We start from the raw sequence: 72,089 nt of genomic DNA, 5'->3' as shown, positions 1-72,089 counted from the left end.
TTAAAATAGAACCTTTCAAGAAGGCGATTTGGTGCTCCGGCTTATCCAGGATCAAACTGATATGCACAAGTTATCCCCACCTTGGGAAGGGTCCTTTGTGGTCAACAAAAATCTGAACAATGGGTCATACTACCTTATCGATTTTCGAGACCACAAGGACTCACGCGCGTAGGAGGAGGAGACCCACCGATCGTGGAATATTGATCATCTTCGGCCTTATTACACCTGAGCCACCAGCTCTTGTGATGTACATATATTGTCAATGTATATATTATGGTTAATATAATAAAGCCGGCATCCCTGATAATTCAGGGTCTCTGTCATTTCATTTCTGAGAATAATGAGTCTTTATTGTCACTTCATATGATCACTTGGGGGCTTCCTGCTCATTGAGCATAGCTATGATTACCCTCTTGATCCAGCTTGTACGCCATGATTACCGCATACTTGGGGGCTTCCTGCTCATTGAGCATAGCTATGACTACCCTACTGATCCGACTTATACGTCTGGCATCAAATATTACTTGGGGGCTCCTTGTTAATGAACAGAGCTTTGTTGACCTTTGTAATAGGCTTGGATGCTAGGTGTATTCACCAAAAAATCCGCGTTATCCTGCCTTTGTTTGCCTGCCACTCCGACCAGGTAATCCTGGAATGACTCGTTGTACTCTTGACAATCAATCTTCTAAGAAGACCCTGAGTTTGTCAAAGTTAAAACAGCGATTGGTCATGTGAGGTCCGGCTGTCAGATCCTCAACGCCACTGTCAGATCGAAATGACTGATGAAGACGTCAACAATATGACCAAAACCCTGCTAAATGAGAGCTTGGAAGATTGTAGTCAAGTCGGATTAAATCCTTTCTGCGTTCAGAATAAACCGCCAGCTGTAAGCCTTGAATCAAATGCATACTTGAACTATGTTTTCATTTGTACTGCCTGTTCATACTCATTCAATTTTTACAGGATGATTCACCTTTTTGGACCAAGAAGCTGTTGGATAAACCGGCCAAGAAGACCCAGACCAAGAGCAAGGCTATCAAAAAGCCTACCAAGAACAAGACCAAAGCCGCTGAGTTATTAACTTGGATAATGATGATGATGATGAGTCAAAGGTAGAACTTGACTCCCTTGGCTCGTTTTTTGTACATCTTATTGGCAATGACCATTATCAGGATGATGCGAAGGCCAGCCGTGCAGATGATGAAGAGGTAACTACTCTTTCCTCCGGCTCAGAACCTCTGCCAACACAGAAAACCCGACAAGCGAGCCAGAAAGTAAGATTTTCTCACCCTTTAGCTTACTTGGATCCCAACTTTATTTTGAAGAAGCAGCATCATGAGGCTCTCCGCACAACCCGGAACAGTGGTGGTGGAGTTTTATCTTCCGGCTTACTGAACACCCCAGCACCTCGCAAACTTCGACCGGAGGTTTCAACTATTTCTGACTTATCTTATCCTAAGGCGAGTCTTTTTTGACAACCTCTTAACCCATCCGATTCAAACTATCAAGGAACATCTCATTCCTCCTCCGGTGACTCAACGGGGACTCAAATCCCAACCTTCAAAACTATGTCTGGGTAAGAGTGTATTCCATCACTCAAAACTTCATAGTTGATTGATATGCTGACATCTTATATTTCTTCTTTCCAGTGGTATGGCCAAGCCCAGCAAGAAGGCAAAACTGAACAAGCGGGCTGAAGATTCCAACCCTTCTGAGCCGGAAAAACAAATGCCAGAGGCCTCTCATCCAACTGTTGAGGCTACCATTGATGAGCCGCCACCAAAAGATCACAACGTCACCATAGATTTTGTTGAACCGGTCATCCCTAAGTCTCCAGGTCCCATCAAACCCACTGAAGAAAAAACTGACGATGTCGTCATCACCGGGCTTGGTTATACAGCACCGGGTAACCCCACTGCCTTATCCAAGCACAACGCCAAGGAAGAATTTTTCTGCTGCTGATAAAGGCAAGTGCAAGGTAGACTTGGAAAGCTACCCTCAGTTTGGCACCCAAGAAATCCACTCCGGTTATCTGAACCATCTGTATACCAACCATGATTTTGAAGTCGGCTTGGTCAACTTGATGAAGGAGCGCTATGAGGTAATGCAGCAAAATCCTCCTCGTAAATATATCTATCAGCCACCAAGTCTATAGAATATGATAGAATTGAATATACTTCAGACTTTCAAATAGTCACAAATAGATGAACATCATCACTAGTAGCCCCCAAGGATCGGCTTAAACTATCAAGTTAAGTCGGGGCTTTAATTAGCAGTAATCAATTTTGCATCTGTAGCCCCCAAGGGCCTCTTTAACCAGTATGAATAAACCGGGACTTATCACCCTGGCTGAGACCAATATCCCAATATGTAGTCTATATAAACCGGATCATATCATTTGCCTGGGTCATTAGATAATTTTTTCTTTGAAAGAGCAATAGGCATTAGCCCCCAAGTGCCAAGGAAAATACTTGAATTGTGCTTGGGACTTCAAAAAATTATCATGATCATAATTCCTTCCATGTTTGTTCATGTCACAGGCCGAACTAACTGAGAAGGATTCCCAAATCAATGATCTGAGGGCCAATATTAAAACTCAGCAATCTGAAACATCCAAGGCCAAGTCAGAACTGAAGACTGCATTGGAGGCCATTGAGCAGTTGAAACAGAACTTCAATGCTGATAAAACTGGCTTGGAGCTCTATTAAAGAGAGCAGAAGATGCCGAGGCAGCCCTTAAATCGGTGACTGACAAATTGTCCGGTTTAAAGCATCATGTCAATAGCATGACATCAGCTATCTCTGGTAAGTAGTAAGCATAACTCCTTTACACCAGTAGGCATATCATAATCATCTGCCGGTTCATCAATACCTTTACTGATGCAGGCTCCCGGAGCGTCAAGTTGGGCTCAGACATGCGCATCAAGCTCAAGGCGGTCTACACTCTTGTAGAACAGCTATACACTGGCGCTCAATGGACCATTGTTGCTGCTATCCATAAAAAGCACCCGCCCACTCTCATCAAGGGAACATTGGAGAGGCTATCAATGCTTCCCCAAAGGATCGACGATTTAAAGCGAGCATCTGCCAGAGCCGGCACGTTGACTGCCTTAAGCCGGGCAAAGGCATGGCAAGCTGATCTAGACCCAGAAGACTTGGCCAATGGCTGCCCGAGTGTAAAAGAAGATGGGTCTCCCTTCAGTGCTGATGACTTTGCAGAAATAGCAAGAGCAATGCGTCCAATGGTGAGCAAGCTTGCTGAAGAAACCAATCTATCCCAATACCAGGCGGCTTATGATGCTGAGAACAAGAAGATGAAGGCATCGGTTCACCAAAAGGTGGACCTCATCCCACCGACGCGTAAGCACACCTTCGCTCCTGACATTGATGCATCAAATCTTATAGATGATGAAGTTGTGTTTAGAGCGTTGACCGGTATCAACTGGGCTACACCTGACTTACAGCCAATGGATAATCAAGGAGCTGAAGAGGAAGAAGCATGGGATGATCCGGAGGCTTCAACCTGCCAAGATTCATTAGCCGGCTTGTCAGTGATACTATGTGTCAAAAAACACTTGTCCCTTTGGGCCATCAGATGCCTTGTAATAGGCTAGTTAAACAATTCTGATCTGTCACACCATCATGCGTGTTTATTTGCATACACTGTCGATCCATCTTTTAAAGATCTGCCACTTATGCTGATCGAGCCGGCGGCTTAGAGGTAAGATTCTCCAGGCGACCCAGCATTGAACTAGATCAATTACGGTCAAACCGTTGGCCATCAAGGCCCGGATCTTTGCAAAAACCGGCAAGTATTTCTTCCGCTCTGTTGTGCTAATACGGTCTGGAAGATGATGTCTGTTACTAAGCCGGCTGGCACGATAACCCGGCAAGGGATTTTCCCCTTCTGGCGAAGTATCTTGGAAATAAAACCAAGTCAGGTTCCAGACTTTGGGGTGACTAGGAAGAGTGGCAGCTGGGAAGGTGGCTTCTTTCCGGCGCTATATAGAAATGCTGCCTAGCTCTAAGCTAGTCCTGACTGTGAACTCGTTTTGCCGTTTTAAGTAGTAGAACTCCCTGAATAGTTCTACGGTTGGCTCCTGTTGAAGGTACACCTCGCAGAATACTTGGAAATTACAGATGTTTGAAACGAAGTTGGGTCGATATCTTGTGGATGGATCTTGAAAAAATGCAGCACATCACGGAAGAATTTCGAGCCAGGAGGGCTGAAGCTCCGGTTTATGTGATCAGTAAAGAAATCACTTCACCGTCCTTAGGCTCAGGGCGAGTTTCATCTTTTTTGCTAAGACGCCAGTCTGAACATAATCATTCAGGTCTTCCTCGGTGACCCGGGAAACGACCTAGTTGCAAGCGGTGACAGTCTTGACCATTTTCGAGGAAAAAGGCCTAAAAGAATAAATATTACCGGCTTAAGATCATGCTATCAGGCCAGATCATTGATTTAAAGGTAAAAATGCGGTAAGTAGGCTAAACAGGTTAAGCCAGAGAATGAACATTGAAGTACGCAGATATTCATATTGGCGGCTTAAAAGGGGACTAATGGTATGTACCGGATTAAGGATTCTACTGTTAAGCCAGGCAGAGTTTAAAAGTCAAGTATATTATGCAGAACCAAATATAAGGATGAATAAGCAAGCATGGTTAAACCGGAGAAGCATTGTCGAGTCACGCAAATTATGTAGTGCATGGTGGCGGTTTAAACAAGGCCTAGTGTTACATGATGGATCTTGATTTGCGATACAAGCCGCCATGGCAGCTATGGTATTTCAAATTGATCAGCGAAAATTTTGCGAAGTGTTGGGCAAACAAATTTTGCAAGTTGGAGCAATAATTTTGGATCTACCACAGTTCAGAAAAAAGCAGTACAATTCTAAACCTAAGGTGGTGGCAGTAGAAAAGTTTGATGCTCCGATGAGATCTTCTATGGAAACATGATATTTTAATGATGAAATGAATGCTAAAACTACTTCCACACAAGGTTTATGACCTATCTAGATTAAAAGCTATTTTGAGTTGAAGGAAAACAACAAGAACGGCAAGAACACCGATGAACTACCCAAACCCTAATGCAGATCTGAGATAAAAGGGGAGGTGCACTTACAGGTGATGAGGAGCAGCGGTGGTGCGCCAGAGTTCCCTGGTCCGGTCAGGTCAATGCATCGGCATGAGTTGATGCAGCGGTCGAAAGTCGCGGCGGCGAAGCTCGGGCGATAGAGGAGGCGCGAGAGGAAGACGAAAGCAAGGAGGCAAGGGGGGAAATGATAAAGACCCCCATCCCTTTTATAAGGGGGTGTGAAAGGATCGATATGATTGACTAGAGGGGGGGTGAATAGGCAACTAACAATTTTTAGCTCTTCTTTAACAATTTAAACTTTGCATCAAAGTAGGTTGTCTAGATATGCAACTAGGTGAGCAACCTATATGATGCAACGAGGATAGGTACACAAGCAAGCAAGAGATATGAAACAAGTAAGCTTGCTCAAATAAAGGCACGAGATAACCAAGAGTGGAGACGGTGGAGACGAGGATGTGTTGCCGAAGTTCCTTCCCTTTGAGAGGAAGTACGTCTCCGTTGGAGCGGTGTGGAGGCACAATGCTCCCCAGGAAGCCACTAGGGCCACCGTATTCTCCTCACGCCCTCACACAATGCGAGATGCCGTGATTCCACTATTGGTGCCCTTGAAGGCGGAGACCGAACCTTTACAAACAAGGTTGGGGCTCTCTCCACAACTTAATTGGAGGCTCCCAACAAAAACCATGAAGCTTCACCACAATGGAATATGGCTCCGAGGTGACCTCAACCGTCTAGGGTGCTCAAACACCCAAGAGTAACAAAATCCACACAAGAAAGTATGGGGGAAGCAAATATCCTTTGGTGGAAGTGTAGATCTAGGTCTCCTCCTTCAATCCCTAGCAAATCAACAAGTTTGAGTGGCTAGAGAGAGAGATCGGGCAAGAGAGCTTGAAGGGCATTAATGGTGGAGTGAGAGAGGTCAAAGGTGGGAGTGGTAGGTGGGAGAAGCTCCCTTAAATAGTCACCCACATTTCCAACCATTACTGCGTTTTTTGCACTGCAGTGGTACAACCGGTCCTCGTCCCGGTACAACTGGGACTCATGGTGTAACTGCAGAACCCTACCAAGTGGTACAACCAGACAGGCGGGCAGTAGTACCGGCTAAGAAAAATAACCGGACTAACCGCCTGGCTACTACACAACCACCGCATCAAAACAGGAGCTTGACCGGTACTTGGGCGGTGCCTAGCCGGAACAACCGCATGGACTTGAGCTCTTGGGCGGCTAAGTTCTGAGCGGAAGAACCGCTCGGACCACCGGTGGTACCGGTCATCGTGGAACGACCGGACCAACCGGGCCACTACCGCCCAAGAACCGCATCAAACCAGAAGCGAGAGCGGTACTTGAGCAGTGCATGGACGGAACCACCGCCCCAGCTGTTGCAAAGCATGGTGGCGGTACCACCGCCTGGAGGCAGCGGTACAACCGCTCGAGCAAAGCTGGTGAGCGACAAGACCCAGCGGTACAACCGCTCCAGAGAGCGGTACAACCGCTGGGCAGAAACAGTGAGCAGGAAAGAGGGGAAGAGGCAAGGAAAACTCTCTCTCACACACACACCTGAGGAAGGCAAATAGAGGGTGAGAAAAGTGTACGTGAACTGATTCCCCCAGAGCTTCCTAATGAGGATTCCCTCTTGATAGTACGGGTACTCTACGACCAAAGAAAATAAAAGCGTAGAGGACACGTCTTCGATCTTTTCCTTCGAGAGGCAATAGCAATCCGATGTAAGCCTAAGCATCGAGAACCTGAAACATATAGCACACGATTAGACCACAAAGGGTTGTCATCATCATCCAAAACATAAAGTAGGGAAATTCCCTTTCAATCTCCCCCTTTTTGGTGGATGATGACAACAACACGATTTGCAAGAGATAAGTCAATGAAATCTAGACGGAACTCCCCCTGAATGTGTGCCCCAACAAGTACTAGCTGTTAGAAAGCATGGGCACACTTTCAGGACTAGACTCCCCCTAGATTTTATAGACTCATCACTCTGAGCTCAAAAGGATAGACAATATAATACTTAGAGGCAATAATAACGATAATGACCTACGAACGGAAAGGTAAACGGAGAACAAGTCTCACACACAAACACAAAACACGAGAACAAGAGAAAAACCCAAGCAAATCCCCGAGACCTATAGAACCCTCTCCCCCTTTGGCATCAAGACACCAAAAAGGAAAAGAGCGAAGCTAGCGACCCAAAGCTCAGGCGTCCTCCTCTGACTCCTCGGTTGCATCTGGATCTTCATCATCAGAGTCGTCATCGTCGTCGTGATCAGATTCTTCCATGGCATTGTCAGCTGCTGCAAACGAGGATGATGGCTGGGGAGGGGCTTCATCATCAGTCCAGGTGCTATGGGTAGAGATCCGACGCTCCTCTGGGGTGATGCTCTTCCCAGAGCCACTCTGAACCTGCATGTTGATGTGCTTCATCATTGCAATTTGGCGACGCCGTGCAAGCTTCTCATTGACATGTGCCTCATACATCTTCTTCTGGATGTCAGCCTAGAGACAAAAGGTCTTCTTCACCTTGGCAATAAGTTTGGCCACCCACGAAGGCTTGGCCCCTGGCTCCAGCTCAAAGTCCTCATCGTTAGAAGTAGCATAGACATCCTCAGGAGCATGTTCAGGGAAGCGAGGCTCAGCATGCTTCTTCTTCTTAAGGAGCTTGACCTCATGAATAGTGAAGTTGTTTGGAGAAGTGAGGAGCTCTCCAGGACGACGAACAGCCCACACAGAGTTCAGAAAGCACATGACAAACGGAGCGTAGATTGGGACTTTACGGTAGATGACCATGTTGTACATCTCATGCCACAGCCAATTTGACACATCAAACGTTGCCCCTGTCCCCACCATGGTCTTCATAGCAACCATCAAATCAACCAGATAGCCATGAATCTCATCTTGGTTGCCCACCTTGGGCAAGAGCACATTGCGGAACACTCGGTGCATGATGTCATAGACCTTCTCCAAATCCTTGGATTCTCCAATAATCCCACGGCCCTGAATGTACAGAGGGGCAAGCTTCTCCTTAGGCATGGACTCAGGAAAATCATGAGGGCGAATGCCACCCCTTCCTTCCAGACCGGTATCCTCGTACCCAATAGCATTGTAGAAAGCCCTCCAAGGAACGTGAAACAATTCATCGCGACACATGAAGGTGAGAGTGCGTGCATCATCTTCCCCAAAATGAACCATGGCATAGAACTGATGGATAAGTTGAACATCAAAATCACAGTTGACTGACATGATCTTGACAAGATCAAACTCCTCGCAGAGAGCTAGCGCCTCACCAAAATACTCCATGTTGTTTCTCCAATGATCAAAATCAATTGTCCACTGCTTGGCATATCTATTCTTGTTGTGCTCAAAGAGTTCATGAACAATCCGCACTTGCATCTCATTCCGGAACTGAACAGTGGTCCAACGGGGAGCAATGGGAACCTCATACGGATTCTTTGAGCGGAAGGCTTCCCAATCCTTGGCTTTCCAACGATGCAACGGCATAACCACACGTTGCTTAGCAGCTGCAGACTTTTCACGGCAAGTGGGCTTGGTGGGAATCACAACTTCTTCTTCTTCATCAGACACAACCGGGCGCAAGGTCCTTCGTGCCCTCTTCTTGGTCTTGCGAGGAGCAGAGTGAGAACTAGAGCCACCACCATCCATGGGAAGAGATCGGGAGGCCTCCACTGAGAGAATCCATGGAGAGCCAAGGATCCGAAGTGCGAGACGCACTCCGGGGTAGGGGTAGAGATGGCCGGCGGCTAGGGCAAAAAAAAGAAGAGGAACGAGGACGAAGGGAAAAAGACAACCCTTCAGCCCCGTCGAGTATATATAGGCCCGTACACATGCCCCGGTAGGACCGCTTAGGGGAGCGGTTGTACCGCTCGTCTGGTACAGACCGGTGGATGGAGGCGGTACTTCCGGTGCCTGGGAGGCAGCGGTAGTACCGCACGGCATCAACCGGTAGTACCGGACGTGGGTTACCATGGATTTGAGCGGTGGAACCGCCCAAGCACCGAACGGAGACCCTTGGGACGGCACAACCCGGTACCAGCGGTAGAACCGCTCGTGGTACCGGTTTTACCGCCCGACCACCTAAGCCCAAGCCAAGATCAAATGAGTGCAATCCGAAGGGAGGAAGAAGGGGCACAAAACAAGAGAGAAACAACACCCTAGGAGAACCTAACACAAAGAGCAAAGATAGAATAAGAGAAAACAACACGAGAACAACAAGGCTAACTCCAACCTCCCGAAGAGAGGACGGTGGCCGAGGCCACCTATGTTTGAGTCAATTGGTATGGCACCGCGAAGAATTATCCTTGGGTCCATGACCAAAACTCGTCTTTGAAGCACAAGTACCATCAAATATGGCTAATGTGAAAGACACAATCAATTTATGCATAATGGGGGGAGGGAGAGTTCATTGAGAGAACAACACTCCCCCTATGTCCATGCCTACACCTAAACTAGACAACAAATTGAGCGTGGTAGGGTGTGCAAGGGTTCAAGCCACATTGCTCGAATCAATGATATTTAGCTCATGCCTTAACTCGCGAAATCTTGCTTCATCCAAGGGCTTCGTGAAAATATCTGCAAGGTTGTCATGAGTGTTGACATAGTTGAGCTCGATCTCTCCTCGTCTAATGTGATCCCGGATGAAGTGATACCGGATCTCAATATGCTTCGTCTTGAAATGTTGCACCGGATTGAGAGAGATCTTGATGGCACTTTCATTGTCACACCAAAGAGGCACTTTGTCACAAGTGACACCGTAATCCTTTAAAGTTTGCCTCATCCATAGGAGTTGAGCACAACAACTACCGGAGGCAACATACTCTGCCTCAGTGGACGAGAGAGACACACAACTTTGCTTTTTGGAAGACCAACTTACCAAAGAGAAACCAAGGAATTGGCACCCTCCGGAAGTGGACTTCCTATCCACTTTGTCTCCCTCCCAATCGGAATCCGAGTACCCTACAAGCTTGAAGTTTGATCCTCTAGGGTACCATAGGCCAAAGTTTGGGGTATGAGCCAAATATCGAAAGATTCATTTGACCGCCACATACTGACTTTCCTTAGGTGCGGCTTGAAACCGTGCACAAATTCCCACACTCAACATGATGTCCGGTCTAGATGCACAAAGGTAAAGCAAGGATCCAATCATGGAACGATATACCTTTTGATCCACCACTTTACCATTGGGATCTAAGTCAAGTTGGCACTTGGTGGGCATTGGAGTGGAAGCCGGCTTGACGTCACTTAGCTTGAATCTCTTGAGCATGTCTTGAGTGTATTTGGATTGATTGATGAAGGTTCCTTCTCTTCTTTGCTTCACTTCGAACCCTAAAAAGAACTTCAACTCTCCCATGGAGGACATCTCGAACTTTGAGGTCATGAGAGCGGCAAATTCCTCATTGAAAGCTTTGTTAGGAGAACCAAAGATAATATCATCAACATATAATTGGCACACAAACAACTCCCCTTGACCTTCTTAGTAAAAAGAGTGGGGTCGATTAGCCCAACTTCAAAACCACGGTCTTGTAACAACTCGGTAAGGTGGTCATACCACGCACGTGGGGCTTGTTTAAGGCCATAGAGTGCCTTATCGAGTTGATACACATGATCGAGAAAGTAGGGATCCTCGAACCCGGGGGGTTGCTTGACGTAAACCAATTCATTAATGGGACCATTAAGAAAAGCACTCTTCACATCCATTTGTTGTAACTTAAAGTTATGATGAGAAGCATATGCAATCAACATGCGAATGGATTCAAGACGAGCAACGGGAGCAAAGGTTTCCCCGTAGTCGATACCCTCGACTTGGGAGTAGACTTGTGCTACCAAACGAGCCTTGTTGTGAATGATAATCCCATGGGAATCTTGCTTGTTCTTGAATATCCACTTGGTTCCAATGACATTGTGGTTCCCCGTTGGCCTTGGCACCAATCTCCACACTTTGTTGCGCTCGAAGTTGTTGAGTTCTTCGTGCATGGCATTGAGCCAATCCGGATCTTCTAGCACCTCATAGACCTTGTGGGGTTCCACACAAGAGACAAACGTGTGATGCTCACAATAATTTGCTAATTGTCTACGAGTGCTTACCCCCTTTATTAAGCTCCCAAGCACATTCGTCATGAGATGATCCTTGGTGGAGAGCTTGGATGCAATCTTGGCGGCACGACGCTCTAATTACTCCTCGGTGGTGAGTTGAGGAGCGGTTACTTGATCATCTTGAGCGCTGTCATGAACTTGTTCTTGATCTTGAACTTGCTCGGGGGAGAGAACTTGACCTTGGGCATCACTTGGTGTGTCAACACCGTCTTGAGTATGATCTTGCCCTTGGTCTTGTTCATGAGGTTGAGGGCCTTCACTTTGTTCTTCGGAAGCATGTGGGCCTTGGGTTGGTGATGGCTCCACTTGAGTGGAGCATTGTCCTTATCCTTCGGCCACAAGGGGTTCCTCAATGGGTAGGATAAAACCAACACCCATTCTTCTTATGGCTTGAGGAGGAATTTCATCACCTACATCACAAGTGCCACTTTGCTCCACTTGGGAGCCGTTATTCTCATCAAACTCCACGTTACACGTCTCCTCAATAAGTCCCGTGGGTTTATTGAGGACACGGTAAGCATGAGAGTTTGTAGCATAACCAACAAATATGCCCTCATGAGCTCTAGCCTCAAATTTAGACAACCGAACACCTTTCTTGAGAATGAAACACTTACACCCGAATACCCGGAAGTACTTGAGGTTGGGCTTGTTACCGGTGAGTATCTCATATGGAGTCTTGTTCAAGCCCTTGCGGAGGTAGAGCCGATTGGATGCATGACACGCGGTGTTGATGGCTTCGGCCCAAAAGTTGTACGGAGACTTGAACTCCGCCATCATGGTCCTTGCCGCATCCATCAACGTCCGGTTCTTCCTCTCCGCAACACCGTTTTGTTGAGGGGTGTATAGTGCGGAATATTGATGCTTGATTCCCTCATCACTAAGAAATTCATCCAAGGTGTAGTTCTTGAACTCGCTGCCGTTGTCACTTCTTATTGTCAAGATCTTTGCATTGTGTTGACGTTGTGCTTCATTTGCAAAGTCAATGACGGTTTGTTGGGTCTCGCTCTTCCTCTTGAAGAAATACACCCACGTGTACCTTGAGTAGTCATCCACAATCACCAAGCAATACTTCCTACCTCCAAGACTATCGAAGGATGGAGGCCCAAAGAGATCCATGTGAAGGAGCTCCAAAGGCCTCTTTGAATAAATGATAGTCGTGGGAGGGTGAGCCTTCTCATGTAGCTTTCCTTCGATACAGGCACTGCAAGCACGATCTTTAGCAAAACTAACATTCGTTAGTCCACGGACATGGTCCCCCTTGAGGAGACTTTGCAAAGATCTCATATTGACATGGGCTAAACGGCGATGCCAAAGCCATCCCACATCAACTTTAGCCATTAGGCATGTCGCGGTCTTAGTGGGTCACTCCGAAAAGTTAATCACATATAGACCATTCTCGACATGCCCAACAAAGGCTACTTTAAGAGTCTTGCTCCACAAGAGGGCCACGGTATCGATATCAAAGAAAGTGGCAAAGCCCATGATTGCAAGTTGACGAACGGAAAGTAAATTGTATGCAAGGGACTCAACAAGCATGACCTTCTCGATCGTGAGACCATGATAGATGACCACCTTGCCAAGTCCCAATACCTTAGAAGATGAGGCGTCACCCCACTCGACATTGGTGGGCATAGATGGAACCTTGTGCACGTCCACCACCAAGTCCTTGCTTTCGGTCATATGATTTGTAGCTCCGCTATCGAGCAACCATGATCCACCACCGGAACCAAACACCTACAAGAGATCAATGCTTGGTTTTAGGTACCCATTTTGTAATGGGTCCTTTGATGTTAGTAACAAGGGTCTTAGGAACCCAAATAGACCATTCAATGTATTCATGAAGAGAACCAACAAATTTGGCATAAACATCCTCATCACTAGCACATCATAACACATAAGAAGGATTAAAATCGCCGGCTTTTTTGGGAGGGGTGACATTGCCCTTCTTGACATTGTTCTTCTTCTTCTCCTCGGGGGCACTCTCTCCCTCCCTCACAAAGGTTTGCATGAGAGGAGGAGGTCGTTTGGTCTTGTCATTCTTCTTCTTGTTCTTGGAGTCGGGCACGTACCCAACCCCTTCCTTGGCCACAACTCCCTTTTGGTTGATCAAGAGATCGTTGAGGTTCTTCTTGCCTTGTATGCAAGTCGCAAGACCTCTCTCAAGTTGCTCCTTAAACTTAGCATTTTCCTCAACAAGATGTATATGCTCACAACACGGGTTAGTAGCATTTGCATTATCAATTAAAACCATATGAGGAAAAGTTGCTTTCTCCTTAGTTAGCTTCACTTGGAGTTGATCATGAGACTCTTTGAGACTAGCGTGAATACCCTTCAAGGCCTTGTGGGCCTTGTCAAGTATATCAAACTCCTCTTTGAGTCTAGCAAGATCAACCCCGAGTTTGGCCTTCTCGGAATTTAGCACATGAGAAACAATGAGGACATGATCATAATCTTTATTTAACTTAGCATGATCAACGTTGTGTGACTCCTCAAGAGCCAAACGAAGACCACGCTCTTCCTCAAGAGCATTGGAAAGATCCGAGATCTCATCGGCATAGTCACGACTATGCCCTTCCATCTTAGAGATGGTGTCCTCGTGAGCCTCGATCATGTAATTGGCTTCACCAAGTTGTTCCAAGAGAGCAACAAAGTGCTTCTTGGATTTTCCCTTGAGTTTGCCCATAAAGGCCTCAAACTCGTTAGCCTCCACATTAGCTCCCTCAAGTTCATTAATGCAATCCGTCGGGAAGGATGATTAATGATGGTAGTTTTGATGTTGGAGGTTACCTTGTTGGTGGCTTTAGCCATGAGGCACTTGGCGGTGATGCTCTCGTTGGGTGAGTCGAAGAGAGACACCCGTGACGTTTTTGCAATGGCAACGGAGGCCATGGCAACCGACTCATCATCCTCATCATCGTCATCATCCTCATTGTACTCTTCTTGCACAACCAAAGCCTTGGGAGGAGTCTTCTTGGAGAAGTTGTTCTTGTTGGGGAATGACTTGGCCTTGTCCTTTCGGATGAGCTTGCCACCATTGTCTTCCCTATTCTCATATGGGCATTCCGCAACGAAATGACTCACGTTGCCGCAATTGTAGCAAGTCCTTACACGTTGCTTGCCCCTTTTACCACTCGAGTTGTTTTTGCTAAAGTTTGGCCTCGAGTTTTTCTTGCTCCAAAATTGCCTTGAAGCAAGTGCCATGTGTTCATGATATGCATACTTCGTATCTTTGGGGTTGCTCTCCTCTTCTTCCTCTTCTTCGTCTTCCACGATGAGCTTGGCCTTCAATACAAGGTTAGGCTTCTTTGCCCGTTGAGAACGGAGCACCGCATTGTCGGGGGTCTTGTCCAAAATGTTCATGGCCACAAACTCATCCAACACTTCGCTTGAGGTCAAAGTGTGGAAGTCCGATCTTTCACGAATGACGAAGGACATGGCCTTGTGATAGGGCATCATTGCCTTGAGGAATTTGCGCTTGATCCAATTGTCATCCATGTCCTTGCTCCCGTGATCTCGTAGTGAGACCGCGAGTTTGGTTACTCTCCGATAGAGCTCACGAGGTTCTTCATCTTCCTTCATTGCAAACTCATCGGCCTCATCTTGTACCACTTCATAGTTGGAGCGTTGAATGCTTGCGCTTCCCCGGTAGAGAGACACGACACAATGCCATGCATCTTTGGCCAAGGCGACAGGACGAAGATGAGGTAGGTCTTCGGGTGGAATTGCATCTTGAATGATGAAGAGAGCATTCTCATTGAATTGATTGTCCGCGGCTTCTCGAGGAGTGAAGTTGCTTGGATCATGTGGATAGAAACCTTCTTCAATGATTCTCCAAAGGTTAGTGTTCACATGATTTAAATGACATTTAAAGCGGTAAACCCAAGAATCAAAATCCTCATTTTTCACAATCTTAGGGGGAGGACCGGCATGATTCAAATGAGTGGAAGGAACCGGTCCACCATAAACAAGTGGTGGTTCCACATGGGCAAAGATGTCGGTGCCATTCTTGCCACTAGAAGAAGGAGCCTTTTCACTACTAGCTTCCCCCTTGTCGGGGATAGCATCCGTCACCTTGTTGGCGGGATCACCCACTTTCAATGGTGCGGTGGATAGTTTAAGCCCCTCAAGAAATTTAGTAAACATGCTTTCGACTTCGGTCATCATGGAGGTTTTCAATGTCTCCAAGGCCACATTGAACTGCTCACGAGAGACCGAAGTTCCCCCATCTCCCGTAGACGAGATCGGATTCACACCGGAGTGTTCCTCCACACCGTCTACGGTATCAACCATACTCTTTGGACGGTAAAGTCCTTAATAAAGAGATGAGGCTCTGATACCAATTGAAAGGATCGATAAGGTTGACTAGAGGGGGGGTGAATAGGCAACTAACAATTTTTAGCTTTTTTTTAACAATTTAAACTTTGCATCAAAGTAGGTTGTCTAGATATGCAACTAGGTGAGCAACCTATATGATGCAACGAGGATAGGTACACAAGCAAGCAAGAGATATGAAACAAGTAAGCTTGCTCAAATAAAGGCATGAGATAACCAAGAGTGGAGACGGTGGAGACGAGGATGTGTTGCCGAAGTTCCTTCCCTTTGAGAGGAAGTACGTCTCCGTTGGAGCGGTGTGGAGGCACAATGCTCCCCAAGAAGCCACTAGGGCCACCGTATTCTCCGCACGCCCTCACACAATGCGAGATGCCGTGATTCCACTATTGGTGCCCTTGAAGGCGGCGACCGAACCTTTACAAACAAGGTTGGGGCTCTCTCCACAACTTAATTGGAGGCTCCCAACAAAAACCACGAAGCTTCACCACAATGGAATATGGCTCCGAGGTGACCTCAACCGTCTAGCGTGCTCAAACACCCAAGAGTAACAAAATCCACACAAGAAAGTATGGGGGAAGCAAATATCCTTAGGTGGAAGTGTAGATCTAGGTCTCCTCCTTCAATCCCTAGCAAATCAACAAGTTTGAGTGGCTAGAGAGAGAGATCGGGCAAGAGAGCTTGAAGGGCATTAATGGTGGAGTGAGAGAGGTCAAAGGTGGGAGTGGTAGGTGGGAGAAGCTCCCTTAAATAGTCACCCACATTTCCAAACGTTACTGCGTTTTTTGCACTGCAGCGGTACAACCGGTCCTTGTCCCGGTACAACCGGCACTCATGGTGTAACTGCAGAACCCTACCAAGCGGTACAACCGGACAGGCGGGCGGTAGTACCGGCTAAGAAAAATAACCGGACTAACCGCCTGGCTACCGCAAAACCACCGCATCAAAACAGGAGCTTGACCGGTACTTGGGCGGTGCCTGGCCGGAACAACCGCATGGCCTTGAGCTCTTGGGCGGCTAAGTTCTGAGCGGAAGAACCGCTCGGACCACCGGTGGTACCGGTCATCGTGGAACGACCGGACCAACCGGGCCACTACCGCCCAAGAACCGCATCAAACCAGAAGCAAGAGCGGTACTTGAGCAGTGCATGGACGGAACCACCGCCCCAGCTGTTGCAGAGCATGGTGGCGGTACCACCGCCCGGAGGTAGCAGTACAACCGCTCGAGCAAAGCTGGTGAGCGACAAGACCCAGCGGTACAACCGCTCCAGAGAGCGGTACAACCGCTGGGCAGAAACAATGAGCAGGAAAGAGGGGAAGAGGCAAGGAAAACTCTCTCTCACACACACACCTGAGGAAGGCAAAGAGAGGGTGAGAAAAGTGTACGTGAACTGATTCCCCCAGAGCTTCCTAATGAGGATTCCCTCTTGATAGTACAGGTACTCTACGACCAAAGAAAATAAAAGCGTAGAGGACACATCTTCGATCTTTTCCTTCGAGAGGCAATAGCAATCCGATGTAAGCCTAAGCATCGAGAACCTGAAACATATAGCACACGATTAGACCACAAAGGGTTGTCATCATCATCCAAAACATAAAGTAGGGAAATGCCCTTTCAGGGTGGATACAAGGCATGCATGGGAATCGAAGAGGCCGAAATCATCATGTGGCTATTTGGACGCCTCGATTTTCGGGATGATTATTAAGATAAGGATCAGTTAAGATGTTCTGGGTCGTGTGCGAAATTAATGCGGGATGACGTCATGGCGGGTTAAGAAGACTCTGTGAATTGATTTCATGGCGGGTTACAACAAGGTTTATCAAACAAGTGATGCAAGATTTTGACAAGACAGGTGTTGAAGATTGATATGAACAAGTTCAAATCAACCTGGGGCCTAATGTTGGGGATATAATTATTGGGTATGAACCGCCCAGGAGGGGCCGGGTCATACCACTGGAGATTTACCAATGAAGATGGCGGCTCATACAAGCCCATTGATGACCCGAGACCCAAAGGCGACTTGAGGCCCAAGAGGATGAACCGCCACACATGTATAACTTGTATTGTAAGGCAAGATTAGTTAGTCACCGAGTCGGACACGTTGTGTATGAGCCGGCCAGGACTCTGTAAGCCGCTGGGCGTCGACCTATGTATATAAAGGGACGACCCGACGGTGGTTTAAGGACAGGTAACAACAATCGAGAGCTAGGTCAAGCGTATTCGCTCCCTGGTAATCGAAACCCTAGCAATACAACACAAAGCAGGAGTAGGCTTTTACCTCGTTGAGAGGGGCCGAACTTGGGTAAACTCTCTATGTTCTGTGTCCCGTTTAACCCCTTCAGTCTAACCTAGTTGCGATGGCTCCACGACTAAGTCCTTGCGCTAGGACATCTACTGTGTCAAGTCCATGACACGAAGGTCTACAAAGAACTACTCACGCATCATCGAAGAGGCACCAATGGAGGTGGTGAACCCCATCTGTGATGATGTCTAGATTAGATCTAGTGGTTCTGGACTCTGCGATGGATGGAATTGATTTTCGTCGACTCCCTACGGTTTCTGGAATATTGGGGTATTTATAGAGCAAAGAGGCGGTCCGGGGGCACCCGAGGTGGGCACAACCCACCAGGGCGTGCCTGGGCCTCCTGGCGCGCCCTGGTGGGTTGTGCTCTCCTCGGAGCATCCCCCAGGCACATCCTTGGCCCTTTAGGTGTCTTCTGGTCCAAAAAAATCTCCATAAAGTTTCGTGGCATTTGGACTCCGCTTGGTATTGATTTCCTAAGATGTAAAAAACATGCAGAAAATAGCAAGTGGCACTTGGCACTATGTCAATAGGTTAGTACCAAAAAACGATATAGAATGGTTATAAAACATCCAAGATTGATAATATAACAACATGGAACAATCAAAAATTATAGATATGTTGGAGAAGTATCAGCATCCCCAAGCTTAACTCCTACTCGTCCTCGAGTAGGTAAGTGATAAAAACAGAATTTTTGATGTGGAATGCTGCCTAACATGTCATATCATATTTCTTTTCTTTATAGCATGGACATTTGGACTTTTATATTGTTCAAAGCAATAGTCTAGTTTTGACATGATAACTTAAATACTCAAGCATATCAACAAGCAACCATGTCTTTCAAAATATCAATGCTAAAATAAGCTATCCCTAGCCCATCATGCTCAATCATTGATCCATTCATGAAACACACTCGCATATTAACTACACCCAATGCTCAAGTACGATCATAGTGCCTCCTAGTTGGTGCTTTATAAGAGAAGATGGAGACTCAAATTCAAAAATAAAAATTGCATAAAGTAAAAGAAAGGCCCGTTGCATAAGTAAGTAGGGATTTGTAGAGGTGCCAGAGCTCAAAGCGAAAAACTTAGAGATAAAAACATTTTGGGAGGTGTGTCCTTCCCACCAACGAAAACGACTTAGAGTTCCCAACACTTTCCATGCTAGATATATCAAAGGCGGTTCCCAAATAGAAAATAAAGTTTATTCCTTTTTCCACCATACTTTCACTTTCCATGGCTAATCGTATCCACGGGTGCCTTCCATACCAACACTTTCCAAGGAATTTATTATTTGACAACATAAAGTAAATTCATTTTTCATTCGGGACTGGGCATCCCTAATACCTTTGCCTTACTCTCGTGCAATGACAAGTGAATAAACACTCATTGTGAGAATAACACATCTAGCATGGAAATATTAGCCACCCCTCATCGCTCCGTGAGCAAAACAAACACACAAAAGATAAGTTTATTTTGAAAATTAGAGATGGCACATGCAAATTTGCTTAGAACGGCAAAAGAATACCGCATATAGGTAGATATAGTGGACTCATGTGGCAAAACTGGTTTAAAGGTTATTGGATGCACATGTAGTGATCATACTTAGTGCAAAATGAAGGCTAGCAAAAGATTGAGAATCGACCAACCAAGAAACAAATAATCGCATAAGCGAGCATTAAGCATAATTAACACTGAATAATTCATCACAAGTAGGATATAATTTCATTGCATGATTATTGACTTTCGTGCTTGCATAGGGAATCACAAACCTTAACACCAATATTCTTACTAAAGCATAATTACTCATCAACATAACTCACATATCACGTCATCATATCTCAAAACTATTACTAAGAATCAAGTTTATTTTGTCCAATGATCTTCATGAAAGTTTTTATTATATACTTCTTGGATATCTATCACTTTGGAACTAATTTTCATGTGTTGCTTTTAACAAGCTCAAACAAATATAAGCGAAGATCATGAGCATAAAATTTCTTTCCCTCAAATTAATTTAAGTGAAGCAAGAGAGGATTTCTTGAAAATTTTACTAACTCTCAAATAAATCTAAGTGAAGCAAGAGATCATTTCCTCAAAAATACTAAATCACACCATGCTCAAAAATATATAAGTGAAGCACTAGAGTAAGTCCATAGCTCATAAAAAAATTAAGTGAAGCATAGAGAGCAATTCTAACAAGTCATGACATAATTTTGGCTCTCTCAAATAGGTGTGTCCAGCAAGGAATCAAGACTTAAAACACAAAATAAAACAAGCAAAGACTCATATCATACAAGACGCTCCAAGCAAAACACATAGTATGTGCTGGATAAAAATATAGTTTCCAGTAAAATACTGATGGTCGTTAGAAGAAAGAGGGGATGCCACTCGGGGGCATCCCCAAGCTTAGTTGTCTGCTCTCTTTTAAATAATAGCTTGGGATGCCGGGGCATCCCCAAGCTTAGGCTCTTCTTACTCCTTATTCCTTCATCCATCGTAAGATAACCCAAAACTTGAAAACTTCAATCATAGAAAACTCAACAAAACCTTCGTGAGATCCGTTAGTAAAAGAAAGCAAATCACTACTATAAGTATTGTATCAAACCAATTCATATTTTGTTCTTGCATTATATCTACTATATTCCAACTTTTCTATGGCAAAAACTCATCAAAAACCATAGAGCCATCAAAACAAGCACACAACGCAAAGAAAACAGAATCTGTCAAAACAGAATCTGTCAAAATAGAACAGTCTGTAGCAATCTCACTATTTCTTATAGTTCTTTAACTACAAAAATTCTGAAAAATTAGGACGACCTGAGAAATTTGTATATTGATCTACTACAAAAGGAATGGGTATTTTATCGCTCTCTGGTTAAAATGAGAATTATTTTCGTGAGCACAAAAGTTTTTTGTTTTTTCAGCAAGATCAAACAACTATCACCCAAGAAGATCCTAATGGCTTTTCTTGGCACAAACACTAATTAAAACACAAAAAACACATTCATAGCAGTAGAATAATTGTGCAAACACTCAAGAACATAAAGCAAAAAAGCAATAAATTTTATTCATTGGTTTGCCTCCGAACAAGCGCTATAGTTTTATGCCCTTAGCTAGGCATAAAGCAAGGATCTAAGTTTTGTCATCTTTGTTTCGAGATCCATAAGATGCCCTCATGATTGATTCATATGGTGGCCTAATTCTTGTTCCAGGGAAGTGTTCTATACCCTTCCTCAAAGGAAATTGGAATTTAATATTGCCTTCTTTCATATCAATCACGGCACCAATAGTGCGTAAAAACGGTCTACCAAGAATAATTGGACAAGAGGGATTGCAATCAATATCAAGAAAAATAAAATCTATGGGCACATAATTCCTATTTGCAAGAATAAGAACACCATTAATTCTTCCCATAGGCTTTTTATTAGTAGAATCCGCCAAGTGCAAATTCAAAGAACATCATTCAATATCTGCAAGACCAAGCACATCACATAAAGATTTCAGAATTGTAGAAACACTAGCACCCAAGTCACATAAAGCAAAACACTCATAATTTTTATCTTGACTTTGATAGTACGTTACCATTCATCATGCAATTTTCTAGGAATTAAAACTTCTAATTCCAACTTTTCTTCCAAAGCTTTCATCATAGCATCAACAATATGTTTAGTAAAAGCTTTATTTTGTTCATAAGCATGGGGTGAATTTATCATGGATTGCAGCAAAGAAATACAATCAATCAAAGAGAACCTATCATAATTAAAGTCTTTGTAATCCAAAAGAGTGGGTACATCACTAGTTAAATTTTTGACCTCTTCAAACCCACTTTTATCAATTTTCTCCACAAGATTTTCACCCTCCGAATTATCGGGACGCCTTCTAACTAAAGTTGACTCTTCTCCAGTCCCTTTTTCATCAATCTTAATATTACTAAACAAGGAATCAATAGGAAAACACCAATCATTTTAAGATCATCATTTTTATCCTCTAGCGAGATTGGTTTAGCAGCCATTTGATTTACTAGAGTAGCTTGTGCATCAGCTTTTTCCTAGCGAACTTTCAGCAAAAGCATACTTAGATTGGAGATTGCAAACTTCTCTACTAATATCATCAACTTGTTTTGTGACAGCATCAAGCACAATGGAGAGCTCCTTAAGTTCTTCGGTAAAATACTTATTATGCTCAAATTGTGTAGTCATATATTCCTTAGTACTTTTCACAATTTCAAGCAAAATATTGGGGTAAGGAACATCATAATATTTTCTTTGAGGCATCATGACTACGCAAACAAGAGTGCATGCAAAAACAGATCCGGCAAAAAAACGACGAACGAAAAAGAGGGGCGAATAAAACGACAAATTTTTGTGAAGTGGGGGAGAGGGAAACGAGAGGAAAATGGCAAATAGTGTAAATTGCTAGGAGAAGAGATTTATGATTAGGAACCTGGTATATGTTGAAGACCCTCCCAGGCAACGGTGCCAGAAATTCCTTTTGATGTCGCTTGAAGCTAAGTCGGTATTTCCCCAAAGAGTAAGGGATGATGCAACACAGTGGCAGTAGGTATTTCCCTCAGATGTGAAACCAAGGTTATCAAACCAGTAGGAGAACCAAGCAACACAACATAAATAGTACCTGCACACAAATAACAACTACTCGCAACCCGACGTGTAAAAGGGATTGTCAATCCCTTTCGGGTAGCGGTGTCAAAAATTAGCAAACGGACGTGAGATAAATTGTAGTAGATTGATAGATCGAACGCCAAATAAAATAAATTCCAACAAGGTATTTTTGGATTTTTGGATTTAATAGATATGAAAATGAAAGCAAAGAAAAAAGATCATAAAGGCAAATAATATGAGAAAGAGGCCTCAGGGCCATAGGTTTCACTAGTGGCTTCTCTCAAGAAAAATAGCAAATGATGGGTAAACAAATTACTGTTGGGCAATTGATAGAACTTCAAATAATCATGACGATATCCAGACAATGATCATTACATAGGCATCACGTCCAAGATTAGTATACCGACTCCTACCTGCATCTACTACTATTACTCCACACATCGACCGCTATCCAGCATGCATCTAGTGTATTAAGTTCATGGAGAAACAGAGTAATGCAATAAGAACAATGACATGATTTAGACAAGATCTATCTATGTAGAGATAGACCCCATCGTTTTAACCTTAGTAGCAACGATACATACGTGTCGGTTCCCCTTCTGTCACTGGGATCAAACACCGTAAGATCGAACCCACTACAAAGCACCTCTTCCCATTGCAAGATAAATAGATCAAGTTGTCCAAACAAAACCCAAATATCGGAGAAGAAATACGAGGCTATAATGTGTAAGAGATCAAAGAAACTCAAATACTTTCATGGATATAAAAATATAGATCTGATCATAAACTCAAAGTTCATCTGATCCCAATAACACGGAAAAGAGTTACATCATATGGATGTCCAAGAGACCATTGTAAGAGAATCCAGCGAGAGAGAGGAAGCCATGTAGCTACTAACTACGGACCCGAAGGTCTACAAAGAGCTACTCACGCATCATCGGAGAGGCACCAATGGAGGTGGTGAACCCCATCCGTGATGGTGTCTAGATTGGATCTAGTGGTTCTGGACTCTGCGGCGGCTGGAATTGATTTTCGTCGACTCCCCTAGGGTTTCTAGAATATTGGGGTATTTATAGAGCAAAGAGGCGGCCCAAGGGGCACCCGAGGTGGGCACAACCCACCAGGGCGCGCCTGGGCCTCCTGGCGTGCCCTGGTGGGTTGTGCTCTCCTCGGAGCACCCCCCAGGCGCAGTCTTGGCCCATTAGGTGTCTTCTGGTCCAAAAAAATCTCCATAAAGTTTCGTGGCATTTGGACTCCGTTTGGAATTGATTTCTTGTGATGTAAAAAATATGCAGAAAACAGCAACTGGCACTTGGCACTATGTCAATAGGTTAGTACAGAAAAATGATATAAAATGATTATAAAACATCCAAGATTGATAATATAACAGCATGGAACCATCATAAATTATAGATACGTTGGAGACGTATCAGTTACTCTGTTCTTAATGAACTTAATACTCTAGATGCAGGCAGGAGTCGGTCGATATGTGGAGTAATAATAGTAGATGCAGGCAGGAGTCAGTCTACTTGATACGGACATGATGCCTATATTCATTATCATTAACTTAGATATCGTCATAACTTTGCGCTTTTCTATCAATTGCTCGGCAGTAATTTGTTCACCCACCGTAATATTTTCTATCTTGAGAGAAGCCTCTAGTGAAACCTATGGCCCCGGGGTCTACTTTCCATCATATAAGTTTCTGATCTACAATTTTAGTTTCCTATTTATTTCCTTTGCAATATTTTACTTTCCATTCCATAAACCAAAAATACCAAAAATATTACTTTGTCGTTTATCCATCTCTATCAGATCTCACTTTGCAAATAACTGTGAAGGGATTAACAACCTGTAACACCCTGGATATGATTTTCCCAATATGTAATCCAACTCTTGTCGTTTCCGGCCTTAAGTTATTTTATTTTCTCGGGTTCGGGTTTTTGTCTCCGTGTGTTGTTGTCGTTGTCATGCATCTCATATCATGTCATCATGTGCATTGCATTTGCATACGTGTTCATCTCATGCATTCGAGCATTTTCCCCGTTGTCCGTTTGCATTCCGGCGCTCCGTTCTCCTCCGGTGGTCATTTCTAACTTTCCTTCATGTGTGGGGTTTAAACATTTCTGGATTGGACCGAGACTTGCCAAGTGGCCTTGGTTTACTACCGGTAGACCGCTTGTCAAGTTTCGTACCATTTGGACTTCGTTTGATGCTCCAACGGTTAACCGAGGGACCGAAAAGGCCTCGTGTGTGTTGCAGCGCAACACCCCTCCATTTTGGCCAAAACCCACCAAAAACCCTCTCCATCATCTAGAGCGTTCGATCACGATCGCGTGGCCGAAAACCGCACCTCATTTGGACACTCCTAGCTCCCTCTACCTCTATATATAGACCCCTCCTCCAAAATTCTGGATCCCCTTCGTCCAAACCCTAAAAATTTCGTCTCCTCCGCCGCCGGACGTGTCCACTCCCGCCGGACACGCCCCGCGCCACCGCGCCCGGCCACTCAGGAGCCGCCACGTGGCCGGCCGGCTCCTTCCACCACCGCGGCCCACCCAGCCCGCAGTCGGCCCCCGAGGCCCATCGACCGGGCTCCTCGCCGTCCCGCCGCCTGGGAGAGCCGCGCCACCCCGCGCCTCTCTCCTCCGCCGCAGGTCACCGCGCCGGCCGCCGCGTCCCTCGCCGGCGCCTACGACCGCGCCGCCCCACGCCGGCTTCGTCCGAGCCCCGTCGTCCTCACCGCGGCAGCGCCGCCCGACTACCGCCTCCTCGCCTCCCCTCGCCGGCCCCGGCAACTCCGGCGAGTTCCTCCTCCTCCGGCCGCCGCGTTCTTCGTCCCCGACCAACCTCGGTTCTCGTGATGAACAGTGCTAGGATCCCGATCTGGATCTAGATCGGTTGACTTTTTGCCCGAAACCCTAATTATTTTGCCCATGTTCATCATGTCGTAACTTTGCATCCGTAGCTCTGTTTTGGGCATATAGCATATCAAAATGTTTGCCTCAGAGAGTACATCATTTCATCTCATTGCATCATTTTCATTTGAATTCATCTTGATGCCCGAAATTCTGTTAGAAGGATGCTATTTGAGATAATTGTCAGATCTGCTGCTTCAATTAGATATGTCATTTTTGCCATGATTATTGTGTGCATGATATGCCCCTGAGCTCTTCATGAGTTTTGTTACATGTTTTGCCATTTATCTAGAGGTGCAACCCATGTATTTTTGTGATGTGTGTGGTGACTAGCACAAGCTTGCAAAGTAGGGCATTCGTTAATGCTGATTTCAGGGACTTAGCATTTCCACTAAGTCCTTGGACTGTTTATCTCATTATGCCATATGTTCATGCTGTTTCCTAGTGATCCGTCCCTCTTTTGAGGATGATCAGTAAGGATGTTTTGTTAATCTTGTAGTGCTCTATCCATCCATGTCTTTGTTTGCAATTATGGAGCACCCTAGCTTGAGTCAATCGAGCTCTACTTTTGTCATTTCGTGAATCTGGGCAGATTGTCTACTTGTTAGCAATTTTGCCGGGGATGTTGTAGTTGATCCGTGCATGCTATGTTATTGTTCTTGCCATTTCTAGCTTGTATTTTGTGTATTCTTGATGGGTGTATGCTTAGATTGTCATGGCTTGCTCTGTAGTGAGTGCATCGAGCTCGTAAACATGCCTACTTGATATCTGTTTTCAGCATGCTCCAGTTTTCACTAAGTCTGGGAACTGATTATGTTTTTGCCATGTTCACATGCTTGCAAATGTATTTTCTGATCCCTTTTGGCTCAAGGTCACTAAGGGACTTTTGTTAAGATCTTTGAGTAGCTCCATGCCATGCTTTACTTTGTCATGTTCAACACCTGTAGCATATAGTTTTCATGCTCCAAAGTGTGCTACCTGATCTGAAATTCCAGACAAGTGTTGATTTCACTAAGTCTGAAATCTGTTTACCAAATGCATTTTTGCCATGCTTGTTTGAACCTGTTAATGCATGAATTGGCCGTAGCTCAGTGCTAGTCTTTTGTTAATCATCATGAATGGATCCCTGCCATGTATTTTTTTGTCATGTTTGGGTGCTGTAGCATGTTCATATTGTTGCTTGTAGATGGCTACTTGCTGTAGATCGCAGAATGTGGTCATATTTGAATTGCTTGCCATTTCCAAACCGTAACTCCGATTCCGGTGTTCTTTATATCGTTTTCAAGCGGTTTCATCTCACCTTTCCAGTGGCACACTTGGTTTTCCAAGTTGAGGCCAGGTTCATTCATTCCTTGTCAAATCTTGCATATGCATCCCATATCGCATCCCGCATAGCATACCATCTTTGCATCATATTGTTTGAGCCTTGCACGTGGTTGATTGTGTCCTTGTTGCTTGTTTGTCTTGTTTGGGTAGAGCCAGGAGACGAGTTCGCTAACGAGGAGCCCGTTGAGTTTGCTTTCGAGGATCCAGTCAACTCTGACAACTTTGCAGGCAAGATGATCATACCCTCGAAATCACTACTATCTTTGCTTTGCTAGATGCTCGCTCTTTTGCTATGCCTATGCTACGATGCCTACCACTTGCTTATCATGCCTCCTAAATTGCCATGTCAAACCTCTAACCCACCATGTCCTAGCAAACCGTTGATTGGCTATGTTACCGCTTTGCTCAGCCCCTCTTATAGCGTTGCTAGTTGCAGGTGAAGATTGGAGACCGTTCCTTGTTGGAACATTATTTACTTGTTGGGTTATCATTATATTATCTTGTTATCGTAATGCATCTATATACTTGGTAAAGGGTGGAAGGCTCGGCCTCTCGCCTAGTGTTTTGTTCCACTCTTGCCGTGCTAGGTTCCGTCATATCGGTGTTATGTTCCCGGATTTTTGCGTTCCTTACGCGGTTGGGTGATAATGGGAACCCCTTGATAGTTCGCCTTGATTAAAGCTTTTACAACAATGCCCAACCTTGGTTTTACCATTTGCCACCTAGCCCCTTTTTCCCTTGGGTTTCCGAAGCCCGAGGGTCATCTTATTTTAAACCCCCCCCCCCGGCCAGTGCTCCTCTGAGTGTTGGTCCACCTCGTCAGCCGCCGGTGGCCACCAGGGGCAACTCTGAGCTAGCCTACCGGAAGTTTGGACAGTCTGAGTGTGCCCTGAGAACGAGATATGTGCAGCTCCTATCGGGATTTGTCGGCACATTCGGGCGGTGTTGCTGGATTTGTTTTAACTTGTCGAAGTGTCTTGTAGAACTGAGATACCGAGTCTGATCGGAATGTCTCGGGAGAAGGTATATTCCTTCGTTGACCGTGAGAGCTTGTCATGGGCTAAGTTGGGACTCCCCTGCAGGGAATTGAACTTTCGAAAGTCGTGCCCGCGGTTATGGGCAGATTGGAATTTGTTAATGTCCGGTTGTAGACAACTTGAACCTTAACTTAATTAAAAATGAATCAACTGTGTGAGTTGCCGTGATGGTCTCTTCTCGGCGGAGTCCGGGAAGTGAACACGGTGTTGGAGTAATGCTTGCTGCAGGTTGCCCTCTAGTTACTCGTTCGCGCTTTGCCTCCTCTTCTCGCTCTCTTTTGCGAACAGGTTAGCCACCATATATGCTAGTCGCTTGCTGCAGCTCCACATATTTACCTTGCCTTACCTATGAGCTTAAATAGTCTTGATCGCGAGGGTGCGAGATTGCTGACTCCCTGTGGCTCATAGATTACTTCCAAACCAGATGCAGGGCCTGATGATTCTGTTCCAGATGACGCGCTTGAGCTCAAGTGGGAGTTCGACGAGGACTCACGCCGATACTACGTGTCTTTCCCTAATGATCAGTAGTGGTGCCCAGTTGGGGTGATCGGGACCGTGTCGCATGTTGGGTTTATCTTTTATTTTGGCGCCGTAGTCGGGCCATGAGTGTTTGAATGTTGTAATGCTATTTATGTACTTTGATTGACGTGGCGAGTGTAAGCCAACTATGTATCTCCCCTTTTATTATCTATATTACATGGGATGTTGTGAAGATTGCCTAACTTGTGACATTGCTTTCAATGCGGTTATGCCTCTAAGTCGTGCCTCGACACGTGGGAGCTATAGCCGCATCGAGGGCGTTACACAACCCCTTTATAGCGTTGGGTGCAAGTTGGTGTTTGTTTGTGCAGGTACTCGGTGACTTGTGCGTTGTCTCCTACTGGATTGTTACCTTGGTTCTCAAAACTGAGGGAAATACTTACTCTACTTTGTTGCGTCACCCTTTCCTCTTCAAGGGAAAAACCAAACGCAAGCTCAAGAAGTAGCATGGGGCATGGTATAGTTGGTATTCCTGGATCTCCAAGTTTCTTTGGTATTCCACCCTTAAAAGTGTAATTAGCAAGCATGGTGAAAATTTTAGCTTCCGGTATCTTTCTTTTATTAGTAACAATATATTTCATATACTTAGCATAAGGAGACATTTTCAGCATATCAGTCAAACGCATACGCAAAAAGATAGGTCTAATTATTTCAGCAAGCACTCAAAATCTTCATCATCCGTTTTCTTGGATGGCTTAGGAGGAAAGGGCATGGGTTTCTGAACCCATGGTTCTCTTTCTTTACCATGTTTCCTAGCAATGAAGTCTCTCTTATCATAACGTTGATTCTTTGATTGTGGGTTATCAAGATCAACAACAGGTTCAATCTCTACATCATTATCATTACTAGGTTGAGCATCAATATGAACATCATTATTAACATTATCACTAGGTTCATGTTCATCACCAAATTGTGTCTCAGCTTTAGAAATAGATATATCATTGGGATTCGAAGGTGCATCTATAACAGGTTCACTAGAAGCATGCAAAGTCCTATCACCTTTCTTTTTCTTTTTATTATTAGGACTAGGTGCATTAGTATTGATTCTCTTAGAATCTTGCTCAATTCTCTTAGGATGGCCCTCAGGATACAAAGGTTCCTGAGTCATCTCTCCACCTCTAGTCATAACTCTAACAACATTATCATTATTCTTACTATTCAACTCATTGAGCAAATCATCATGTGCCTTAAGCACTTGTTCTACTTGAGTTTTAACCATGGAAGCATGCTTACTAATAAGCTTAAGATCATTAACAGTTCTGCTCATATAATTACCCAAGTAGTCAAGTATGTAAGCATTACGTTTCAATTGTCTACTAACATAAGCATTGAAGTTTTCTTGTTTAACAATAAAATTATCAAACTCATCCAAGCATTGACTAGCAGACTTATTATGAGGAATATCACCTTCATCAAATCTATTGAGAGAATTTACCTTTACTACCTGTGCCGGGTTATCAAGACCATGTATTTCTTCAATAGGCGGTAAATTATTAACATCTTCCGCTTTAATACATTTTTCTTTCATAGATTTCTTTGCCTCTTGCATATCTTCAGGACTGAGAAATAGAATACCTCTTTTCTTCGGAGTTGGCTTAGGAGTTGGTACAGGAAAATTCCAATCATTATCATTACTCAATATTTTATTCAATAGCAATTCATCTTGCTCAACAGTCCGTTCCCTAAAAACACAACCAGCACAACTATCCAGGTGGTCTCTGGAAGCATCGGTTAGTCCATTATAAAAGATATCAAGTATTTCATTTTTTCTTTAGAGGATGACCAGGCAAAGCATTAAGTAATTGGAGAAGCCTCCCCCAAGCTTGTGGGAGACTCTCTTCTTCAATTTGCACAAAGTTAAATATTTCCTTTAAGGCAGCTTGTTTCTTATGAGCAGGAAAATATTTTTCAGAGAAGTAGTAAATCATATCCTGAGGACTACGCACACAACCGGGAGTAAGAGAATTAAACCATAACTTAGCATCACCCTTTAAAGAGAAAGGAAACAACCTAAGAATATAGTAATAGCAGATTATTTCCTCATGAGCAAATAGGGTGGCTATATCATTCAATTTAATAAGATGTGCCACAACTGTTTTAGATTCATAACCATAGAAAGGATCAGATTCAACCAACGTAATTAACTCAGGATTGACAGAGAATTCATAATCCTTATCAGTAACAAAGATAGGTGAAGTAGAAAACTTAGGATCATATTGCATTCTAGCATTCAAAGACTTTTTTCTCAGCTTAGCTAACAGTTTCTTAAGATCATCTCTATCATTGCAAGCAAAAAAGTCTCTAGCAGTTTCTTCATCCATAATATAACTCTCAGGTACAACATGCAATTCATATCTAGGGGAAGAATCATAATCTTCAGTTTCAATAATATCATCAGTTTCAGTAATTGCATTCTCTCTAACCCTAGTAAGTTGTTCATCAAGAAATTCACCTAGTGGCACAATAGTATCAAGCAAAGAAGTAGTATCATCATAAGCATCATTCATAGAAGAAGTGGCATCGTCAATAACATGCGACATATCAGAATCAATAGCAGGTGTAGGTGTTGCAAGTTTACTTAAAACAGAAGGTGAATCAAGTGTAGAGCTAGATGGCAGTTCCTTACCTCCCCTCATAGTTGAGGGATAGATCTTGGTTCTGGTATCTTTCCGATTCCTCATAGTGATCAACAGATATAAATCCCAAGTGCCTCAGAGAATAGAGCTATGCTCCCCGGCAACAGCACCAGAAAAAAGGTCTTGATAACCCACAAGTATAGGGGATCACAACAGTCTTTGAGTGTAGAGTATTCAACACAAATTTATTGATTCGACACAAGGGGAGCCAAAGAATATTCTCAAGTATTAGCAACCGAGTTGTCAATTAAACCACACCTGAAAGACTTAATATCTTTAGCAAAATATTTAGTAGCAAAGTAGAATGGAAGTAACGGTAATGGTGGCAAAAGTAACAATAGCAGTTTCGTAGCAATTGTAACAGTGGCAGCGGCAAAGTAACGTAGCAAAGATCAATATGTGAAAAACTCATAGGCAATGGATCAGTGATGGATAATTATGTCAGATGGCATTCATCATGCAACATTTATAACCAAGGGTGACATAGAACTAGCTTCAATTCATCAATATAATGTAGGCATGTATTCCAAATATAGTCATACATGCTTATGGAAAAGAACTTGCATGACATCTTTTGTCCTACCCTCTAGTGGCAGTGGGGTCCTATTGGAAACGAAGGGATATTAAGGCCTCCTTTTAATAGAGTACCGGACCAAAGCATTAACACTTAGTGAATACATGAACTCCTCAAACTACGGTCATCACTGGGAGTGGTCCCGACTATTATCACCTCCGGGGTTGCCGGATCATAACACATAGTAGGTGACTATTGACTTGCAAGATAGGATCAAGAACTCACATATATTCATAAAAACATAATAGGTTCAGATCTGAAATCATGGAGCATAGCAAAGTCATAGCAACATCAATCTTAGAACATAATGGATACTAGGGATCAAACCCTAACAAAACTAACTCGATTGCATGGTAAATCTCATCCAACCCATCACCGTCCAGCAAGCCTACGATGGGATTACTCACGCACGACGGTGAGCATCATGAAATTGGTGATGGAGGATGGTTGATGATGACGATGGCGACGAATTCCCCCCTCCGGAGCCCCGAACGGACTCCAGACCAGCCCCCCCCCCCCGAGGAAGATTAGGGCTTGGCGGCGGCTCCATATCATAAAACATGATGAATCCTTCTTTCTGATTTTTTTTCTTCCCGACCATGAATATATGGAGTTGGAGTTGAGGTCGATGGAGCTTCGTGGGACCCACAAGACAGGGGGCATGCCCCCCATCCTTGTGGACAGGGTGTGGGCCCCCTTCGGTTGATTCTTTCACTAATAATTTTTATTTATTCCAAAAGTATTCTTCGTGAAGTTTTAGGTCATTCCGAGAACTTTTATTTCTGCACAAAAATAACACCATGGCAATTCTGCTGAAAACAGCGTCAGTCCAGGTTAGTTCCATTCAAATCATGCAAATTAGAGTCCAAAACAAGGGAAAAAGAGTTTGGAAAAGTATATATGATGGAGACGTATCAAACATCGAGTGATAGATAGGCGGGTTATTTGCAGGGTGTTTCCGTTCGCAATTTTCCTTTCTGTCGAACTATTTGGTTTTCGTTGAACTATTTGCTTTTGGAACTTGAAGCACCGCCTGTGGTGTTGATATACTTGGTCGTCATGTACCATTAATTACCCCCTGCAATGCTATTTGCTTCCAAGGTGCAATCAAAAGTTTACTTCCTTGCAATTATTATCCTTGATACTTATCTACCGTGCAGGAAAAGTAAAAGCATTTCAAGGCAGATTAGAAATCATGCTTCTCTAGTAGAGATATTTTACTCCGTGAACTATATGTGACTTATGGTTAGATATTCCACAATGATTATCTCTCACTATCTAACCTTGCAGGAGAAGAAAGTCAGCTTCAGATTAAATTTGAGATTCGAAAGCGAACTCTCTCTAATCCATCTCATGAGTTGTTTTTCCTCGCATTTTTTCCATCATATCATCCTTGTTGCGGGAAAATTTCTTCTGAAGCATATCTACTTTGAGCAATATACCCATGTTTCCCTTGCTCTGATTCTCCTTGAATATCTAACTTGCAGGGAACTCATATCTCGTGTGGATTCAAACCGTGTTATGAGAAAACCTTCATGGCTTATTCTTCGTCACAAATCATTTCAAAGTACTCACTCTATCTAACAAATCTTTTTCAAGATTGTGTGTGACAGGAAATACCTCAGACACTGTCGAGTGCATTGAAAGAGACCACGAATGAGATTTTATGTCAATGTCACTCATACGAAGATTTATCTCGCTGCCTTCCACTTCATATCCCATGCATACCTTCAGGGGGAGCGTGTTTTATCTTCGTAATTATCTCTCGTCTTTCGTTATCCTTCGCATTCCATTTCATTCCTTTATCTATCTTTCAATGTCTTCTGTTTTGTCAATAATCGTCCAAAAAGGGGGAGATTGTTGGTGCAATATTTGCCCTCTTGTGTTTTGGAGATTGTTGACAGAAACATGCATGGACTGATTTGTTTGCTAGTGCATACAGAGAAAAATAGTCCATGCAGAACCAAAGAGAATGTTGTCTGCGGTGTCAAGTTTGAGGAACTTCACCGAAGAATATCTGCGTTGCAGAGAAGAATGAGCTACATCTATTGAAGACATGTAGACGAGATGATTGATGTGAAGGAGTTAACCCCTCAAAAATTTACTGCTGATGTGAAGCAATTGGTTCGGAGATCCTGTCCAAAGAAAATTGACTGCAGCGAGTGGAAGTCAAAGACAAAGTGAAGACGTAGCATTCATTTCATTGTTCTTCTCTCGTTCCTTTGTGTCATAGGACCTCCGTACTATTAAGATGGTATAGTTTCTCGAAGCTTAGATCTGCTATGTGATGCTTAGCCCAAAACCTATGAAAGATGCGAGAGAAATCTCTTTATGTTTCGAATGATTACCTGCCAGCAGTAGATGTTGTTCTTCGTGTCGCAGGAGATATCTTTCGAACTGAGGAGTTAGCATTACTTGCTCCGTAAGGAATGTTACCGTTGTGCTCAATTTCCGACCGCTGGACTTGTGTCGTTCGGCCATTGGCTACTCCACATGTCCAATTTGGTCATTTCCCTTCAGGGAAGGCTACAACTATAAATAGCCACCCTGCTCCAAAGTTGCCCGTTGGCTTCTCCGCTTAAGATTTCTGAGAAGATTGATTAAGCATCCCCTCTCCGAGTGTTTTGAGTTTAAGATCCACCGAGAGAAGAATCAAGAGCCCAAACTTAGACAGTGGTTGAGCATCACAGTAGTTCTGAGTTTAGAGTTCTTGTACATATTACTCTTGAGAGTTGCGCACTCTCTAGACGGATAGGTGTCGACTCGAGTGCTGAAGAGTTATTGTCTTTACCAAGCAAGATCTTCAGCAACCAAGAGTCATTGTGGTTCGGAAGAGGTCTGTCGAAGGTTTAGAGATTGCCGAAAAGTATCTACCATGAGTGAAATCAACTGGAGTCTGATCAGCTCCTAGTTGAAGGAGAACAGGACGAAGAGAGTTTATCTTCTGTGTTAAATCGCAACACCTCCAACCAGATGTAGTCCTTTGGCAGAAGGGCAAACTGGTCTACCAAATCCATATATCGCCATCGAGCACCACTGGTTCAATTTACTTTACTGCATTACCTCCAGCAGTTTACTTTCGTGCTCTGTGATGATAGTTTATTTGATCTATCTTTGATCGTTGCATATCATTCGTCTCTATCATATCTGTCGTTCCCATCGGTTATGTTCGTTGTTCATCATGTTGCATTCTCATCATTCATGTTAGTGGTTCCAGTCGTACGAACTTCTCCTCGCACTTATCTTATTAAGTATGGAGTGTTTTCCCTGTGTTATTCTCTTTCACCTCGTCATTGTTCTTTATCGTGTTTTCCCCCCGCAGTTCATATCATATTTTCTCTCATGCTACTGTTTCTGTTCCCATGTCGTTCCTCAATAATGTTCTTGATCAAGTTCTTATCTACCGAATCTCATTTCCGCTGCTGTGTTTGGGATCCGTTCAAAACATTCACAAGAATTTTTGAATCTCCCATTCATCCCCCTCTGGGCGATATACTCTCGGTCCTAACAGGAGCGCTTTAGTTCATATAAGAGTTTGTCCAGACTTGTCCTTTGCTATAAAAAGGATTGGGCCACCTTATTACACCTTTGTTACACTTGTTATTTGTTAGTCGTTACGAATTACTTTGCCACCAAACTATCTGTTACTGATAATTCCAGTGCTTGCAGAAAATACTTTGCTGCAAACCGCTTATCATTTTCTTCTACTTCTCGTTGGGTTCGACACTCTTACTTTTTGAAAGGACTACGATTGACCCCCTATACTTGTGGGTCATCAAAACGCAGCCTCCACCACAACTCGTTGACGTCCTCGTCTTCATGGCAACCTCCGCCATCATCCTTCTCCCTAGTTGTCGCTAACATCAGACATGACGCCGGATCACCTTGGCCATCAACACTGCCTCCTCTCTTCCCCATCCTCCTCATCGGAAAATCGTTGAAAATACACGGGATTCGTCAGATGCGGGTCGGAACACCTCGGCAACTCCCCTGCTCTCTTCCGCATAAGAGAGAGAAGAGGAAGGGACGGGAGCACACACCTAAGAGAAAAAAAGATAGGATTGGAGTGGGATGCAGTGGGTGGTTGAGGCGTGGAACACTTTAGGTAAGAGCGAGAGAGACTGGAACGAAAACATTTGCTCTGAAAAATTAGGACACCGAACTATCTCAAAATGTGACGTGGCCACTCCTCCTGGTCAATATTCATGCAAACAATCCAACGATTATTACAACACTCGACCGAAATACTTAAGATCTGACTTTAGTTTTTTATCGATCCGAAAATACAATACAAGTTCCAAAACTTCTAAAGGTGTTTTCTCCATGGATTTTTTTACATTCAATATCTCATTTATTAATTACTCCCTCCATAAACTAATATAAGAATGTTTAGAATACTAGTGATCTAGATGTTTTTATATTAATTTACAGAGGGAGTAGCTTATTAATGATCTCCTGGCTTGTCTGAATTTACTTCAATCTAGTAAAGGTATTTTTTTCCATGGAATTTTTTAATAGTAATTTGGTCTCCACGCCGGCCAGCAGCTGTATCTCCTCGTCGGTATCGACGCCGTAGGGTTCACGTCTCTGCAGTCCACACCTCACATACTTTGACGAGCTCGTCGTCTCGCCCGCTCGCGGACAGTCGTCAGCCGCGACAAGGACGCCAACCCACCCTGCCATCCGTCATCCACTCCGCCCGTCCCTCCCACCCCCACCAACCAAAACCCACAACCGCCGAGGTCGTTGCGCATCCCCTCCCCCCCGAGCGCCTCCGCCCCCACCCCGCCCCCGCCTCCGCCTGCCCCCCCTCCCCCTCGCCACCCGACGACGCGGCGACGGAGGGCTCGATGTCGTTCCACTACCCGGACCACGGGCTCGCGATGGACGCGGCGGCGGCCGCCGCCTCGTCGCCAAACCCTAGCTTCTCACCCGGCGGCGGCGGCGGGGAGAGGGAGAAGGCGGCCATCGCGGCCCACCCGCTGTACGAGCGGCTCCTGGAGGCCCACGTCGCCTGCCTCCGCGTCGCCACCCCCGTCGACCAGCTCCCCCGCATCGACGCGCAGATCGCGGCCCGCCCGCCCCCGCTCGCCGCCGCCGCCGCGGCCGCGGGCGGGCCCTCCGGTGGCGAGGAGCTCGACCTCTTCATGGTACCTATGGCTTTCGCGCCCCTGCCTGTTTTTTCCCGCGTTGCCGCTGGGTGCCGTACATGTCTTCTGTATATGCTTCGTGTGAACAATAGGAATTAGGAATAGGGAGAAATTGGGATAAGTTTTGCATAGGTTTTGAGTAGGGCTAGTGATGGATTTATGATGTGCTCCTTATGGTGAACTTGGGAGGGTCGATCTGACTAGAGACTGCTGGTTATTGTAACAACGATGCTGGAATAGCCTTATCAATTTGTTTGTATGAATGAGAAATGAAACCAAAGCAGATACAGTATATATTCTATGCTAAGGTTCATCGATATAGTGGCACCATACTTGTTGAAGTAGTATAGATACGCCATGGGTCATTGGTGGGCCTTTTTGTGGTATTAACAGCTTATTTGGCACACCTGAAATGTCATACTAGTGTACCTGCTCGCCTGTATGAATTGCCCATTTCTGTCTTTACTTTGATCTTCTTTAGTAGTGCCCTTACGGCTACTGATCATCTAAAATGCTTTTATGTCGCATGACTAGAATTTCCTTTACTTTTCTGAAACTTGTATATCTTCTAAGAAATGAATATGTTGCTTACATCTAGCATAATGTATTTTTCTATGTACAATCCTTCTTATGGGTTCTAATTATCCTTCATTGGCTTGTAGACACATTATGTATTGCTTCTCTGTTCATTTAAAGAACAACTCCAGCAGCATGTACGTGTTCATGCAATGGAAGCAGTGATGGGTTGTTGGGAGCTTGAACAATCCTTACAAAGTCTAACAGGTAAATGAAAGCATTTATCTATGTATATTGCTCGAGCAGAGTAGCAGAAATTCTCCAGTATATAGTATGTAGTTATTTATAATGTGGAAACCAAAAAGCGTGGTGGCTGAAGTGAAAAGTGAAAGAAAAATGGATATCAGACGGATAACATAATTAAAATTTAAAAAGGTTTCACACTGTAAACTTTGAGCGATAGGATTAACTGATTTAAGGAATTTCCAACTATCATAGGCCTACCTTTGATGCTTATGAGCTTCCATTGTATGTTATTATACTTGTATTCCTTACGATCCAAGAAAGGACCTGGTTCCACTATCTTACCGATAACGGTGCAGAGATCCAGTGCAAAAACAGAAAACAAAAGTAGTTCAGCTACCGCCCTAACACTAGCAGCACTAGAGGTACGATCTAGATTTACAGCCAGAGAGGCATAAAGCACCAAGGGCTGCAAAAACGGCACTCCAGCCAACACCGTCTACAAAAGATGCCTAACACCTAAGCCAACCAGCAACTTTCAGGATCATGAACAGCAAGAGCGAGCATCCATCAAAACACTCTCGGTCATCAAGTGCACCATGAGAAGGATCACACGACCATCTCCTTCAGCAGGCCCAGGATGAGTAACATGCAGGTTTTCACCTCCAGCTTCATGCACACCATCATCATGCGGGGCAGGCGCTTGAAGATGCAGTGCCACCGCCCCCATTCCTAGGGCTGCTCGATCATCGGCATTTTGAAGACCTGCCCAATACAACAGGAAATATCACAACTGCACGAGTAGCAAATTATTTCCGCTGGTGATCTAATTAATTTTTTATTTTAAAACAAGCTCTATCTAAGCTGCACATATCCCAGCATAATGCTGCAAGGCCAACAATCTGGATCTTCTGATTGGCAGGAAGATTTCTGGGTATCCACCAAAAATACTTTGAGAAACACCAGGCCTGCCCCTGCACCAATCCATCTGCTCCAAACACCACATGCATTTAGCAGCAGGCCAGCCAAAGTACAAGCGGTGATGCTCTCATGTTGAGGACAAACGCCACACAGAGGGTCCCCTGCCCATGGCCTTATTACCATGTTGTCATTGGTTACTATGGGATTATGCCAGATCAGCCAGAACCAAATTTTTAATCTTTTCTGGAATTTTGGCTTTTCAAAGATGCTTAAATGTCAATCAGGACCATAGTCTGATACGTGCTTATAGACAGTGAACTTGCCAGCTTGGCCTTAGGGATGCAAGCAGACGGCGTCTGCATGTCCTCGACCGTCCGCGAACAGAAAGTTTGCACTAACACGGTTATTAAAGTAATGAAGATTAGTGCAATTTTTGTTTCGCGGACGCCGTCCGCTTGCATACATGTCCAGCAGGGTACAGCTGCATTTTCGTTCAGAGCCACCCTGAGCTCAGTTCGCAGTACTGCAGCCTGTCCTTGCAAATGTCCCCCCAACCATCTCCTAAAGTTACATTGCCACCCTCTTATCTGCCCTTTGCCTGACACTGCATCCAAGATCATTACTGATTGCAAACAGGTCAGGATTGTTTTGGCTCAGAAGCCTGTAGCCGTGCCAAGTATATATCCCAGAAGCCAGTCTGCCTTTCATTACCTATTTTCATAACTCCGCTAAGCAGATACCAAGATATGTCATTTACCAAATCAGCCGAACATGCTGTATCAGCAGCACTTCTAGCAACCTGTCAAATCCTAGATTGTAATTGCTTTAATTCTTTCTCAAAATCTCCTGCCACATCCCTTCACTTTTCGCTAAATTCCACCTCCACCTACACAACAGGCCGATATTGAATTCATCAGATGTGGTACTAGCCCAACAAATAAATCATTTTCCTGTGCCAGCTGAACTTTATGCAGGCAACTTGCAGCAAAATTAAAGAGAAAAGGAGACCCCTTCCCCCCTCCCCGCCTTACCTCTTTACAGCTGCCAAAATGACATTAAGTTACACTCAAAGTACCATTCATGACCACAGATATGACCATATGTTATTATACTTACGCCCTGCGTTTCAAATTATAAAACGCCTTGGAATTTGCAGAGGCAATTACTAGTGAATTGGTACTTTTAATTAAGGAGAAGGGAAGGTTGATAAATGAGGGAAACAACGAAAACATCAGTAAATTAACATGCACGTCTTATTATTGTAAAAATAGGCAGGAAAATCGTTGTCCTTACAATTACTATATAAAGGCTTTGTCCTTACAATACAATATAAAGGGTGTATCTTCTTAGGTATACTAGCTAGTGCACATGTGGAAGCCACATTACTTAATCTACTTAAGTTATTTATGAAATCAAGACCCATTCATGAAATAGATATCAACAGTTAGTCTGGATTTGTTTAGCATGCATTAAGTATCGAGCATATTTGGGAGGGAACTTTTAATCTGTTGTGATGAATGAATGATTAGGATGCTCTGGTCTGCCTGCCAAAGTCTTCTTTCCCATAACTTAAATTTGACCTATGCTTGTATGTTTTTCGGCTTTCCGTTTTGTGTGCCTTTGTGGGCCACAGATGGCATAATTTTACTGTCATGTTCGAGGTTTCAGCAACAGTTTTTATCAATCACAGCTTCAGTCACAGGGCTGACTATGTATATAAGAATTCACTTTGCATACCTTAATGTTTTGGAACTTAATCTGCACATTTCTTAAGATGGTTTAGTCTTTCAGATGTTTATATGTTTTACAATTAGAACACATGTTTTTTGAGGATAAGGAAGTGTTGATTATCAGAAATAGAATACATGGGAAACTGAGTTGTGCTTCTGTGGATTGATCCTGCAGGGGCATCTCCTGGTGAAGGCACTGGGGCGACTATGTCTGATGATGAAGATAACCAGGTCGATAGTGAGGCCAACATGTTTGATGGAAACGATGGGTCAGATGGTATGGGCTTTGGTCCCCTGATATTGACCGAGGGTGAACGGTCTTTGATTGAACGTGTTCGACATGAGCTGAAGAGTGAGCTTAAACAGGTAATAACATTGCAGCCTAAAAAGTGCTTCATTGCATCATTCATGGCTGAAGAGTGACCATCATGTTTGACGGAAACATTTCGTTGACTAACAAAAACTTCCTACCTCTAGGGGTACAAAGAAAAGCTGGTTGATATCAGGGAGGAGATCATGCGCAAGAGGAGAGCTGGTAAACTTCCCGGGGATACTGCAGCTACATTGAAAGCCTGGTGGCAAGCTCATTCCAAGTGGCCGTACCCTACCGTACGTGACACTACCATTTCCAAGCTTCATCTTGCTATTAGTTTCTGTCCATGACGAACAATTCCTGCCTGACCCATCCAGGAAGACGACAAGGCTCGCCTGGTGCAGGAGACGGGGTTACAACTGAAGCAGATTAACAATTGGTTCATCAACCAACGCAAAAGGAACTGGCACAGCAGCAACACAGCTTCCTCTAGCGAAAAGACCAAGAAGAAAAGGTAGCATACGGGAAAAGTCATATTTTTCCTTATCCTTGACAACCTTGCACATTCTTGTTTATGGCTTCCTTTTATGCATGTAAAAAAAGAAACGTTACAGGTAATGACGGCACGGAGCAATCGTGGTAGACCGGGTCCCAGATGAAACAAACTAGATGTAAACTATACTTTTATCATGAAGATTGCTGCAGTATATTCTCTCCCTCTCCTCTTTCTTTCTGGTGGGGCAACTAGATACGAAGACGACCCGTTCACAAGCAAGTTCAAACGCAAAGAAGGTATCAATAATAGTTGACCAAAGGTGGTAGCGACTCCGGATGTACAGTGTGAGTGTTTTGCTGATGTAATTTGTGTAAGCCTGTGTTGTATAACCGAGGAACGGAAGGGGGCATTGTGTTGGTGTATGTACTTGTATATTCGATTCATCATGTAACAATATGTTAGACAGACACGGATTGGGTGTTCTGTGGGTGTGATGCACGGTGTGGCATGGTCTGGAACGAAACCGTTTTGTTTGAGATGTATTGGAAGTGTGGAAGGCTAAGTTATGCAGTAGTATTTGTAAGCTCATACATACGGATGATAACTTGCACGACTAAGTTATGCAGTAGTATTTGTAAGCTCACATATACGGATGATAACTTGCATATGTACCTGTGAATGTGGTGGCTCTGCTCAGTGGTTCATCCGTTCTGCCTTGAGGTGACATTACATGTAAATAAGAGTAGTATATGTAGTTTTGTGGATTGAGTTGTCTTGTGTTGATTAACCAAACTGAATGTGTAACCACTGGTTAAAACAATATATGTTTGTGTTTGGACTTTGGATTGTCAAACGCAACACTTTGCTGGGTTCTGGGAGGCAGCAGATACGGCCAGACAAGCTTATACTGCAACAACGCATGATATCCTACCTGGAGTACGGCGCAAGCTAATACTGCAACGTCTGCTTAAAGAACTTGCCATTAAAAACATTTGCAAATGCCATGCTCTCAGGGAAGGTTTGCTGGCTATGGCGGTTTCTAAATAATTTCCACCGTTAAAACCGACCAAACTAAATCCCAAGCTTCTTGTCGACATTGCCCTGATCCATTGCGAAGAAGCGAAGTAGAATCGTCGGATTCCGCCATTCTGGCGTCCATTGCAAGCGCAAGGGCATCACATTTCTTAGTTTAGACGGAGTAGATACAAGGTCTAGTAAGAAATTTCAATCAGGGTTTTCCCAGTCACGACGTTGTAAAACGACGGCCAGTGAATTGTAATACGACTCACTATAGGGCGAATTCGAGCTCGGTACCCGGGGATCCTCTAGAGTCGACCTGCAGGCATGCAAGCTTAATAAAGTGTGTTGGCCTAAGAAAAAATAAACTAAACCTCTCGATTCACTGGAACCCCTAAGTAACTGCATTCTTTTTGTCGTAAAAAAAAAGAAACAGCATTCTTCCGTCTAAACTAAGAAACAGTATTAAGGTGGAAAAAAATGCACCCGATATAAAGACAAAAGCATCACGACGTTTACAACCAATCACATATATCAACACTATTCATGAAAACACTAACATTATTCATACTATTTTTTTATTCATAAAACCACACACACACTCTCTTCCAACACAGAGTTATTTACCCAAAACCATCACACTTGGGGCTAGGGTAACAGGTCAGTACCAGATTTGAGCCAGGTCACAAAAAACCACTAACTATGTGCCTAATGACTAACGAAGAGCACTGATTGTCTGATAAGCTCACGAAAACAGTAAAACTGACAAGTTGGACCCACCTGTCAGGCTGACGTGGCGTGCTTGTGTGGACAATATGCTGAGTCGGACGAGGGTCCCACCTGTAAATAACTCAAGTGTTTATCTTTTTTCCATTTTCCTTTTTCTCCTGGGCATTTTCCTCCTGGACATTTCAACAAACAGGTAATGTGCGTGTACCGACATCCATGCACTGCACACCGCCAGCGCCGCTCGCTGCCCTTGCTAGCCGGCGGTCACCCGAGACCTGGCCTCACTAGTGCTCGCGGCGCCTGCCCGGAGGCCCTAGCCGTGCTCGTGCTCGCGGCGCCCGCCCATTGGCCTTGGCCGCGCTCGTGCTCGCGGTGACAGCCAAAGGCCCTGGTCGGGGGTGCTCCGTGGTGGAGCGTGCTGGTCACGTCCGTGCTCGCGGCGCGGCCCTTGCCGCGCGCGCCGTCAAGGAGCACCATGGCCACGGCCACGCTCGCGGCGGTGCCCCGTGGTGGCTTCCCAGACCGAAGCGTGCCGACGACCTTTGGACCCAGAGAGGTGCTCGGCATCGAGACGCCTCCTAGCACGCGCGGCCGTGCCTTTGACTCTGACGCAGGTGAAGCCCTCCGCGTCGCGGCGCGGCCCTGGACGGCTAGCCGCAGCGGCTCGGCAGTGGTCTGGGTGGCGGGGCGGACAAGAGCTGGAGGTGCGGCTGGGGTTGGATCCCGCCCGGGGCAGTGGCTTGTGGCGGCGGGTTGTAGGTGGCTGGGACGGCAGACGGTAGGTCGCTAGGGCGGCGGGGAGGCTCTCTGGTGGTGGCGTGGCTCGCCGGGGTAAGGCTCCGGCGGCGGCGCTGGATATGGCTGGGTTGGTGGGGAAGAAGGTGCTTGGGGGAGAGAGAGGCCAACAGGTGGGCCTTTCGCCACCTCAGCAAATTTATCCATGTAGACATGCCACATCGGCCCGACAGGTGAGTCCCACATGTCGGTTTCGCTGTTTTCGCGGCTAAATCAGCCCGTCAGTGCTCCACGTTACGTATTAGGCTCAGAACCGGTGGTTTTTTGTGACCTGACTCAAATCTGATATTGACCTGTTACCCTGGCCTCAAATATGATGATTTTGGATAAATAACTCTCCAACACATCGCACATGACCACACATCACCACACGGATACGCCAACACCCCGACCGAGACGAGCCTCGTCGTACGAACGGCACCACTGCGAAGCGAATCTACCGTACGCTCCAACATTCACAGCGGCCGCCCTCCCGGCAAACCAGCGCGTATCGGCACGGCGCGGCGCCGGGGACCAGTTCGCGTCGTCGATCTGCACGCCGTGCCTGCTCCTCATCAGGCGGATGAGCGCGTCGGCGGCGCCCTCCTCCGCAGCGCACACGTCGCGGGCCACGGCCCCGGCCACCCCCCACCCGCAGCACGGTCCTGCACCAAGGGTGGCACCGCAGGGGGGACCATGGTCTGCACGGTGGCCAGGTACCCGTCCGACAGCCACTGCGTCGCGTACGCCGCCGGCGAGCCGCCGACCTGCCGGACGACCTCGGCCAGCATGAGGCGGCGCGGGATCCGGACCACGACACCTGCTTGCCCTACACATTGAACCGGTCGGCTACTCGTCAAACAAACTAATACCATAATATTATAAACTACTACTAGTACGAAATGCAAGCAGACATTCTCTGTTGCACAGCGCACTGTATGTACACACGGACGAACGGCGGGGAACGGACTGACTCTTTCTAGTCGTTTTTCCCCTAACCCTAAAACCTCTGGCGGCGCCGGAGACGATTAGGGTTTGGACGTGGAAACAGCCTTCGTCTGGTGATCTATCGCCGGTGCGAGAGATCCGTCGAGGGGGAGTACTTGCGCATGGCAGGATCCACCTCTGCGGCGGGGGCGGCGCCGGAGAGCGACCCTCTCGCGGGCCGCGCGGCCAGGAAACAACTGGAGGAAGCTCTAGGGAAACTTGATATCTCCGAGGAAGAGGCTACTCCTTTAATACTTGATGATCGCATCGAGGACGGATCGGGGAAGTGGTTGTTGGCTGGTAAGGTGCTACACCGTAATCAACTCCATATAAAGACTATCACCAACGCCCTGCGCCCGGCATAGGTAAATCCACGAGGTCTTCAGTTCAGATCTGCCGGGATTAACATCTTTGTGGCAGAGTTTGAGAACCAGAGAGATAGGGATCGTGTTTGGGGGGGATCCCCATGGCATATCAATAAGAATGCGGTGGTGCTAGCGGAATTTGATGACTGCATGAGGCCGGATGAGGTGAAGTTTGATAAGTTGCAAGTATGGGCTAGGGTTGTTAACCTGCCATACAATTTGCGTGATGAGGCATGGTGGAAACCAATAGCTCAACAGATAGACAAGAACGCTCTTTCAGTTAAATTTGACCACAATGGTGGGTTTCTGCGAGCGAGAATTTCCATCGATGTTGCAAAGCCGATCAGGCGTTGGATCTTGATAGACTCTGCCAGGAGGAAGAAGGTAGATATGTACGATATCCAGTATGAAAATATACCTTACTTCTGTTTCTCCCGTGGTAGGTTAGGGCACTCAGACTTGTATTGCCCAACTCCTGGTTCTAGGGACGAGAAGGGAGAGCTCCCGTTCGGCCCAAAATTACGAGCTCCTGACGAGTCCCGGAAGTCACCGAGTAGTGATAATTCTTCTAAGGATCCACAGAAGGGTGACAGCAATAAGCCAACGACTAGAAACTCAAGCACCAATAAGGAGCCGGGGGAAGAGGTTATTTCCCCGATTAAGCACAGGCCTCCACCAAAGAGGAAAGATGCTCCGAACCAAGTATACAGACCGGTGGTGAAAACCTTGTTGCTCACAGATGGGGAACCGAGTACAGCCAATGTAGGTGATACTGTTGGCAAGGATGGTGAGACTTCTGCTAGCAATGAAGTGGAAGGTGATGACTTTGTACGGGACCCAAAGAAAAAGAAGCCCACTCCAGAGAATTCGGCAGAGACCGCGCCGCGGTCCTGCCCGATATAATGACATGCTTGAGCTGGAACTGCCGGGGGCTTGGGAACCCCGAGGCAGTTCGCGAGCTTCGCAGTATAGTGAAGCTAGAAGGACCCACTCTTCTCTTTGTGATGGAAACGAAAATTCCAGCTAAAAGAGTTGAGGCTTTGAAGTTTACCCTCGGTTTTGGACGGTGTTTTGCAGTCGACAGTGTCGGCCTAGGTGGTGGCATTGGTCTGTTTTGGTCACGTGATGTGACTGTTGAGTTGAAAAATTTCAGCAAGTGTCACATTGATGTGGTGGTTCATAGTAACAATCAGAGTGCTTCGGTATGGAGGTTTACTGGTTTTTACGGGGCGCCGAGAGCTTCAGATCGTGGTGAAAGCTGGCAGCTCCTGCGCACTCTCTTTGCTATACCCCATGTAGCATGGCTGTGTATGGGGGATTTTAATGAAACTCTCTATGCATCCGAACACTTTAGCAGAAGAGCAAGGTCGGAAACACACATGAGAGCGTTTTGGACTATTATGGATGAGGTTTCCATGCAAGGTTTAGGCTGGTCAGGTACACCATATACGTGGGACAACCAGCAAGCAGGTGCAGCAAATGTAAAGGCACGCCTAGACCGAGCTTTTGGGAATGAAGATTTTCAGCAACTTTTTCAACATATACGGGTCAGACATCTCCCCTCTGTTGAGTCTGATCACTGTTTTGTCGTAGCTGAGATTAAGGATATGCTATCTTACGGGCCACGGGCTAAGAGACAGTTTCGTTATGAGAATGTTTGGCAGACGCATTCGGATTACGATCGCCTGGTATGTGATACTTGGCGGGGAATTCAACACACGCCAGGGCTCCAGGGGATTGCATCGGCCTTGGGGTCCCTCTAGTCTATTCTTGAGCCATGGGGTTCAAAGGAATTTGGTTGCTTGGCACACACGGTCAGGAAACTTCAAAAGAGATTAGACCGCATCAGGTGCTCTACCATGGGGGTGGGACCAACAGATGAGGAGAAAAGTACTGTAAAGAAGCTGAAGGAAGCGCTATACCAAGAGGAGGTGTGGCTTCGCCAGCGTTCACGGGTTCCATGGCTCCTCGAGGGCGATCGGAACACTTCCTACTTTCAGGCACAAGCTGCCCAGCGCAAGAGAATGAACAAGATACATGGCTTACGACGTGCAGACGGTACAGTATATGAAACTGAAAGAGAGGACAAGGCCGAGGTGCTAGCTTTCTACCAGAACTTGTATCAAACGCAAGGTTTTTCTGAGGCTAGCGACTTATTATCTCATGTGCCCGTCAAAGTGACTCAGGGCATGAATGATGATCTTACCAAGCCATACACCGCAGATGAGGTCAAAGTGGCTTTGTTCCAAATGGCTCCATCTAAGGCCCCTGGTGTTGACGGCTTTACTGCAGGGTTTTATCAGCGGCATTGGGACTTGCTCGGCAATGACGTGACTTTGGCAATACTAGATTTTCTAAATGGGGGGCGAGTTACCGTCGGGATTGAACGATACCAGCATCACTCTTATTCCCAAGGTACGACACCCACAGTCGATCTCACAATATCGTCCTATTGCTTTGTGCCCGGTCCTTTACAAGATCGCGGCCAAAGTTATTACTAATCGCTTGCGATACATCATGGATGATATTATTAGTGAAGAGCAGAGCGCTTTTGTTCCTGGTCGTCTCATCACAGACAATGTACTTGTTGCATACGAAAGTATACATACGATGAGAAGAAGGAAGAAAGGGAAGAACTTCTCTTGTGCAGTCAAGCTAGACATGATGAAGGCTTACGATCGGGTGGAGTGGCATTACCTCGAGGCGATTTTGTCTCGTCTGGGCTTCAGTATTAATTTCGTTCGCCTGATAATGAAGTGTGTCACCTCGGTTCGTTTTTCGGTTCGGGTTAATGGAGAGCTTCTTCCATTCTTCACCCCATCTCGGGGTTTCGACAAGGTGATCCAGTTTCTCCATACCTGTTTTTGCTTTGTGCAGAAGGTTTTTCCTCATTGTTGAAGTTTTACAATGATGGATACATTGATCGGGGACTAAGAGTGAGCTATAGATCACCCTGGGTCTCTCATTTGCTGTTTGCAGACGACAGTCTAATCTTCATTAATGCAAGCGCTGCCAGTGCTTTCCGTCTGAACAAAATTCTGAAGATCTATGGTGATGCTTCAGGCCAGTGTGTGAACCGGGACAAAAGCTCTATTTATTTCAGCACCAATACCCCGGACACCATCAGGCAAGATTTGAAGTCGACCTTGAATATTCAAGTCGAGGCTTTCAGTGAGAGATACTTGGGGCTCCCCACTGCGGTTGGACGTATCACCAGTGGTACTTTTGATCATATTAGTGAGAGAGCTCGTGGGAAGATGCAAGGGTGGTCGGAAAAATTGCTTGCATGTGCTGGACGAGAAACACTGCTCAAGTCTGTAATTCAGTCTATTCCCACTTATCCCATGAGCACTTTCCTTCTTACCAAGAAAGTTTGCAAGAGTCTCACTTCTCCCATGGCAAAATATTTTTGGAGTAGCTCTCTTGATAAAAAAGCAATGCATTGGGTTTCCTAGAAGGAGTTATCTAAACCCAAGTGCGAGGGTGGGATGGGGTTTCGAGACCCGCATGTGTTTAACCTAGCTATGTTGGGCAAGCATGTGTGGCGTTTCATCACCAACCCAAATTCGCTTTGTGCGAGAGTACTCAAGGGCTGTTACTTTCCGGACACCGATTTCATGCACGCTCCAGTTCCCAAGTCAGCCTCGGCAACTTGGAAGGCGATTGTGGCGGGAAGGGGCGCCCTGAAAACAGGGTTGATCTCCAGAGTGGGAGATGGTTCTACTATATCGGTTTGGAAGGACAAGTGGATCCCAGGTACGATTACAATGACTCCAACTCCAAGACCCACAAGTACAAGCATTGAGAGGGTTTCAGACCTCATAGACACGCGGAGTTGGTCTTGGAAGATCGAACTGATCAGGGATAATTTCACGGCTCAAGATGCCGCGGCCATACTTAATATTCCTATCAGGCAAGACGGTGGTGATGATTTTCTTGCTTGTGCTTTTGACATATCAGGTAACTACGCTGTAAAGACGGCGTACCGTGCTCTCGTGACTCAGAACGAGCGTTTGGCTTTAGAGGAAGGGACGGCTACCGAAACCTCATCGGATGATCAACAGTTGTGGAAATCCTTATGGAAGCTGAATGTTATCCCAAAAGTAAGAGTGTTCTAGTGGAGAGTGCTTCGTGGCATTCTTCCAGATGAAACAACTCTCAACTATCGACACATTGCAGATGTTCGCCAGTGTAATGTTTGTCGTTCTGTAGAGGAGGACTTGAAGCATGCGCTATTACACTGTATACATGCACTGAGCTTCTGGGAAGAGGCATGGACATGGCTCAGTCTTCGCCTTCCTCCTCTCCACTCGGTGACGTGGGCTCGAGATATCACTTGTGATCCTCAGTTCACATCCGATGATCGTGCCAAGATCATCACTATTATGTGGGCAATTTGGCACTCCAGGAACCGAATCAAACATGGTGAAGAGGGGAGAGATCCTGTAACATCTATCAAAAATATTAAGGAGGCTATCTCCCTCCTCCAATTACCACGTAAGGAAACCCGGGTCCTACCGGGTTATGGTTGGCGGCCCCCTGAGGAGGGTTCGGTCAAGATCACGACGGACGGCGCTTTCGAGCTGGTTGAAGGTCGGGGCGGTGCTGGAGGAGTAGCCAGATCATCCTCGGCTCTCCTAGGTTCATGGTGTAAACCATACACGGGAGTCTCGGACCCCCTGATGATGGAGTGTTTGTCACTGCGCGATGGAGTCCGCTTCGCTAGTCTTCGTGGATTTCAGCATGTGATCATGGAAGTCGACTGTTTGGAGCTGGTGAAGTTTTGGCGATCTCGTCACAGTTCTCGTTCAATTGTGGTTCCTTTACTTTTAAAAATAGGAGAGCTATGTACCTCTTTTGCTTCTTTTGATATTCTTCATGTAAATCGAGCGGCGAACGTTCCGGCGCATCTGTGTGCGAAGCGAGCTTGCACACTGAATGTGACCGAAAGCTGGCTTGATGAAACTCCTAGCTTTTTGGTGACCAGCCTTCTGACTGACTGCACCGAATGTGCTTTCATGAAATAAAGCTCTCTAATTTTCCGGAAAAAAAAAAAGAACGGCGGGGAACGGAACGACGTACCGATTTTCGCACGAGAATCCATCGATGACGACGCACAAAACCTCGCAGATAACCGGTGACGACGAACCAAAGGCTACGCAGACCTACGGGTGTTCGCCACACGACCTACTGCTTTACTCTCTCGCGCAAGCTGAGGAGTCCACGTAGAGTGCCAGGTTACTTATACAGATGGATCGAACCGACATAGAAGCGGACAATGGCAGCGAATAGCACACATGGACAACACGTAGCGCCACACAGCTTCGCCTGGCCGCCTGCAAACGACACGCAGTAGGCAAACGTGTAAGCTTCTGACCGACCATACGACAGAATGGCCGGTTCGCCACGGCAAGGAACACGCAGCCGGAAGAGAAAAAAATTACGCATCGCCGACCATACATCAAAGCAGCCCACCAAGCGTCCAAGCCCCGAAAGTTCTCTTCTGATCCCGGAGAGCTGGGATCCATAAGGAAACGGCAGGAAAAAAGATTCAGACATTTCCTTTTAGCAGCAGTGCTACCTACTATGCTCTTTAGACCTTCCAAGCCGCATGGAGAGCTGGGAATAGAACCTCCGGTTCCTCCCTGGTTGAGCTGCATGTGGGCCTCGTATTGGCTCCCGGCCTGCGCCTTTCTAGCCATCAGATCAAGCTTGGAGCGATCATAGCCATTGGTTTAGCCATACAAAAATCTCTAGCGCTTTTCCTATACATCCACTCATCACGTCCTGCGGCTCCATCACCACTCTTTACATGGAGTTGCTCGTCTGACTGTGACACAGGCTTTACAGCACGCAGGTCTCACGGGCATGCTTTTATTTTTGGCTTCCGAATTCAAATTTTATATCTTTCGAAGGGAAAGTTCAAATTAGGTCTTGTTTCATATTCGTGTTTCTCGTGACGATGGCTTTCAAATAAGATCCATTTAAAATACATTTTGATTAATTTTGAAAATAAATGTTAAGTTTCAACTCTTGAAACTTAGTACGCACGAAGAATAAAATTATGGTTTTTTTTGCCTACGACCAACAAAAAAATTGTCTTAAAAAATTAAAACTTGATAAAAGTGAGTGAGAAATTCACAAGTATTGGATAACAAATCGTAAGTTTCAATGGCCGAAACTTAAAATTATCGTGCCCTCGTGTGGGATACAACTACTTTGCAAATCGTGAGGCAATCAAATGACCGGCTGGGACTTGGTAGGTGCATGCCTCAGCACTTGCGTGCCCCTGCGAATTTGCCGACCGACCGCGCTCCCTTCACTACCTTCCTTGATGTCCTATCTATTACGTGTGCTTTCTCTCATGTCAAGTGATTTTCATCGGGTCTTAAAAAGCAATTGGTACATATATTCGTAGTTGAAAGAGCGCCACATCAAGTCAGCGAAGAATATAGAAGGTCAAAGACACATTCACAACCTCTACTCCAAGAAAAAACTTAGGTTCCCCTGCCTCCCCTAGGTCCGGCTCGTCTTCGATGGCCCTAGGGCCATGGAGGCACTATGGACCCCAGCCCTTGCCGGTTGGAGTGATCTTGCTCTGTTTGTTTTGTTAATTCGTTTAGGATTTGGGTCATGCTCACGAAGACGAGGTGGCAGCGGCTCCTTAAAAAAGGAACAAGGTTCTCCCAGCTTAGAACTCGTTCTGGTGATGCATTTAGCGTTGTCAGAGGGCGTGTGGAGGTGTGTTTCCGATGGATCTTGCGGGATTCGATCAGTGCTAGTCTTTAGTGGATTCATTTGGATCTAATTTTTGTTCGTCTTCGTTCGTGTGTGTATAGATTGGATCCTTTCAATTTGATCTATACATATTTTCATCGGTGACGGTTGCTGTCCTGATGCGCTGGTCCTCTGAGATCTTAGCATGACTACTTCCCGACTGTTGCGCGTATTTGGCTGTAGTTGTTTCTAGATGGTCTATGGATATGAATGCAATTTTTTTATTTCTGTATTCTTTGTACTCCCATGGCATGATGAATATATCAAAAGTTTTCTTGCGAAAAGAGTATATTATAGAACACAAGTCAAAAAGGAGAAATGATATACTCAGGCTCTGGCCCCGTAAGGGCCTATTTGAACCTCTCTCAGATTCTCCAAATCTCCAAATCCAGCTTTCTTCGATAGTGTCCAACTCTGCCTGGTGATCAGAAATCGTTTGACACGATTGATAATTTCTCTCAGTGACACATATGGTAAGCAATCCAAACTATTTAAAGAAAAATCTCCCAGTGCCGTGGCCCAACTGGGAGGCTATTGAAACATTTGTTCTAGCATGGCTTCCTGAAATGTTTTCTTTTGTGGTGGCATTTTAGTTGTGAATATGGCCAACTCTCGGTTCTTGTTTTGCTGGAGCTAGGTTTTGTGGGCTTATCGTTTTTACACCGTGGGTCGGCTTAGCTTCTTGGGTTTAACTTCTTAGAGTTTACATGGTCGGGCTGACTCCAATCGTGGAGTTTGTGGAGCCAGGAGTTAGAATCCGAACATGTCAAATTCATGGGTTATAACCCCAATTCGATGATCATTCCTGTGTATCCTCGAACAATGTCGCATCTAGAGAATTTGACAAAGCTTGGGCACACCGCTAGCTAAAATACTTCATTTGGTCTATAACAAGTATCAGATATTTGAATAAAGTCATACGCAATATACTCACAGTTTTTCTATATATCGTAGATAAAAAAAATATGTGAGATACATAATTGTAATGCTCGTGCAGTTGATGCTAGCTAAATTCTTGATCGAGAATTTGTCTTCTTGGGACGAATTTCCATGAGAGGAGCCGTTGCTTTGTCTTATGCGCTTGCAGTTTGTCACTAATCACTATCATCCATTGGAGTCATGGCCTGACCAAAGGCCTGGATGTACATCTCTCTTGCATGTCTCTCCGCCAGGCCGAATTCAGCTAGGGCACAACTGCGCCCATCTCGCTGTAGGCAGTCGCGAGTCATGACTCGTATCACGCAAAGCAACAAGCGAGCAAAGGTGGCCAACGATTGATTGATCAATCCCCCTCCTGCCTGTCTTCACGAGCAGTGTTGGCCTATTGTAGCCCATGTAAAAAATGACTAAATTGGCTTATAACCTCACTGATTGATGTAAGGGAGAAAAGCAAAAAAAAAAGCTCAAAGATGGCGCAATTAAATCCTTGGTTTTTAGTGCTTTTAAAGATTTCCACTGCTTTGAAAAGTCATTGACCTTCAAGGACGTCGCGGCATTGAGCTTGGGCACGTGCCTTGGGGGCAATGATAGTATCAGAGATTTCCTAATTTGTCTTTTGAAATGGGTGCCCTAGGTCGATGGTGTTCTTGTTGAAGTATAAATACATAGCCCATCTTTCCCGATCAGCTTGCTTTTGGATGAACTGACTTGTGCGTGCAGTTTTATATGGTATTAGAGTCAAGCGGTCTTGAGTTCAAGATCCGATTGATGCAATTTAACAATAAAAAAAGTTACACTCACTTTCGGTCCATGTTTAGGTCCGGGGAGCCACACATGAGGGGAAGTGTTGAAGTATAAATGCATAGCCCACCTTTCCCTATCAGTTTAGCTTTTGGGTGAACTCGCTGGCGCGTGCAGTTCTACACTCCCTCAGTCCAGTACTTGACTCCTTTGGGCCTGCAAGCTTTCCTCAAACGGGGTGTCTCTAGCTTGGGCTTAAGTGATCTTACTTCTTGTCGACAATTCCTTATCAATATCTGTAATCTGGAGCCATCATTAGCGTTGGGTATATAATATAAATAAAGATTTAAAATGACATGTAGGGTCGATCCATGTTTGGCAAAGAACAGAACATTACACTTAGGAGGGGCTAAATGCATAAACACAATGAAGTTAACTGTAAACATAATCAAATAAAATATTGATTTGTTTGGTTAGAAAGTGCAGCAGTGATCAATTCCAAAGTGGTCGTGGCAGTAGCGATCGTCACCTTAGAGACACGTGCTTATGCAAGCTTAGGTAGGAGGGGCAACGATAGTGAGACGCAAGTTGCTTCTGCAAAAGACAACCGCCGGCTGTGGTGGTCGCGACATGGAGGTGGCCACACTCTTCTTTTGACTCTATCGTCATCTTCCTCCTCCTACCTCTGCCTCGCCACCATCCATCTCATGTCCACCACCATGTGCAACCGCATCCCCACCAGATGCATCACTTATGAATTTGCCGACCCTGATACACTGACCGACACTGGCACTGCCAGTGCCACCGACGTAGCAGCTGGACTGCATGAGCTGACCTTGTTGGTTTTGCCGAAGCCAAAGGCGGAGCCTTGGCCACTGTTGTCATGCAAGGTTGGGCGCCGATCGACGGCTTTCGGCACGTACCCGTGGTTGGATGCAATGTCTCTGGCGGTGCCATGTTGAAAGTGCATATAGCCTCTAAGTATGGTTTTAGTAATTGATGACAATCTTTATGGAATAATACTCTTGTCGAGATATATTTGAAAAATTACTCCATAGATGGCACCTTAAAGGTATTAGATGGATGCCATAAAGGTGAAGATATGCTTTAAGCTTTGGTATTGAATGACAATTTCGATGGGGGCATAAAGTCCTTTGAGTTTTACATGAATAAATGTTCTATAGTGATGCATGAAGCATATAAGAAAAAGGGTTTCTTCCCTTTTTGTATTACAAAGCAACCAACATCGATACAACCAACGATAGGTGCTGGGGCGAAAGCAGCACAATCACGCCCAAAAGAAACGAAAGAGAAAACAAAAAAAAAACAAATGCAAACAGCGATGGATCAACGAAAACGATGAAGACCCACAACCGCTGCGCCCACCGGAGAATTCCACCACACTCCAAGCACTCCGGACCGCCGCATACCAAGCAACACCTTCAAGAAGGATCGCGACACCGACGACGCTGCTGCCCGGACAAGTCCTAGGGTTTCCCCCGATACGCAGAGGATTGCAGGGGAAGGGGCAAACACGACGCCCTTCAGGAAGGCACGGCGGCGCCCACAGACGTCACCGCGTCGGTGTCGGACAAGCCGACAAGGATTTCTCCTGACCACCAACCACCCACGACTCCAGAAGATCCATCGTGCGCCACCAAACACGCCGCCCACCAACATGCGCCACCACGGTCGTGCAGTCCCCATCGCCGTCTCCCCGTGGCAAATGAAGTGAGACCGGCGGGAAAAGAGAAGGCAACTGGGAACGAGGGGCGGCAGCAACAACAGCCACGCGGGAGGGGACAACCTCCACCGCCCGTGGCGGGAACCGGCCGGACGTAGCAACAGGGGCAAACCAGGCAACCGCGACCAAATCTACCGGGGGAAAGGGGAGGTGGAGAAGTGGCCCATGGCCACAACCGGCGCTGTACCGGCTCCAGCTCCAGCTCCCCCGTGAAACCATGTTTCGCCCCCGCGCCAAAGGCCCAGATAGGCCCGGCCGAGCCCAAGGCGGGCTCGTGAAGCCCTCATCGCCGCGCTGCAGTACACTAGCCGCCGTCGCCGCCACCCCCTGCACGAGTCACCCTGCCGTCCATCGGAGACGCCGTAGAGGAGCTCCGGCCAGGCAGGCCCAGACCTAGATGGGGCCCAAAGGGCCCAGATCTAGGCCGGGAGGGCACCGCCGCCAGCCACCGCGCCACCCGGCACCGCGCCATCCAAGGTGCCACGCCGCCACCGGATCCGCTGCTGCCAAAGTAAGCCGCCGCTAGCCGCCCGAGCCGTGGCGCTGCGTGGGGGGAAAGAACGGGGTTGTCGCCGCCGACACCACACGAGCAAGGCCCGGTGGTCCAGGCCGACGGCGGGGGGAGGGGGAGAAGGGGAGGGGAGGCGCTGGGGAGGGCGGAGAGGACGCCCTCGGTCGCCTCGCTCGGGGAGGCGACGCGGGGGTACAGTGGAGGGAGGAGGGGGAGGGGAAAGGGAGGAGGTCGGGGAGGAGAGGGCTAGCGGCGGCGGGCGCCCCGGCCGCGGCTACCCGCGACAGGGGAGCCGGCGGCGGCGCGGGCGAAACCCTAGGGAGGGGGAGCCGCCGCTTCGGGGGTAGGTCAAGTTTGCTGCCATTGCTTTTTCATGAAGCATATGAAGTTGATTTAAGAAGAGTTCCATCAAAGTCTCTCGAAGAAGTCCTCATGGTATTACTCTCTACTTACACCTTGTCCATAAAATCCTTGGTATACCTATAATATGAGTTTGTGGACTTGTATAAAATAGAGTATCGGTTTGAGAATTGCCAAGGAAAGAGGCTCCATCGAAAGATTCTTTCCCTAGGGGATCGATCAACTTTTTTTGAGACAATTTACAAAGCTTTATTATGTCGTCACCTGTTGTGCTGGGACGAAAGAGAGGTTCCCGGGATGGCCTAACCACACACGACGGCCCACCCCTAAATTCAAAGCATGCTCGCTAAATTATGAGCCTCCACATTGAAACTCCTAAACTCATGAACAAAGTTGCAAGAATTAAAACTACTATAATAATCTATGATTTCATGCACAATCGCTCCATACTCCGCTCCATTCTTCAGCTTGATACTGTCAATTACCTCCTTGCAATCCGAGGCCACGTGTATGTGCTGAAGTTGAAGATCCTCGGACAGCGCCAAAGCCTCCCTCACGGCCAGTGCTTCTATGGTAGCAGGGTTGGTGATCGCTCTGAAGCCCAGCGTAGAAGCTCCTAGGAACGCACCTTGCTCATCTCTGGTTATAGCGGCAATGGTTCCAACCCCTCGCCTCTCTGCAACTGCTGCATCCACATTGAGCTTGGACATATTGTGTGGGGGCTTCAACCATTGCTTTGGTCTTTGTGGCTGGCCGCTGGTTCTTGTCGGCACAACCTTGATCTGCATCTGGAAGTCGGTAATATATCGCTGTATGAAGAGGTGTGTTGACAAGGGGGATTGGTGTAAATCCTCATAAACTGCTTTCCTCTTCACACTCCATACTGCCCACAGTGTAGTTGCCATCATTAGAAATTGCTCCGGCTTCAGTACTTCATTCAGGGAAAATAACCACTCGCGTGGATCATCAATGATATGTTGACACATCTTTTGGACTAGCTCGTCGTCCAATAGCGGCCATACACACCGGGCGTTTGTGCAATCAAGCATCGTGTGTCTCCACGAGTCCATGGCGCCACACAGTTTGCATGCCGCCGAGTCCCCCATGTATCTGTGAACAAGCACGTCAGCTGTCGGAATGGAGCTTCTCGCCAATCGCCACAGGAAAAATTTGATCTTTGATGGAAGTTTGTCCTTCCATAGCGCCGACCAAGAGTTGCTCTCATGTCCAGCCCCCGAGGTTCCTTCCTCCCCATCTATCCATGATTCTCTCGCGATCTTGGTATGCATGATTAGACTGTATGCAGATTTAACTGAGAAGAAACCTTTCCTCTCCCCGCTCCATGCCTAAAAATCGCTGATATTTCTTGTACAAAGCGGAATACTGAGAACTAGCGAACGTTTTCGTTCGCTGGGGCACTGGCGATCGAGCGGTCCTTGCCCATAGAGGCACATTCAGCTCCCCCCTTGGGCCTCCAGGCCCAATTACCATTTCTTAAACAAAAAAATAGAAAACTGTAAAACAATATTTGTCATGATGTAGGTAAAAATAAAGTAGTATAAAAAATTGCCATCTCATACAAAACAATTTTGCCCCTTGTCTGAATTATGAAAAAATTTCATGCTACTTTATAAAATCGCATTACTCTAATTTATAAATTTACAATGAGTATGCTCAAAATAAAAAAGAAGGTCATGTGATCTAGAAATAAAAGAAAATTGGCATGCTAAACTTTAAAAAATTGCCATCATGTAGGTAAAAAATGTTTTATCTGGATAAGCCCCAATTAGATTCTATATTTTTTGTTTCCAAAAACAAAAACAAAAACAAAATCAAACACTTGAATTGCCATGGTCAAAAAAGAAAAAACTTCCGTGCCATAAAAAATGTCATCCTCTTAATATTAAAAATGCCATGTTCTTGACTATTAAAATGCCATGCTCTTAATAATAAAATTACGTCCTCTTAAAAATAAAAATGCCATGTTATTGACTATTAAAATGCCATGCTCTTAACAAAAACTGACATCCTCTTATTAAAAATGTCATGTTATTAATTATTAAAATGCCATGATCTTAATAATAAAACTTGCATCCTCTTATTTATAATATGTCATGCTATTAATTATTAAAATGACACTCTCTTAATACTCAAAATGCCATGTGAGAAAATAAAAAGCCCATGTTTTGGAGGACAAAAAAATGCCATGATTTTTGATAGATTTTTTTTTGCCATTCTACATATTATAAAAATGCACATGGCAAGTCCATGAAAACACCCCTACCCCTCTGAAAATAGGAAATTTTGGAAATATTTTCAAGTAAAAACGAATTTAAAAGAACCTTCAAAGTATATGTGACAAACTTTACTGCATTTTATCACAAAAGACAAGTCCGTTCAGTGGTAAATGCCCACTTCACTCCATAATGAGGTCGCGGGTTTGATTCCCAGCACCCACACGCCTCGGTTTTCATTTTAGTTAGGGAGGAAAAAAAGGGATGTTCGCTAGTGAGCCGTTCGCAGCTAATAGTAGGGAAAACTAACGTGGCACCATCGTGGTGCCGTGATTTGTGCCAGAAGATCGAGCGACAGTTGATGCGTTTGCTGGGAAATGCTAAATAACCGACGGTCGCCATATAGCATTTCTCATAACAATACATTTTTTATGAAAAAACTTTTTGATCTATTCATCAACTGATAAGGTAGTACAAAGAACACCAGAAGTAAAAAGTTACGTCCAGGTCCTTGCACGCTGGTTGTATAGTCCAATATGAATCAATCGAGGAGCATAATCCAATTATGTGGCGCCACCCTTGCTGCCCCGCTCTGTCTCTCCGCCCTACAAGTGACGACATATATTTCCCCACCAGCTGCTTTCATCGAGGAGTGATCTACCCTTGTTTTTCTTGCTAGCCTTCCACGCCCTCTCCGTCAGAATGAAAGCGCTCTTCGACACTAGAATGGATCGTCTAGCCAATCCACGTGATCAATCGGTGATGTACTTCGTAGGTGCAGCAGACCAGCAGTGCAGCTTGGCTATGATCTCATGGAGAAACTAACTGATCTCTCGATGCAAATGAAAGGTGAAACGCGATCAATAGTACACGTGAAACGTGATCAACATCTTTTAGCTACTAGTAGGAGTACTATATAGTTACATGCAACAAACATGGAAATGAAACGGACACACACCGAACACACTACACAGCATACGCTAGCAAAAGATCTAGGCGGCCGCGACGGCCGGCCGCGGCGGCGGTATCGACGACGTCCGCGCCCGGGCCGGCTGAGGCAGCGGCGGCGGCGGCGGCGAAGGGAAGCTGCGGTAGAGGAGGCCGCCGTCGCTGAAGTCGTCGTAGTCGACGTCGTCGTCGCTGTCGTCGGGGCCCTCATCGAAGTTGAGCGCGTAGCTGAGCGGGTCGTATCTGCCGACGCCGCGGCTGTCCCGCCCGCCCCACCGCGCCCGGCCGCCGTAGCCGAAGCAGCAGCACACGGTGGCCCGCAGCCTGCGCCGCAGCGAGCTCGGCGGCGGCGGCGAGGCCTCCATCTCCATGGTGTAGATATTCCGCGGGCGCCGTGACACGGTCAGAGGTCAAAACTGCTGGCCGCGTGTTTAGCCAGGTGGTGTTTGGTTAAGGCGGATATTACGAGTGGATTAGGAGCGGGGGGTGGCGTGTGGACGTGGGGTGGTTAAGTAGGAAGAGGAAGTGTGTGGAAATGACGGAGAAGGACACGCCGGCTGGTGGTGGCGACGGCGTGAAGGGGAAGTCGCCTCGGCGGGCACGGGTTCTCCACCTGGTACCATTAACATAACCGTACTTAATATAAACATCGATATAGTTAGTCACCGTGGTCATCTCGCTAGGACATTCACGTACCATTGAAATGATATTTCACCTTTGTCCTCTTGCTATTTTTAAAAGCAAATTTGTGTTTGTACCACCATTGGAATATTATTTCACCTTTGTTACAAATGAAATGTCCCTGGGAACGTTCGGTTTCGGCGGACGAAAACATTCGATAGAGGAAGTACCTCCCAGAAAACCATTTTTCTGTGACGCTATTAAACCTTAAACACTGATATTTTGGAACTCATTCTCTAACCAGTTAAAACAACACAGAAAAATGGCATGACGTATAAAACAAAGGCCTTCATGTTCAACTTTAATCATGTACCGTGCATTTCTTTAAAATGGATATTGCACATGGATTCTCTCGGCTCCCCACCCCCGCCTCGCCCACCTCGGCGACTCGGGGGGAACCCCAGCCGCCGGCCAACAATCACCCCCCACCGCCCTCTCCTGCATCGCCGCCGCCGGAGGGACGATGGGTGAAGCCGCGCCGGTCCCCGGGATGGTGACGGCGGGGCGGATCTGACGCATCGCGAGCTCCCTCCCTTCCCGTTGCACCCCCGATCTCCTCCAGATGCGGCGCGTGCTCCCTGCCTCCTCCCTCATGGCCGCTGCCCCGCAGGTCCGGCGGGGCGTGCCCATGCCTCGGGCATGTCTTGGGGGTGGCTATAGCCTCCCCTCTCCCAGTTGCGTCTGCGTCTGACCCCTCCTCCTCGACGGGATCTGGTACTCCGCACCAATCCTATCGTGTCCTCCGGCGGCCGTGTGCACCTGCTGTGGTGCGGCTCCCCTCCCCATCGTGAGCTTCGGATCTGCTGCTCGACAAGCGGCGGCCTTGGAGGTGCCTGTAGTGTCTGGCGGCTGCTGTCTCTTTTGGCAGGCCGACCGAATCATGGCTGTGCGTGTGTGTTCACCATCACACAACCACCCCCACACCTGGAGGGGCGAGTCCTTCCCGGCGGTTGTAGACCTGGGCCCCTTCCAGCGTGCATGCTCGGTTGGGGCGGCTTCAGGCCCGACGCGCCCCGGGAGTTGCGCTCCTTCCGGCTCCTTCAGCTCGTCGACACTTGCGCGCCTTCGCACCCCCGCCCTGCTGGTGATTTGGTTGGCCGTCCATCCAGACGCGTCTTCGATTCCAGCGCACCTACGGAGCTGAAAGTGCAACTATCCCTAGGTGGTTTTGGTAATTCATAACAACATATAGCTCATTGAGCTAATGCTATTCCAAGATGACTATTTCAGGAAAGCTCAATGATTGGCATGGCATGGATGTGAAAGTGGAACCCTCAAAATGCTAAGGACAAAGGATTGGCTCAAGCTCAAAAGCTCAAGACTCTTCATTTTATATTTTAGTGATCCAAGATCACATTGAGTCTTTAGGAAAAGCCAATACTATTAAGGAGGGATGAGGTGTTGCTTAATGAGCCTCTTGCTTCATGTGCTTAGTGATATGCTCCAAAACCCTCAACTACTTTCCCATATCCACATATGACCTAAACCCTAAGCCAAACTCGGTCCTACCGATTCTTTCTATCCGGCGCCACCGAGTTTCACTTGTCATAAGCCACTGCCAAACCCTAGCAATTCGGTTCTACCGATAGGGATCTCGGTCTCACCGAGATGGGATTGCAAACTCTCTGTTTTCCTTTCGTAACTTTTCGGTCTCACCGAAAGAGCGAATCGGTCCCACCGAGATTGCAATGTAAACTCTCCGTTTCCCTTTTGTAACTTTTCGGTCTCACCGAAAGAGCAAATCGGTCCCACCGAGTTTACCTGACCAACTCTCTGGTTAGCTTATTACCAAACTCGGTCTCACCGAGTTTGTGTAATCGGTCTCACCGAGATTATGTTATGCCCAAACCCTAACCATATCGGTCCTACCGAGTTGCATGTCAGTCCCACCGAAAATCTCTAATGGTCACTAGGTTTACCTTTTTCGGTCCGACCGAGTTTTGTTGATTCGGTCCACGAGATTGGAAAACTGTGTGTACGGTTGGATTTTGTGGAGGCTATATATACCCCTCCACCTCCTCTTCATTCGTGGAAGAGAGCCATCAGAACACATACACAATTCCAACTCATATGTTCTGAGAGAGAAACCACCTACTCATGTGTTGAGACCAAGAATATTCCATTCCTACCATATGAATCTTGATCTCTAGCCTTTCCAGTTGCTTTCCACTCAAATCTTCTTTCCATAAAATCAAATCCTATGAGAGAGAGTTGAGTGTTGGGGAGACTATCATTTGAAGCACAAGAGCAAAGAGTTCATCATCAACACATCATTTGTTACTTCTTGGAGAGTGGTGTCTCCTAGATTGGCTAGGTGTCACTTGGAAGCCTCCGACAAGATTGTGGAGTTGAACCAAGGAGTTTGTAAGGGCAAGGAGATCGCCTACTTCGTGAAGATCAACCGCTAGTGAGGCAAGTCCTTCGTGGGCGATGGCCATGGTGGGATAGACAAGGTTGCTACTTCGTGGACCCTTCGTGGGTGGAGCCCTCCGTGGACTCGCGCGACCGTTACCCTTCGTGGGTTGAAGTCTCCATCAACGTGGATGTAGGATAGCACCACCTATCCGAACCACGGGAAAAACATCCGTGTCTCCAATTGCGTTTGAATTCTCCAAACCCTTCCCTTTACATTCTTGCAAGTTGCATGCTTTACTTTCCGCTGCCAACATACTCTTTGCATGCTTGCTTGAATTGTGTGATGATTGCTTGACTTGTCCTGCAATAGCTAAAATCTGCCAAGAACTAAAATTGGGAAAAGGTTAAGTTTTTATTTGGTCAGGTAGTCTAATCACCCCCCCTCTAGACATACTTTCGATCCTACAAGTGGTATCAGAGCTTTGGTCTCCATTTGCTTTGATCTCCATAGCTTTTGGTGGTCATAGCCTTGGTTTCACAACCTAGGAGAGTATGGCGTCTAGCGAGGGAAATTATCACCGTAGAGGTCCTTACTTTGATGGTACTAATTTTTCTACTTGGAAGCATAAAATGAAAATGCATATTCTTGGACATAACCCCGCCGTTTGGGCTATTGTGTGTGTTGGTTTGCAAGGTGACTTCTTTGATGGAAAAGAACCAAACCGTGAAGCTACCGCGGATGAGTTGAAGATGTTGCAATACAATGCTCAAGCTTGTGATATTCTCTTCAACGGATTGTGCCCCGAAGAATTCAACAAAATCAGCCGTCTTGAGAATGCAAAGGAAATTTAGGACACTTTGATTGATATGCACAAAGGTACCGACTCCGTCAAGGAATCCAAGTTGGATGTGCTTCAAAGTCAACTTGACAAGTTCAAAATGAAGGATGGTGAAGGTGTCGCTGAAATGTACTCTAGGCTTGCTCTCATCACAAATGAGATTGCCGGCTTAGGAAGTGAAGAGATGACCGATAGATTCATCATCAAGAAGATTCTAAGAGCCTTGGATGGAAAATATGATACCGTGTGCACATTGATCCAAATGATGCCCAATTACAAAGATCTCAAGCCAACGGAGGTGATTGGAAGAATTGTTGCTCATGAGATGTCACTTAAGGATAAAGAGGAACTTCACAACAAATCAAGTGGTGCCTACAAAGCCTCATGTGAAGCCCCTACATCATCAAGTGAGAAACAAAACTTCAATGAAGAATTGAGCTTAATGGTGAAGAACTTCAACAAGTTCTACAAGAGTAGAAGCAAAGATAGAAGCTTCAAGTCAAGGTCCTACAATGACAAAAGATCTTCTAGTCGAGAGTGAAACTGCTACAGTTGTGGAAGAACCGGACACTATTCCAATGAGTGTACGGCTCCCTACAAGAGAAGAGAAGATTCTCCAAAAAGAAGAAGCAAAGAATCACCACCAAGAGAGAGAAGGAGTAGAGATGATCATTATGAACGAAGATACTCACGGAGAAGCAAGGATTCGGAAAGGAAGGAAAAATCATCAAGGAGCTACACAAAACGAAGACATCAAGCTCATGTTGGTGAATGGGTATCCGGCTCCGACTCCGACAGCCACTCTGAGAGAAGTTATCACTCCGACTCCGAAGATACTCAAGATGAAGGTGTTGCCGGTCTAGCACTTGTGTCAACCAACTCCTACGACATATTTGACTCACCAAATGAAGGAATTGGAAGATGCTTCATGGCCAAAGGTCCTAAGGTAACACACACCGAGTATGTTGATTTCAATAGTGATGAAGATGACTTGTTAGGTGATGATTGCTTGTTGACAACTCTAGTGATGAATACTATGATGAAACGTCAATTAATCATGCTAATCAAGATAAAACGAATGACAATGATAAGGAGAAGATTGAGGCTCTAACTAAAGAACTAAACACTCTTAAGTTAGCTCATGAAACTATCTTCGAAGATTATCGAGAACTTTTAAGAGCTCATGAGAAATTACGCTTTGAAAAGCTCAATCTTGAGCAAGAGCATGAGTTCTTAAAAGCAATCAATGATGATCTCCGCAAGAAAAGTTCTTCTTACATTGCCAAGCGTTTACTCTTATCCACTTACATGCCTCAAGTCAAGTCTAGTAACAAGAACAAGAAAGATTCTTCCTCTAGCAGTAACAATGATCATGCTAAATCCAATATTGTTGCTTCTAGTAGTTCTCTTGATTCCACTAATGATTCTCTTAGCCAAGTTACACTTGAGCAAGAAAATAGCTTATTGAAGGGAATTATAGAGAAAGGAGTGTACAAAAGCCTTGCCGGGAGTAAGCAATTCGAGAAAATTGTGCGCAAGCAAGGAATGCACCGGAAGAATCAAGGTGTTGGTTTTGAACGAAAGTTCAATGCCAATGGAGTTGAGTGGGAAAAAGATCAATACCCCAAGACAAAGTTTGTTCCTCAACAAGAGAAGTATGATACTTCTTTCAAGGGGACACAAGCTCAAGATGATCTTCCACCACAAGACTACAAGCAAAAAGGCAAGGACAAGCTTCAAGAGAAAATTGATGCATTTGAAGAAGCTCCTAAGACCTTAGTCAAGTGGACCCAAGACTACTTCAAGTTCCACTTCATCAAGTACGACTACAACTCCAAGGATTCCCATCAAGATGGTGTGGATCCAAAAGAAGAAGAACTAGAGAGTTCTTGAGGGTGACTCCGCCAACATACTTCACTCTTATCATTTTGGCAAGAACAAGTGCAATCAATTTCCACATATTGCACTAGTTCAAGGAGTCACAAACCCTCTTGTTGGTAAGACAAGGGACAAGGTAACCTAAAAGTTTTCATGGACATCATCTTGTGTGTGCATCACTCTATGTCTATGGATATCCTTGTTTGTTCTTTGTGGGACTAACCCATGTAGGTATTGAAAGTGCAATTCACTCAAATGGATAGCTCCAAGTGATCTACATCAACATTGAGCATCCACATCTTCAATATCTACATGAAGTCATCATCGACAAAACCCGAGGTTAGTTCATCCCTCTAAGGGGGGATATCACATCTAGGGGGAGCTTTACTCTAAGACTTGAGTTAAAGCAACTCTAAAGATGTGAACACAACAATGCTTTATGTAAAAGTGGTAACCCCACTTGAGCTTAAATGATGAGTATGACCTATGATCAAGTGTTCTCACTTGACTCCTAAGTCAATATACTCATATATAGATGATCTTGTCATCGCAAATTGCTTGATAGATGCTAGAATTGGTTGTGCATGCCTTGTCACATATTTCATTTGCCATCTTATTGTGTGAGCATGCTGGTTGCATATTTTACTCATTCGAGGACATCCACTTGTTGTTTTGATCGTTTGGTTTTATTTCCTTTTGCCAAGTGGATGGACAAGAATGCCTAAGAACCTTCTCTAGCTATCTATGCTTTTCTCGTCTCAAACTCTATTCATGCTACATCACAAAATTTGATCAAGTCAGATTCGAACCACTCTGTGTGAGGAGCGCTCGGAGTCCCTGATTCGTCATAGACTTAAACTTCCAAAACCTCTTTATGATTCTCGGTCTGACCGATACCCTACTTTCGGTCCTACCGAGATCATTAAGTTGATCTAGGTTTTCGATCTTGGTGCAACCGATTTGAACCATTCGGTCACACCGAGTTGCAACAACTGTATACAGTTTTGCATCTCGGTGCCACCGAGTTGTTCCACTCGGTCACATCGACAGGGTCGGGCTATATATAGTCACGGGCAAAAATTTGGAAATTTCTCCGAACCCCTTCGCCCGCGCGATAGTCTGCTCTGCCAACTTGGTCTCCGGATCGTCTCCTCGCCGCCAGCCGCCTCCAGTCGCTGGTCTCCGTCGCCGTCAACAGAAATTCAACCCCGCCGTTGCCGCCGTAGCGAGTCTCCGCCGAACTAGGGTATGGACTCGATCTTTGTGCTATTCCCCAATCCGATTCTTAGCACATTGTGATCATCATGATTCTTGCCACGTTTGTTAAACTTCTATCCAGTCAATGAACTCGTAGATTAGGTTTAATTCGAAATTTTTAGGGTTAGGTTTCCGCCGAAATCATCTCGGACCCACCGAGTTGAAAAACTCGGTCCCACCGATTTGGCTTATGCCATTGCACAATTGAGACTCGGTCTGACCGAGAATTACTTATCGGTGTGACCGATTTTGGAACTCTGTGAAACCCTAGCAGTCTCGGTGCCACCGAACTGTGACTCGGTCTGACCGAGTTCACTAGTTTAGGTGCCAAAACTGCTTCGGTATCACCGAGTTTAGAAATCGGTAGATCCGAGATGCTTTCAGTGGGAAACTAAAACTAAGTTGTTGAATTATTCTTTTGCAAAAATCTCTGCATTTTGTGATGCTTATCCACTCTATCTCATCTATAACCTATTCACAGGGTCAGCAGTCAGAATTTGCATCATGTCAGACCAAAGTGATAGCCAGAACTTGTCAGAGCAGCAAGTGCAGATGAGTGAGGGCACTAGTCCCTCAAGTTCCTCAGATGATGGCAGCAGGAGCACCCCTAGTAATCTGCCTAAAGATGCCACAAGACAGAGAAAGAAGAGAACCTCAGACTCAGAAGATGAGGATTATGTGGCAGAAGAGGAAGCAACTTCCAAGAGAGTTGAGCCAGCACAGGGCATAAAACCAGGGATGAAGATCAAAAGGCCAGCAGGCAGGCAGTCTATGTCAAAGGCCAGAGTTTCAACTGAGAAGCCCACTCCCATTGAGCCAGTTGCTGCTGAAGGCAAGAAGAGGAAAGAAAGGGTGAAGAAAACTGTAGCCAAAGTGCTTGGCAAGGCTTCCATCATGGAAGATGAGGAGGAAGAAGAAGAGGTAGCTGCACCAGCACCTAAGGCACCCAAGCTGATGGGTGATGCCATAAGAACAGGGGCAGCTGCTTCCAAGGCCAAGCCAGCTCCAAAGCCAAAGCCAAAGAGGAACACAAGAAGCATCCAGCTACTGAGAAGAACAAGGCCCCAGTGCCTGAAGCTGCAGAAGAAGAAGAGAATGTTCTTAGAAAGCTCAAGCCCAAGATCCCAGACCACAACAATGCTCATCCTGTGGCTGAGGATATGAAACTCAGGAGAGATTCAGGGCTCCGGAAGTGGAGAGAAGCAGACCCGTATGCTTCAAGGAGAAGGACTGTAGTTGACTACAGGTTTCACACCAAGGAGCAGCAAGACTTTTATGAGACAGTGCTGGTAGACAAGAAGCCAATTGTCTGTGATATGAGATGGGTTGATTGGCAATACATTAAGGACAACGAAGAGTACTACCCTGGAGTGCAGGACAGCTTCAAGGCATGTGGAGTAGAGGACTTTGTTGGGCAGAAGCTCACAAAGTGGAACGAGGAACTCATCATGCAGTTCTACTCCACAGCCCATTTCTATCCAGATGGCAGGATTGTATGGATGTCAGAGGGTACGAGGTACCAGTCTACAGTTGCTGAATGGGCTCAGCTGATTAATGCCCCAGAAGAGCATGACGATGACTTGGACATTTATGCCAAGAAGAAGATGGACCACAACTCAATGTCAAACATGTACAAGGAGATTCCAAATGAAGCACTTGATGCGTTCAAGTTTGGCTCAGTACACTATCTTCTGTCAGGGCTGCCAACCATCAACTGGATTCTTAGGCACACCCTATTGCCCAAGTCTGGAGATCACAAGATGATTAGGGGCCACGCGATCAACTTGCTTCATATCTTTGACGTGCCACAGAAATTCAAAGTCATGAGCCTTATGATTGAAACAATCAAGAGGACAGCAGCAGACCAGAAGAGGAGCTGTGGATATGCCCCACAGATTCAGGAGCTCATCAACTCTAAGATGGGCACGGGCATATACTTATTGGACAAGGAACACCTACCCATCCGTCCAGACTTTGAAAATAATCAAGTGGTTATGACTGAGAATGAGCCATCATCTGCCCAAGCACAAGCCAAGAAGGAGAAGGCGAGGAAGGAGAAAGCTGCCAAGATGCCTACTGAAGAGGAGGCATCTGAATATTTCCTGAAAACCAAACAAGAGCAGCTTGGTTACTTGATTGCATCCACCCTGCGGATTGAGCAAGGACTAGCCACCCTAACTCAGAACCAGGCAAGCTTAGAGAGGATCATGGAACAAAAGTTCTATGACTTGGATGTCAAAGTGACAGAGATTCATACTGCAGTGGAGCAGCTCCAGGATGACATGCAGGAGAGGAGAGGCAAGACTACAACTGATGCCTTTGCCAGAGTGCCACGAGGTCCGAGGTCGTCTGCAGTGCCAGTTGCTGACCCCAGAGCCACCACGTCTGCACTAGCTACAGCCTCGGTTCCACCAGCTCCAGCGTCCACTTCAGCCTCGACTCCGACCACGTCTACAGAAGGCTTCGTCCTTGGAGTGCTCCGGACTCCACCACCACCTGAAGATCAAGCCTGAGTGTCGACTTAGCACTATGCATTTTCTAGGAACTTTTTGGTAACTTGTTGCAAAAGGGGGAGAAAATGTATAGATCATAGGCTTCGAGAGAGAGTGTTGCTTTTATTCTCTCTTGTTTTATTTGGTAGTTTTTCGAACTTTGTTTGCTTTTGTGTGAGATACTATGTCATTGCTCGTGAGACATTGATGATCATGTGTTTGATCATAAGCTACACTTAATGTTTGTTTAATATTATCATCTTATCTATCTTATGTGATCATTCACTATTCTTGGTGATGAGTGCATGTATTTCATTTTTATCATTTTAAGCGCTCCACCAAGATGTATGTGACATGGAAGAGTAACCCATGACTCTAACTCTTTGTGCATTTGCAGTCCAAAGAAAATTTTAAATATGCACAAATTTAGGGGGAGCTCTTACTTGTCACATACTTCTCAAAGCGACGATATATTTCATGCTTATTATCATTTGTCGAAGTTTTGATCTATATGTTGTCATCAATTACTAAAAAGGGGGAGATTGAAAGTGCAACTATCCCTAGGTGGTTTTGGTAATTCATAACAACATATAGCTCATTGAGCTAATGCTATTCTAAGATGACTATTTCAGGAAAGCTCAATGATTGGCATGGCATGGATGTGAAAGTGGAACCCTCAAAATGCTAAGGACAAAGGATTGGCTCAAGCTCAAAAGCTCAAGACTCTTCATTTTATATTTTAGTGATCCAAGATCACATTGAGTCTTTAGGAAAAGCCAATACTATCAAAGAGGGATGAGGTGTTGCTTAATGAGCCTCTTGCTTCATGTGCTTAGTGATATGCTCCAAAACCCTCAACTACTTTCCCATATCCACATATGACCTAAACCCTAAGCCAAACTCGGTCCTACCGATTCTTTCTATCCGGCGCCACCGAGTTTCACTTGTCATAAGCCACTGCCAAACCCTAGCAATTCGGTTCTACCGATAGGGATCTCGGTCTCACCGAGATGGGATTGCAAACTCTCTGTTTTCCTTTTGTAACTTTTCGGTCTCACCGAAAGAGCGAATCGGTCCCACCGAGATTGCAATGTAAACTCTCCGTTTCCCTTTTGTAACTTTTCGGTCTCACCGAAAGAGCAAATCGGTCCCACCGAGTTTACCTGACCAACTCTCTGGTTAGCTTATTACCAAACTCGGTCTCACCGAGTTTGTGTAATCGGTCTCACCGAGATTACGTTATGCCCAAACCCTAACCATATCGGTCCTACCGAGTTGCATGTCAGTCCCACCGAAAATCTCTAACGGTCACTAGGTTTACCTTTTCGGTCCGACCGAGTTTGTTGATTCGGTCCCACCGAGATTGGAAAACTGTGTGTAACGGTTGGATTTTGTGTGGAGGCTATATATACCCCTCCACCTCCTCTTCATTCGTGGAGAGAGCCATCAGAACACATACACAATTCCAACTCATATGTTCTGAGAGAGAACCACCTACTCATGTGTTGAGACCAAGATATTCCATTCCTACCATATGAATCTTGATCTCTAGCCTTCCCCAAGTTGCTTTCCACTCAAATCTTCTTTCCATAAAATCAAATCCTATGAGAGAGAGTTGAGTGTTGGGGAGACTATCATTTGAAGCACAAGAGCAAAGAGTTCATCATCAACACACCATTTGTTACTTCTTGGAGAGTGGTGTCTCCTAGATTGGCTAGGTGTCACTTGGGAGCCTCCGACAAGATTGTGGGGTTGAACCAAGGAGTTTGTAAGGGCAAGGAGATCGCCTACTTCGTGAAGATCAACCGCTAGTGAGGCAAGTCCTTCGTGGGCGATGGCCATGGTGGGATAGACAAGGTTGCTACTTCGTGGACCCTTCGTGGGTGGAGCCCTCCGTGGACTCGCGCGACCGTTACCCTTCGTGGGTTGAAGTCTCCATCAACGTGGATGTAGGATAGCACCACCTATCCGAACCACGGGAAAAACATCCGTGTCTCCAATTGCGTTTGAATTCTCCAAACCCTTCCCTTTACATTCTTGCAAGTTGCATGCTTTACTTTCCGCTGCCAACATACTCTTTGCATGCTTGCTTGAATTGTGTGATGATTGCTTGACTTGTCCTGCAATAGCTAAAATCTGCCAAGAACTAAAATTGGGAAAAGGTTAAGTTTTTATTTGGTCAAGTAGTCTAATCACCCCCCCTCTAGACATACTTTCGATCCTACAGGAGCTGTGCTCTCCCTTCCAGCTCCCTGGGCTCGCGGGCTTCCTTGCTGCTCCGGTCCTGGTGACTCGGATCTGTGCCACCCTCCAGATCCGCACTCGCTCGGGCCTCCGGCCAATGTCACACCCCTTGCCATCTCTCATTCCGCGCAGCCGCCCACCTCTGTGCCCTATTTGTCCTTCAGCTGCTCCGTTGCTCACGCGTCCGGCGACTCCCGGTGCCTCTTCGGCGGTGGGCGTGGCTCCCCTTCGTGTAGTTGTGGCCCCGACCTATCCATGACTTCCTCTTCTCCGATTTGTGATACGACGGGTTGGGATTGCTCGGACTCTGGCCAGGGCGAAATCTCTACATGCTATGCTGGCAGCGGCGACACCTGCGGGTGTCGTCCCCTTCTTGGAGGCATTGTCACGTCCGTTTCTGAGCCCCTCTTCAAGCATCAGGGGAAACCCTAGTCCTGGTTATCCGGATCGGACAACGGTGGTGTCTCAACGTCATTCTCCTTCATGAAGGCGTCGTCTTGTTTGCTTGCAGCATCCTCAGATCTGGATCTCGAGATTGTGATGGTCTTGTTGTTGGTTTGGGCTACTTCTCAGGATTGCGAGTTTAGCTGTGTTCTTTTCTATTTGGGCTAAGCATCCCTTGCTTCTCTGCTTCAGGCACCATGTTCGCACCTATTGCGTTTGTGTCATGTGATGTACCACATCTTGTACTCGTTCTAAACTTCTTCTATCAATGAAATGATACACAAGCTTTGTGTATTCACGAAAAAAAGGAAATAAAAATATATAGAATAAATAAAAAATAATTTGACAACCTAAGAAAATTTAAAAATTTATATAAACTACCATGTCTCTAGGATTTCATATATGGCACAATGCTAAAACACAAAAAATGTATATAGCAAAAGCTACTAGTTGCAATGTGAAATAAAATAGTATTTTAACTAATTTTTTCCAACAAAGAATATATTTTATTTGCTCAGAACGAAGCATCAACAACATCCATAACACGATGAGCACACACCCAGGCCTCTGCATAATTAGGATGCACACAACCACACCAACTCACACACACGCGAAAACATATCAACAACTAGATCTATGATTGACAAACTACAACAATGAACATATCTGTACCAACCACCTCATGACATCAAATAGACAATGAGATTATTCAACATCAACGCCTTTAGGAAGGGAGCAACACTCAAGCTTCGTCGTTATCGGATTCAACCACAAGGCGAGAATCTAGGTTTTCATCCTGAAGAATCAGCTCTTGCATATCCAGCAATGCCTTCAACAAGGTAATGATGCAAGAAAAAACATCGTCATTGTCAGGTATAACCACTCGGGTCTGACCTATGATTTCGCC

The 72,089-nt window shown here is 45.8% G+C and overlaps 2 protein-coding genes across 3 annotated transcripts; one reads left to right on the top strand and one right to left on the bottom strand.

Annotated features, from left to right (window-relative positions):
• The first annotated feature begins 36,216 nt into the window (after positions 1–36,216).
• Positions 36,217–41,509, top strand: LOC125516805 (homeobox protein knotted-1-like 2). 2 transcript variants are annotated; one of them, XM_048682111.1, is made up of 6 exons: positions 36,217–36,647; positions 37,310–37,430; positions 40,233–40,423; positions 40,535–40,666; positions 40,748–40,884; positions 40,974–41,509. In XM_048682111.1, the coding sequence occupies exons 1-6, from the start codon at positions 36,348–36,350 to the stop codon at positions 41,011–41,013; spliced, it is 921 nt and encodes a 306-aa protein (XP_048538068.1). In that variant the 5' UTR covers positions 36,217–36,347; the 3' UTR covers positions 41,014–41,509. The 2 variants fall into 2 exon arrangements, with proteins under 2 accessions (XP_048538068.1, XP_048538069.1); XM_048682112.1 differs by having other exon boundaries at positions 36,218–36,647; positions 40,985–41,509.
• A 17,356-nt stretch (positions 41,510–58,865) lies between these two features.
• Positions 58,866–59,493, bottom strand: LOC125515334. Its single transcript, XM_048680787.1, has one exon. The coding sequence runs from the start codon at positions 59,361–59,363 to the stop codon at positions 59,037–59,039; it is 327 nt and encodes a 108-aa protein (XP_048536744.1). The 5' UTR covers positions 59,364–59,493; the 3' UTR covers positions 58,866–59,036.
• Positions 59,494–72,089: the final 12,596 nt, after the last annotated feature.

The sequence above is a fragment of the Triticum urartu genome, chromosome 6 (assembly GCF_003073215.2).
Source record: "Triticum urartu cultivar G1812 chromosome 6, Tu2.1, whole genome shotgun sequence".
Taxonomy (NCBI): domain Eukaryota; kingdom Viridiplantae; phylum Streptophyta; class Magnoliopsida; order Poales; family Poaceae; genus Triticum; species Triticum urartu.
The sequence above is the reverse complement of the archived record's forward strand: the minus strand, read 5'-3'. Positions and strand labels throughout refer to the sequence as shown.

Bases quoted from the DNA above. Each gene is read 5' to 3' on its own strand.
- LOC125516805 (XM_048682111.1), top strand. From the start codon at position 36,348: ATGTCGTTCCACTACCCGGACCACGGGCTCGCGATGGACGCGGCGGCG. The intron at 37,431-40,232 runs GTAAATGAAAGC...TTGATCCTGCAG, and splicing joins ATCCTTACAAAGTCTAACAG to GGGCATCTCCTGGTGAAGGC. The intron at 40,424-40,534 runs GTAATAACATTG...TCCTACCTCTAG, and splicing joins TGAAGAGTGAGCTTAAACAG to GGGTACAAAGAAAAGCTGGT.
- LOC125515334 (XM_048680787.1), bottom strand. From the start codon at position 59,363: ATGGAGATGGAGGCCTCGCCGCCGCCGCCGAGCTCGCTGCGGCGCAGG.